Raw genomic sequence first — 72089 nt, forward strand, 5'->3', positions numbered from 1 at the left:
TCTTTTTGCATTCAATCAAGTTCAAAGTAAAGAATAAATGACCCAAAATTGAAGTAAAGTGCACGAGCCATTTTTATTTGGCCTTGGTTCAAAGTTGGTGTTTTGTCTTGGTGCACAAGCCAATTGTACACTAGTCTGAATGTGCAAGTCAACATGCCAAGCCTTCTAACTCACTTATTTTGGTACCAATGGTACAGAAACATATAAAAAATGGTATTGACGTATGAATCAAGGTCATCATGTGTGCCAAATCCTCTTCAAGCCAATAACTCGACCCCATGTGCAAGAAATCACTCTTTGTACAAAATGGCAAAAAGCAATTTCTGTAGTAGGTTGTTTCAAACAAACTAACCCTTGATCCAACGTCAATCAGATTTTTCTTAATCAAATTAAAACATTTAATAACTACAATTAATATTCTGCGCCACGAGGCTTAAGTGGTGGAAAATGAGTGAAAATGGAGCATTCTGCCTTATTGTCTAGAATATTAACCTGCGCCCCTAGACTTTAGTGCAAACTAATCAGAAATTATTTTCAATAAACCCTTGTTTAGGGTAAAATCAACACAACCTATCAAACCTAATTTTTGTGCCTTAGGGAACCCTCTACGAAAACCCCTTTCTAAAAGGTAAAATCAACCAAACTCACAAACATTTTCTACTCCGAACTACGGAGCTCTGATTTTTTTTGTCAAACTATGAAGAGAATAACAAGAACTTGGACAAGCATAATTTGGATTGACCAAGACTGGGGCAAGAAGAACATCCTAGCCAAGGAACCCTACTTTTCATGGGTAAAAGAGAGGGCTAGGATCGCTAGGATTGAGGGACGTTACCTTAGAGAAAAGGACCTTCGAAATGTCAATATATGGAGTCGTGAATCTGAAAGAGAAGGTTTTCCTAGCCGTGTGATCCACGACTGTGTTCGTAGATTTTTTTTTATTTCCTGCGTTTAAACAAACAAAATCCTTAAGAGCTTTTCTTATTGATTAATGATGTATGAATGTTCATGAGTGCATGCATGAATAGTTTTTATTAGTTTCCATGAAACATAGGCATGTGGTTCATAGGTCGGGGATTACTGTGATGAGGGTTTAGGTTTAGTAATGACTACTTTTCAAACATGGGTTCTCACTTTCAAAGATCTAGGTCTTTTGAGAGATTGGGCGTAAGACACTACTCTTAGAGTCATGGACTCCCTTGACTGCCTGCCACTTATGTCAATTTACTTGCCTGTCGACATCTCCATCAAAGAAATCTACTCTTAGTGAGATCTCCGTATCGTCCCTCGCGAGGAAAGATCCTTGGGGATCTAGACTACACGATCAACGGTCTAGTGTAACACCCCGATAATAATATGATAATTATTTAAATTAAGTTAATAATATATTTATTAATTTAATTAGATAATTGGATTATTATTATTATTATTATTTTGGAATTATTGAATTATTATTATTGGGATAATAATATAAAGTGGAAAATATATAAGTGTGAAATAAGGGAAAAAGAATCTTATTTGGTAAAGAAAAGGTTTTCACGTGAAACAGAGAAGCGATTGAGAAAGTGGAAAAAGGGCAAAGAGGCAGAGCAAGAGGAAGAAGATTGGAGAAGAGAAAAGCTTGGAGATTAGAGATTTCCGGATTAACTCAGGTAAGGGGGGTTTATCGTCGTTTAATGGGTATTATGGGTTAGCATGTAATGGGTAGTGATAAACCGTTGAATTGACCCTAATTGGGATTGTTGAATGTTGAAAATTGTGATGGATATGTTGTGTAAAAAACTGGAATTTGAACCTGTAATTGAGTGTGTTGTAATTTCCCTAACGTAGAGCTTTTTACGGAATTGGAATCGGAGGTCCGAAAGTCCTCCAACGGCGGAAAATGCGGAGAATTCTGTATTCTGCTTTGTGTTAGCGCAGGAACTGCTGTTTTGTCTGCGTTAACCGGTTAACCTAGGGCGTTAACCGGTTAACACTGTTGCGAATTGTGAAATTAGTGCTGTTTTGCCTGCGTTAACCGGTTAACCCAGGGCGTTAACCGGTTAACACTGTTAAGTTTTGGGCAGGAAGTGTATTTGTACTGCGTTAACCGGTTAACCCAGGGCGTTAACCGGTTAACACTGTTGGAAAGTGAGAAAATTGTTATTCAAATATTATGTACACATTTGATGTTTGGCCGATGTCGGTGTATGATGTAATAGGGATCATTTCCCACTGTTTTGAGTAAAAGGGGTATTAGTAGAGTGTGCTAATGCTGTGATTGATTATGTGACATATCATAATTTGATTATGTGATGAATATGTTGATGATGTATGATTATATGCATAATGTTGTGAATGTATATATTATGCATGTGTTGTGAATGGACTGTTTTATGGCTTAGAGTGTGAGCATAGGTCCATTGTGGATTATTGTTGTGATGTTGCATGGCTAGGTGATTAGCATGCATATTGTGGCCTTTAGGGTGGTAGCTAATTCCCATGGTGAGGAATTAGTGAGTTAGTCATTTTGGACTGTTGTTGATGTTGCATGCTAGGTGATTAGCGTGCATAGCATGGCCCATTTGGGGTGGTAGCTAATTCCCATGGTGAGGAATTAGTGAGTGAGTCACTAGGTCTCAAATGAGTGGGACTAGTGGGCTTGGTAGCCGTGCCTGGATTTGGACGGTGAGGTGAACTATATGTTCACAAATAGTCGGTACCGCATGCATGGAGTCTCATTGCATAATTGATATATGGCGTATAATATGAATGGATGTATTCCAGTATTATACGTGTGTCGTGTGTTGTGTGTTGTGTGTTGTGTTGATGTTGAGTATGATTGAGTTGACATTGCTGTTACTGAATGTGTAATCTGATTTGGGTGATGAAATGTGTTATTTACTTAGCATTACATGATGTTTTATAATGCTTGTTATATCGATTGAGGAACTCACCCTTACAACTATTTTTCAGGTAACGAGCAATGAGTTGAGTAGAAGCTAATGCTTGGAGTCTAGTGTAGTCTCCTTAGTGGGTCGTGCTCTGATAGATGTAACATCGGGATGGGATGTTTTAACTTGTTCTAAATGTTTTATTGTTGGTTATGAACCATTTTACATGTAATGTTTTACATGATTGATGAGATTTCTATCCGCTGCGTTTTATGCAAATGCTTATGTTTTGAATTAATAAAAGAGCATGACCGTTATATTGGTGAATGGTGTGCAGTGTTTGTGTGTGACACCCTTAACTGCATAATTACTCTGAGTTTTATATGTTGTTTTAATTAAATATTTGGGATATTTTAGAAGGGTGTTACATTAGTGGTATCAGAGCATAGTCGGTCGAGTCGAGTCGTAATTATTCTGTTTCCCCTGTACGGGATAGGTGTTGTGTAACCCTATCAGTACTTATTGTTTTAGCTTGTTGGGTTTTCAGAATAGAGATGGCTGGAAGAGGTAGAGACGATGCTGCGATTGCTGAGGCTCTGGGTATGCTAGCTGGAGTACTTGGAGGGAATCCGAATGTTGTGGGAATGGGAGCTGCTCGTCAACTGAGTGAGTTCCAGAAAAACAATCCTCCAATGTTCAAGGGAGCATACGATCCAGATGGTGCTCAGAAGTGGTTGAAGGAGATCGAGAGGATCTTCCGAGTGACTGAGTGTGCCGATAACCAGAAGGTCAGGTTCGGTACGCATATGCTGTCAGAGGAAGCAGATGATTGGTGGGTTGCTACCCGCACTGAGTTGGAAACTGCTGGGAATGCTGAGATCACTTGGGCTGTATTCAGAGAGAGATTTCTGAGGAAGTACTTTCCAGAGGATGTCAGAGGAAAGAAAGAGATAGAATTCTTGGAATTGAAACAGGGTAACAGGTCTGTTACTGAGTATGCTGCTAAGTTCACAGAGCTGTCAAAGTATTATACTCCCTATAATGAGGCTGCTGGAGAATTTTCGAAATGTGTGAAGTTTGAGAACGGGTTACGTCCCGAGATCAAGCAGGCTATTGGATACCAACGGATCAAAGTGTTTTCTGACTTGGTTGACTGTTGCAGGATTTTTGAACAGGATTCCAAAGCCAGAGCGGAGAGCTATCAGCAGAGGGTTGATAGAAGAGACAAGAATCAGAATGATCGTGGGAAACCGTATGCAGCTGGCAGAGGTTTCCAGAGTCAGAGTGGGATGAAGAGGCCTAGTGGGGGAGACTCTAGTGCTCCTGCTAAGTGTTACAGATGTGGTCAGGCTGGACATCGTGTCCATGAGTGTACCAGTGCTGAGAAGAAATGTTTCAAGTGTGGCAAAGGTGGTCATTTGGCTGCAGAGTGTCGGTCGAAGACCGTGACTTGCTTCAACTGTGGAGAGGTGGGTCATATTAGTCCACAGTGTCCTAAGCTAAAGAGAGAGAATCAGTCGGGAGGCAAGGTCTTTGCTTTATCGGGTTCTGAGACTTTTGCAGATGATCGTTTGATCCGAGGTACGTGTTATATTAATGGCTTTCCTCTTGTAGCTATTATCGACACAGGTGCTACTCATTCCTTTATATCTTTGGATTGTGTTGTGAAACTTAAGTTAGAGATATCTGAGATGCATGGAAGTATGGTGATTGATACTCCTGCGAAGGGTTCAGTGACTACTACTTCAGTTTGTTTGAATTGTCCTTTGAATATTTTTGGTAGAGACTTTGGGATGGACCTTGTGTGTCTCCCACTAGTGCAGATTGATGTTATCCTAGGTATGAACTGGTTGGTGTTTAATCGAGTTTATATCAACTGTTTTGATAAGACTGTGATCTTTCCTGAGAGTGAGGAAGGAAAGGATTTGTTTCTATCAGCAAGGCAGGTGAATGAGGCAGTAGCAGATGGGGCAGAGTTGTTTATGCTGTTAGCGACTTTGGAGGCTAAAGATAAACTGGTGATTTGCGATCTAGTTGTGGTGTGTGATTTTCCTGATGTGTTTCCTGAAGAAGTGAATGAATTACCACCAGAACGTGAAGTTGAGTTCTCGATTGATTTGGTACCTGGTACTAGGCCGATATCGATGGCTCCGTACCGTATGTCTGCTGTTGAGTTAACTGAATTGAAGAGTCAGTTGGAAGATCTGTTGGATAAGAAATTTATTCGTCCGAGTGTGTCACCGTGGGGTGCACCAGTGTTATTGGTTAAGAAGAAAGAAGGTACTATGAGGTTGTGTGTGGACTACAGGCAACTGAATAAAGTGACGATCAAGAATCGGTATCCTTTGCCGAGGATTGATGATTTAATGGATCAGTTGGTTGGTGCTAGTGTGTTCAGCAAAATAGATTTGAGGTCGGGATATCATCAGATACGTGTGAAGACTGAGGATATTCAGAAGACTGCTTTCAGAACAAGGTATGGACATTATGAGTATTCTGTAATGCCTTTTGGTGTGACTAATGCGCCTGGAGTGTTTATGGAGTATATGAATAGGATTTTCCATCCGTACCTAGATCAGTTTGTTGTGGTGTTCATTGACGATATTTTGGTGTATTCGAAATCTGAAGAAGAGCATGCTGAGCATTTGAGAGTGGTATTCTGGATGAGATTAGAGAGGGTCAGAAATCCGATGTGCTTTTGGTTGATAAGTTGACTCTAGTGAATCAAGGTCAGGGTGGTGAATTCAGAGTTGATGAGAATGGTGTTTTGAAATTTGGTAATCGGGTGTGTATTCCGGATGTTACCGAACTTAAGAAGAGTATTCTTGAGGAAGGACATCGTAGTGGCCTGAGTATTCATCCTGGAGCTACGAAGATGTATCATGATTTGAAAAAGTTATTTTGGTGGCCGGGAATGAAAAGAGAAATTGCGAGTTTTGTTTATTCCTGTTTGACTTGTCAGAAGTCAAAGATTGAGCATCAGAAGCCGTCTGGGCTAATGCAACCGTTGGCTATTCCAGAGTGGAAGTGGGATAGTATCAGTATGGATTTTGTTTCTGGTTTACCGAGGACAAGTAAGAATTTTGAAGCTATTTGGGTGATTGTGGATAGATTGACGAAGTCGGCTCATTTCATTCCGATCAGAATGGATTATCCGTTAGAGAGACTAGCCGAGTTGTATATTGAGAAGATTGTAAGTTTGCATGGTATTCCGTCGAGTATTGTTTCGGACAGAGATCCTAGATTTACATCGAAGTTCTGGGAAGGTTTGCAGAGGGCTTTGGGAACTAAGCTGAGATTGAGTTCTGCATATCATCCGCAGACTGATGGTCAGACTGAGAGGACGATTCAGTCACTAGAGGATCTTTTGAGGGCTTGTGTTTTGGAAAAAGGAGGTGCTTGGGATTGTTATTTGCCTTTGATTGAGTTTACCTACAACAATAGTTTTCATTCGAGCATTGGTATGGCACCGTTTGAAGCTTTGTATGGTAGGAGATGTCGGACACCTTTATGTTGGTATGAGTCCGGTGAGAGTGCTGTGGTTGGACCGGAGATTGTTCAACAAACCACGGAAAAGATTAAGATGATTCAGGAGAAGATGAGAATTGCTCAGAGTCGTCAGAAGAGTCATCATGACAAGAGGAGGAAGTCACTTGAATTTCAAGAGGGAGATCATGTGTTTCTTCGTGTTACTCCGATAACTGGGGTTGGTCGAGCTTTGAAGTCGAAAAAGTTGACACCTCGATTTATTGGTCCTTATCAGATTTTGGAGAGGATAGAGGAAGTAGCCTATCGTATCGCTTTACCGCCGTCGCTTGCGAATTTGCATGAGGTTTTTCATGTGTCTCAGTTGAGGAGGTACATTCATGATCCGTCGCATGTAGTCCAAGTAGATGATGTACAGGTGAGAGATAACCTGACTGTTGAAACATCGCCTATGAGGATCGAGGATCGAGAGTTGAAGCAGTTGCGGGGTAAAGAGATTGCCTTGGTGAAGGTAGCTTGGGGAGGACCAGCAGGTGGCAATGTGACTTGGGAACTGGAGAGTCAGATGAAAGAGTCTTATCCGGAGTTATTCGCTTGAGGTATGTTTTCGAGGACGAAAACTCTTTTAGTGGGGAGAGTTGTAACACCCCGATAATAATATGATAATTATTTAAATTAAGTTAATAATATATTTATTAATTTAATTAGATAATTGGATTATTATTATTATTATTTTGGAATTATTGAATTATTATTATTGGGATAATAATATAAAGTGGAAAATATATAAGTGTGAAATAAGGGAAAAAGAATCTTATTTGGTAAAGAAAAGGTTTTCACGTGAAACAGAGAAGCGATTGAGAAAGTGGAAAAAGGGCAAAGAGGCAGAGCAAGAGGAAGAAGATTGGAGAAGAGAAAAGCTTGGAGATTAGAGATTTCCGGATTAACTCAGGTAAGGGGGGTTTATCGTCGTTTAATGGGTATTATGGGTTAGCATGTAATGGGTAGTGATAAACCGTTGAATTGACCCTAATTGGGATTGTTGAATGTTGAAAATTGTGATGGATATGTTGTGTAAAAAACTGGAATTTGAACCTGTAATTGAGTGTGTTGTAATTTCCCTAACGTAGAGCTTTTTACGGAATTGGAATCGGAGGTCCGAAAGTCCTCCAACGGCGGAAAATGCGGAGAATTCTGTATTCTGCTTTGTGTTAGCGCAGGAACTGCTGTTTTGTCTGCGTTAACCGGTTAACCCAGGGCGTTAACCGGTTAACACTGTTGCGAATTGTGAAATTAGTGCTGTTTTGCCTGCGTTAACCGGTTAACCCAGGGCGTTAACCGGTTAACACTGTTAAGTTTTGGGCAGGAAGTGTATTTGTACTGCGTTAACCGGTTAACCCAGGGCGTTAACCGGTTAACACTGTTGGAAAGTGAGAAAATTGTTATTCAAATATTATGTACACATTTGATGTTTGGCCGATGTCGGCGTATGATGTAATAGGGATCATTTCCCACTGTTTTGAGTAAAAGGGGTATTAGTAGAGTGTGCTAATGCTGTGATTGATTATGTGACATATCATAATTTGATTATGTGATGAATATGTTGATGATGTATGATTATATGCATAATGTTGTGAATGTATATATTATGCATGTGTTGTGAATGGACTGTTTTATGGCTTAGAGTGTGAGCATAGGTCCATTGTGGATTATTGTTGTGATGTTGCATGGCTAGGTGATTAGCATGCATATTGTGGCCTTTAGGGTGGTAGCTAATTCCCATGGTGAGGAATTAGTGAGTTAGTCATTTTGGACTGTTGTTGATGTTGCATGCTAGGTGATTAGCGTGCATAGCATGGCCCATTTGGGGTGGTAGCTAATTCCCATGGTGAGGAATTAGTGAGTGAGTCACTAGGTCTCAAATGAGTGGGACTAGTGGGCTTGGTAGCCGTGCCTGGATTTGGACGGTGAGGTGAACTATATGTTCACAAATAGTCGGTACCTCATGCATGGAGTCTCATTGCATAATTGATATATGGCGTATAATATGAATGGATGTATTCCAGTATTATACGTGTGTTGTGTGTTGTGTTGATGTTGAGTATGATTGAGTTGACATTGCTGTTACTGAATGTGTAATCTGATTTGGGTGATGAAATGTGTTATTTACTTAGCATTACATGATGTTTTATAATGCTTGTTATATCGATTGAGGAACTCACCCTTACAACTATTTTTCAGGTAACGAGCAATGAGTTGAGTAGAAGCTAATGCTTGGAGTCTAGTGTAGTCTCCTTAGTGGGTCGTGCTCTGATAGATGTAACATCGGGATGGGATGTTTTAACTTGTTCTAAATGTTTTATTGTTGGTTATGAACCATTTTACATGTAATGTTTTACATGATTGATGAGATTTCTATCCGCTGCGTTTTATGCAAATGCTTATGTTTTGAATTAATAAAAGAGCATGACCGTTATATTGGTGAATGGTGTGCAGTGTTTGTGTGTGACACCCTTAACTGCATAATTACTCTGAGTTTTATATGTTGTTTTAATTAAATATTTGGGATATTTTAGAAGGGTGTTACATCTAGCTCGACCAAGGTTAAATGTTCTAAAAAAGGGGTCTTGGGGTCCCGAACTCTAATGGAGATAGGGATCCTGAAGCCGTAACCTCGACGATCATCAATACCTCTAAGAGAGTCGGCCACTAATTGAGGTTATCATACAAACCTTTACGAGGTAATCTCCCCGGGGACCAAGAGTTTCTTATCCGAATGAATGTCTAGTAATCAAACCGAGTGAGTTGGTTGTTAGAGCATTTGATTGCTCGAGGAGAGGACTGTTGTCATACCCTCAAATTTTCCCTACCCCATATCATCTTCTTGAGAACCTAACCCCTAATCATACATCCCATTCATATCATCTCATTTGCATTTGTATATAATGACCATAATTATTCCTAAGCCCAAGGCATGGGATTCATCTGCAAAAGCTTAGAGCCTCTTGCCATGTGGAGGTGTGCCCAAGCCACCTTTACCCCATTATCATCCTCAAGCATCCCACAAAGCTAAGAGGACCACTCATGAATCCCACTCACTCCCCAAACCCAATTTGGGTGGTGAGTCCCCTTTTTAAAGAAGTTTCAAGAGTCATCTAGTCACATAAGGACCAAACCCAAGTTCCCTCATTTGGCTTTCACAAGTCTTGTTTCACCATGGATATTGACCTTGCCATCGAGGATCCCTCAAATTCAAATTTTTTTCATGGCCCATACCCTTTAAACATCTCAATAGGATCCCTACACTTCAAACCCTAATTCTTCTGTCCATGGTTCTTGATGAAACTTGTCGCTCAAGAAACCCTAGTTTGAGTTTCTTTGATCATTAACATTCCTCATTTTTGGCCATCAAATCACCCTACCACTCATTCAACATCAACAACATCATTTTATGTCCATTACAAACACAACCAACCATTGAAACATCCATCTAATCCATGTTGCAAGTATTTCGTTTATACTTGATTTTTCAACTTTCCATGACTTGATCCACCCACCAATTTGACCTAAAATAATTCCAAAAAAGTCCAAACTTCATTTACCATCATGATATGCTCATATGAACTTAAAACATCCATCACCTTGGCTTGAAAAGCAAGAAATCACAAAAACCCTAAAACTAGGCCATGGTGGCCGGTCACACTTTAGCAAGAATGGCCTAGGGGAAGTTCCAATGACCATAACTTCTTCATTTTTTAATATTTTTAAATTCGACTTCAAGAAAAATGTCCCAAATAACCTCCTCTCAATTTTTTCTTCAAGTTCCAAGACCTAATTAATTGAGGAAATGCTTCAATTTTGCTATTGGCCAAGTTGGTCCAACATGCCCTAAAATCATGTCATGACCTCTACTTTAACACCTTGCAATTTCCAAACCACAAGCCCTTTTAACACGGTTCTTTTTGCATTCAATCAAGTTCATAGCAAATAATAAATGACCCAAAATTGAAGCAAATTGCACGAGCCATTTTTATTTGGCCTTGCTTCAAAGTTGGTGTTTTGTCTCGGCGCACAAGCCAATTGCACACCAGTCCGAATGTGCAAGTCAAGATGCCAAGCCTTCTAACTCACGTCGTTTGGTCCCAATGGTAAAGAAACATATAAAAAATGGTATGGACGTATTAATCAAGGTCATCATGCATGTGAAATCCTCTCCAAGCCAATAACTCGACTCCATGTGCAAGAAATCACTCTTTACATAAAATGGCAAAAAGCAGATTCTGCAGCAGGTTATTTCAAACAAACAAACCCTTATCCAACTCCAAGCAGATTTTTCTTAATCAAATTCAAAACATTTAATAACTACAATTAATATTGTGCGCCACGAGGCTTAAGTGGTGGAAAATGAGTGAGAATGGAGCATTTTGCCTTGTTTTCTAGAATATTCACCTACGCCCCTAGAATTTAGTGCAAACTAATCAGAAATTATATTCAATAAACCCTTGTTTAGGGTAAGATCAACACAACCTATCAAACCTAATTTTTGTGCCTTAGGGAACCCTCTACGAAAACCCCTTTCTAAAAGGTAAAATCAACCAAACACACAAACATTTTCTACTCCGAACTACGGAGCTCTGATTTTTTTTGTCAAACTATGAAGAGAGTAACAAGAACTTGGAAAACCATAATTTGGATTTACCAAGACTGGGGCTAGAAGAAAATCCTGTCCAAGGAACCCTATTTTGCGTGGGTAAAAGAGAGGGCTAGGTTCGCTAGGATTGAGGGACGTTACCCTAGAGAAAAGGACCTTCAAAATGTCAATATATGGAGTCTTGAATTTGAAAGAGAAGGTTTTACTACCCGTGTGATCCACGACTGTGTTCGTAGATTTTTTTTTTTATTTCTTGCATTTAAACAAACGAAATCCTTAAGAGCTTTTCTTATTGATTAATGATGTATGAATGTTCACGAATGCATGCATGCATGGTTTTTATTTGTTTCCACAGAACATAGGCATGTGGTTCATAGGTCCGAGATTACTGTGACGAGGGTTTAGGTTTAGTAATGACTGATTTTCAAACCAGGGTTCTCACTTTCAAAGATCTAGGGCTTCTGAGAGATTGGGTGTAAGACAATGCCCTTATAGTCATGGACTCCCTTGAGTACCTACCTATTATGTCATATTACTTGCCAGTCGACATCTCCATCATGGAAATCTACTCTTAGTGAGATCTCTGTATCGTCCCTCGGGAGGAAAGCTACCCGGGGATCTAGACTACACGATCATCGGTCTAGCCCAACCAAGGTTAAATGTTCTAAAAATGGGGTCTTGGGGTCCCAAAGTCTAATGGAGATAGGGATCCTGAAGTTGTAACCTCGACGATCATCAATACCTCTAAGAGAGTCTACCATTAATTGAGGTTCTCGTACGACCCTTCACGAGGTAATCTCCACGGGGACCAAGAGTTTGTTATCCGAGTGAATGTCTAGTAATCAAACCGAGTGAGTTGGTAGTTAGAGCATATGATTGCTCGAGGAGAGGACTGTTGTCATACCCCATATCATCTTCTTGAGCACCTAACCCATATCATCTTCTTGAGCACCTAACCCCTAATCATACATCCCATTCATATCATCTCATTTGCATTTGTATATAATGACCACAATTATCCACAAGCCCAAGGCATGGGATTCATCTGCAAAAGCTTATAGCCTCTGGCCATGTTGAGGTGTGCCCAAGCCACCTTTACCCCAATCTCAACCTCAAGCATCCCACGAAGCAAAGAGGACCACTCAAGACATTTCACTCACTCCCGAAACCCAATTTTGGTGGTGAGTCCCCTTTTTAAAGAAGTTTCAAGAGTCATCTGGTCACATAAGGACCAAACCCAAGTTCCCTCATTTGGCTTTCACAAGTCTTGATTCACCATGGATATTGACCTTGCCATCTAGGATCCCACAAATTCAATTTTTTTAATTCCCCATACCCTTTAAACATCTCAATTAGATCCCTACACCTCAAACTCTAATTCTTCTGTCCATGGTTCTTGATGAAACTTGTCGCTCAAGAAACCCTAGTTTGAGGTTCCTTTGATCATTGACATTCCTCATTTTTGCCATCCAATCACCCTACCACTCATTCAACATCAACAACATCATTTCATGTCCATTACAAACACAACCAACCATTGAAATATCCATCCAATCTATGTTGCGGGTAGTTCGTTCATACTTGATTTTTCAACTTTCCATGACTTGATCTACCACCAATTTGACCTAAAATAATTCCAAAATAGTCCAAACTTCATTTCTCATCATGATATGATCATATGAACTTAAAACATCCATCAACGTGGCTTGAAAAGCAAGAAATCACAAAAACCTAAAACTAGGCCATGGTGGCCGGTTACACTTTGGCAAGAATGGCCTATGGGAAGTTCCAATGACCGTAACTTCTTCATTTTTTAATATTTTTAAATTTGACTTCGAGAAAAATGTCCCAAATAACCTCCTCTCCAAAAAAATTACAAGGTCCAAGACCTAATTAATTGAGGAAATGCTTCAAATTTGCTATTGGCCAAGTTGGTCCAACATGCCCTAAAATCATGTCATGACCTCTACTTTAACACCTTGAAATTTCCAAACCACAAGCCCTTTTGACACGATTCTTTTTGCATTCAATCAAGTTCATAGCAAAGAAGAAATGACCCAAAATTGAAGCAAAGTGCACGAGCCATTTTTATTTGGCCTTGGTTCAAAGTTGATGTTTTGTCTTGGTGCACAAGCCAATTGTACACTAGTCTGAATGTGCAAGTCAACATGCCAAGCCTTCTAAATCACTTATTTTGGTCCCAATGGTACAAAAACATATAAAAAATGGTATTGACGTATGAATCAAGGTCATCATGCGTGCCAAATCCTCTCCAAGCCAATAACTCGACCCCATGTGCAAGAAATCACTCTTTATATAAAATGGCAAAAAGCAATTTCTGTAGTAGGTTGTTTCAAACAAACTAACCCTTGATCCAACGCCAATCAGATTTTTCTTAATCAAATTAAAACATTTAATAACTACAATTAATATTCTTTGCCACGAGGCTTAAGTGGTGGAAAATGAGTGAAAATGGAGCATTCTGCCTTATTGTCTAGAATATTCACCTGCGCCCCTAGACTTTAGTGCAAACTAATCAGAAATTATTTTCAATAAACCCTTGTTTAGGGTAAAATCAACACAACCTATCAAACCTAATTTTTGTGCCTTAGGGAACCCTCTACGAAAACCCCTTTCTAAAAGGTAAAATCAACCAAACTCACAAACATTTTCTACTCCGAACTACGGAGCTCTGATTTTTTTTGTCAAACTATGAAGAGAGTAACAAGAACTTGGACAAGCATAATTTGGATTGACCAAGACTGGGGCAAGAAGAAAATCCTGTCCAAGGAACCCTATTTTGCGTGGGTAAAAGAGAGGGCTAGGATCGCTAGGATTGAGGGACGTTACCCTAGAGAAAAGGACCTTCAAAATGTCAATATATGGAGTCTTGAATTTGAAAGAGAAGGTGTTACTACCCGTGTGATCCACGACTGTGTTCGTAGATTTTTTTTTTATTTCTTGCATTTAAACAAACGAAATCCTTAAGAGCTTTTATTATTGATTAATGATGTATGAATGTTCACGAATGCATGCATGGATGGTTTTTATTTGTTTCCACGGAACATAGGCATGTGGTTCATAGGTCCGAGATTACTGTGACGAGGGTTTAGGTTTAGTAATGACTGATTTTCAAACCAGGGTTCTCACTTTCAAAGATCTAGGGCTTCTGAGAGATTGGGTGTAAGAAAATGCCCTTATAGTCATGGACTCCCTTGACTACCTACCTATTATGTCAATTTACTTGCCAGTCGATATCTCCATCATGGAAATCTACTCTTAGTGAGATCTCTGTATCATCCCTCGGGAGGAAAGCTCCCCGGGGATCTAGACTACACGATCATCGGTCTAGCCCACCCAAGGTTAAATGTTCTAAAAATTGGGTCTTGGGGTCCCAAAGTCTAATGGAGATAAGGATCCTGAAGTTGTAACCTCGACGATCATCAATACCTCTAAGAGAGTCTACCATTAATTGAGGTTCTCGTACGACCCTTCACGAGGTAATCTCCCCGGGGACCAAGAGTTTGTTATCCGAGTGAATGTCTAGTAATCAAACCGAGTGAGTTGGTAGTTAGAGCATATGATTGCTCGAAGAGAGGACTGTTGTCATACCCCATATCATCTTCTTGAGCACCTAACCCATATCATCTTCTTGAGCACCTAACCCCTAATCATACATCCCATTCATATCATCTCATTTGCATTTGTATATAATGACCACAATTATCTACAAGCCCCAGGCATGGGATTCATCTGCAAAAGCTTAGAGCCTCTGGCCATGTTGAGGTGTGCCCAAGCCACCTTTACCCCAATCTCAACCTCAAGCATCCCACGAAGCAAAGAGGACCACTCAAGACATTTCACTCACTCCCGAAACCCAATTTTGGTGGTGAGTCCCCTTTTTAAAGAAGTTTCAAGAGTCATCTGGTCACATAAGGACCAAACCAAAGTTCCCTCATTTGGCTTTCACAAGTCTTGATTCACCATGGATATTGACCTTGCCATCTAGGATCCCACAAATTCAATTTTTTAATTCCCCATACCCCTTAAACATCTCAATTAGATCCCTACACCTCAAACTCTAATTCTTCTGTCCATGGTTCTTGATGAAACTTGTCGCTCAAGAAACCCTAGTTTGAGGTTCCTTTGATCATTGACATTCCTCATTTTTGCCATCCAATCACCCTTCCACTCATTCAACATCAACAACATCATTTCATGTCCATTACAAACACAACCAACCATTGAAACATCCATCCAATCCATGTTACAAGTAGTTTGTTCATACTTGTTTTTTCAACTTTCCATGACTTGATCCACCCACCAATTTAACCTATAATAATTTTAAAAAAGTCCAGACTTCATTTCCCATCATGATATAATCATATGAACTTAAAACATCCATCACCGTGGCTTGAAAAGCAAGAAATCACAAAAACCCTAAAACTAGGCCACGGTGGTCGGTCACACTTTGGCAAAAATGGCCTATGGGAAGTTCCAATGACCATAACTTCTTTATTTTTTAAGATTTTTAAATTCGACTTCGAGAAAAATGTCCCAGAAAACCGCCTCTCCAAATTTGATTCAAGGTCCAAGACCTAATTAATTGAGTAAATGCTTCAATTTTGCTATTGGCCAATTTGGTCCAACATGCCCTAAAATCATGTCATGACCTCTACTTTAACACCTTGCAATTTCCAAACCACAAGCCCTTTTGACACGGTTCTTTTTGCATTCAATCAAGTTAATAGCAAATAATAAATTACCCAAAATTGAAGCAAAGTGCACAAGCCATTTTTATTTGGCCTTTGTTCAAAGTTGGTGTTTTGTCTTGGTGCACAAGCCAATTGCACACTAGTCCGAACGTGCAAGTCAACATGCCAAGCCTTCTAAGTCACTTCTTTTGGTCCCAATGGTACAAAAACATATAAAAAATGGTATTGACGTATGAATCAAGGTCATAATGCGTTCCAAATCCTCTCCAAGCCAATAATTCGACCCAATGTGCAAGAAATCACTCTTTGCATAAAATGGCAAAAAACAGATTCTGCAGCAGGTTATTTCAAACAAACCAACCCTTGATCCAACTTCAAGCGGATTTTTCTTAATCAAATTCAAAACACTGATAAACTACAATTAATATTGTGCGCCACGAGGTTGAAGTGGTGGAGAATGAGTGAGAATGGAGCATTCTGCCTTGTTGTCTAGAATATTCACCTACGCCCCTAGACTTTAGTGCAAACTAATCAAAAATTATTTTCATTATACCCTTGTTTAGGGTAAAATCAACACAACCTATCCAACCTAATTTTTGTGCCTTAGGGCACCCTCTACGAAAACCCCTTTCTAAAAGGTAAAATCAACCAAACACATAAACATTTTCTACTCCGAACTACGGAGCTCTGATTTTTTTGTCAAACTATGAAGAGAGTAACAAGAACTTGGAAAACCATAATTTGGATTGACCAAGACTGGGGCAAGAAGAACATCCTAACCAAGGAACCCTACTTTGTGTGGGTAAAAGAGAGGGTTAGGATCGCTAGGATTGAGGGATGTTACCCTAGAAAAAAGGACCTTCAAAATGTCAATATATGGAGTCTTGAATCTGAAAGAGATGGTTTTACTACCCGTGTGATCCACGACTGTGTTCGTAGATTTTTTTTGTTTCATGCGTTTAAACAAATGAAATCCTTAAGAGCTTTTCTTATTGATTAATGATGTATGAATGTTCATGAATGCATGCATGGATGGCTTTTATTAGTTTCCACGGAACATAGGCATGTGGTTCATAGGTCCGGGATTACTGTGACGAGGGTTTAGGTTTAGGAATGACTGCTTTTCAAACCAAAGTTCTCACTTTCAAAGATCTAGGGCTTCTGAGAGATTGGGTGTAACACACTGCCCTTAAAGTCATGGACTCCCATGATTGCCTGCCACTTATGTCAATTTACTTGCTAGTCAACATCTCCATCATGGAAATCTACTCTTAGTGAGATCTCCGTATCGTCCCTCGGGAGGAAAGCTCCCCGGGGATCTAGACTACACGATCATCGGTCTAGCCCGACCAAGGTTAAATGTTCTAAAAATGGGGTATTGGGGTCCCGAACTCTAATGGAGATAGGGATCCTGAAATCGTAACCTCGATGATCATCAATACCATTAAGAGAGTCTACCATTAATTGAGGTTCTCATACGACCCTTCACGAGGTAATCTCCCTGGGGACCAAGAGTTTGTTATCCGAGTGAATGTTTAGTAGTAAAACCGAGTGAGTTGGTTGTTAGAGCATTTGATTCTTAGAGGAGAGGAATGTTGTCATACCCTCAAATTTTCCTTACCCCATATCATCTTCTTGAGCACCTAACCACTAATCATACATCCCATTCATATCATCTCATTTGAATTTGTATATAATGACCACAATTATCCACAAGCCCAAGGCATGAGATTCATCTGCAAAAGCTTATAGCCTCTGGCCATGTTGAGGTATGCCCAAGCCACCTTTACCCCAATCTCATCCTCAAACATCCCACAAAGCTAAGAGGACCACTCAAGACATCTCACTCACTCCCCAAACCCAATTTGGGTGGTGAGTCCCATTTTTAAAGAAGTTTCAAGAGTCATCTGGTCACATAAGGACCAAACCCAAGTTCCCTCATTTGGCTTTCACAAGTCTTGATTCACCATGGATATTGACCTTGCCATCGAGGATCCCTCAAATTTAAAATATTTCTGTGCCTCATTCCCTTTAAACATCTCAATTGGATCCCTACACTTCAAACCCTAATTCTTCTGTCCATGATTCTTGATGAAACTTGTCGCTCAAGAAACCCTAGTTTGAGTTCCTTTGATCACTGACATTCCTCATTTTTGGCCATCCAATCACTCTACCACTCATTCAACATCAACAACATATTTTCGTGTCCATTACAAACACACCCAACCTTTGAAACACCCATCCAATCCATGTTGCAAGTAGTTCGTTCATACTTGATTTTTCAACTTTCCATGACTTGATCCACCCACCAATTTGACCTAAAATAATTCCAAAAAAGTCCCGACTTCATTTCCCATCATGATATGATCATATGAACTTAAAACATCCATCACTGTGGCTTGAAAAGCAAGAAATCACAAAAACCCTAAAGCTAGGCCATGGTGGCCAGTCACACTTTGGCAAAAATGGCCTATGGGAAGTTCCAATGACCATAACTTCTTTATTTTTTAAGATTTTTAAATTCGACTTCGAGAAAAATGTCCCAGATAACCGCCTCTCCAAATTTGATTCAAGGTCCAAGACCTAATTAATTGAGGAAATGCTTCAATTTTGTTATAGGCCAAGTTGGTCCAACATGCCCTAAAATCATGTCATGACCTCTACTTTAACACCTTGCAATTTCCAAACCACAAGCCCTTTTGACACGGTTCTTTTTACATTCAATCAAGTTCATAGCAAATAATAAATTACCCAAAATTGAAGCAAAGTGCACGAGCCATTTTTATTTGGCCTTTGTTCAAAGTTGGTGTTTTGTCTTGGTGCACAAGCCAATTGCACACTAGTCCGAATGTGCAAGTCAACATGCCAAGCCTTCTAAATCACTTATTTTGGTCCCAATCGTACATAAACATATAAAAAATGGTATTGACGTATGAATCAAGGTCATCGTGCGTGCCAAATCCTCTCCAAGCCAATAACTCGACCCCATGTGCAAGAAATCACTTTTTGCACAAAATGGCAAAAAGCAGATTCTGCAGCAGGCTATTTCAAACAAACAAACCCTTGATCCAAAATCAAGCGGATTTTTCTTAATCAAATTCAGAATACTTAGTAACTACAATTAATATTGTGCGCAACGAGGCTTAAGTGGTGGATAATGATTGAGAATGGAGCATTCTGCCTTGTTGTTTAGAATAATCACCTACACCCCTAGACTTTGTACAAATTAATAAGAAATTATTTTCAATAAACCCTTGTTAAGGGTAAAATCAACACAACCTATCAAACCTAATTTTTGTGCTTTAGGGCACCCTCTACGAAAACCCCTTTCTAAAAGGTAAAATCAACCAAACACACAAACATTTTCTACTCCGAACTACGGAGCTCTGATTTTTTTTGTCAAACTATGAAGAGAGTAACAAGAACTTGGAAAAGCATAATTTGGATTGACCAAGACTGGGGCAAGAACAACATCCTAGCCAAGGAACCCTACTTTGCGTGGGTAAAAGAGAGGGCTAGGATCACTAAGATTGAGGGACGTTACCCTAGAGAAAAGGACCTTCAAAGTGTCAACATATGGAGTCTTGAATCTGAAAGAGAAGGTTTTCCTACCCGTGGGATCCACGACTGTGTTCATAGATTTTTTTTATTTCCTGCGTTTAAACAGACGAAATCCTTAAGAGCTTTTCTTCTTGATTAATGATGTATGAATGTTCATGAATACATACATCAATGGTTTTTACTAGTTTCAACAGAACATATGCATGTGGTTCATAGGTCCGGGATTAGTGTGATGAGGGTTTAAGTTTAGTAATGACTACTTTTCAAACCAGGGTTCTCACTTTGCAAGATCTAGGGCTTTTGAGAGATTTGGTATAACACACTGTCCTTAGAGTCATGGACTCCCTTGATTTCCTGCCACTTATGTAAATTTACTTGCCAATCGACATCTCCATCAAGGAAATCTACTCTTAGTGAGATCTTCGTATCGTCCCTCATTAGGAAAGCTCCCCGGGGATTTAGACTACACGATCATCGGTCTAGCCTGACCAAAGTTAAATGTTCTAAAAAAGAGGTGTTGGGGTCCCGAACCCTAATAGAGATAGGGATCCTGAAGCCGTAACCTCGACGATCATCAATACCTCTAAGAGAGTCTGCAACTAATTGAGATTCTCGTACGACCCTTCATGAGGAAATCTCCCTGGGGACAAAGAGTTTGTTATCCGAGTGAATGTCTAGTAATCAAACCGAGTGAGTTGGTTGTTAGAGCATTTGATTGCTCGAGTAGAGGACTATTGTCATACCCTCAAATTTTCCCTACCCCATATCATCTTCTTGAGCACCTAACACCTAATCATACTTCCGGTTCATATCATCTCATTTTCATTTTTATATAATGATCACAATTATCCACAAGCCCAAGGCATGGGATTCATTTGCAAAAGCTTAGAGTCTTTGGCCATGTTGAGGTGTGCCCAAGCCACCTTTACCCCAGTCTCATCCTCAAGCATCCCACAAAACTAAGAGGACCACTCAAGACATCCCACTCACTCCCTAAACCCATTTGGGAGGTGAGTCCCCTTTTTAAAGAAGTTTCAAGAGTCATCTGGTCACATAAGGACCAAACCCAACTTTCCTCATTTGGATTTCACAAGTCTTGATTCACCATGGATATTGACCTTGCCATCGAGGATCCCTCAAATTCAATTTTTTTTCATGCCCCACACCCTTTAAACATCTCAATTGGATCCCTACACTTCAAACCCTAATTCTTTTGTCCATGGTTCTTTATGAAACTTGTGGCTCAAGAAACCACTGTTTGAGGTTCCTTTGATCATTGACATTCCTCATTTTTGGCCATCCAATCACCCTACCACTCATTCAACATCAACAACATCATTTCATGTCCATTACAAACACAACCAACCATTGAAACATCCATCCAATCTATGTTACAAGTAGTTCGTTCATACTTGATTTTTCAACTTTCCATGACTTGCCCCACCCACCAATTTGACCTAAAATAATTCCAAAAAAGTCCAAACTTCATTTCCCATCATGATATGATCATATGAACTTAAAACATCCATCACCTTGGCTTGAAAAGTAAGAAATCACAAAAACCCTAAATAACCTTCTCTCATTTTTTAACATCCAATTACCATACATGAATGTATGAAGTAATGACTGCTTTTCAAACCAGGGTTCTCACTTTGCAAGATCTAGGGCTTTTAAGATATTGGGTGTAAGACACTAATCTTAGAGTCATGGACTCCCTTGACTGCCTGCCACTTATTTCAATTTACTTGCCAGTCGACATCTCCATCAAGGAAATTTACTCTTAGTGAAATCTTCGTATCGTCCCTCGCGAGGAAAGCTCCCCAGGAATCTAGACTACAAGATCATCGGTCTAGCCCGACCAAGGTTAAATGTTCTAAAAAGGGGGTCTTGGGGTCCCGAACTCTAATGGAGATACGGATCCTGAAGTCGTAACTTCGACGGTCATCAATACCTCTAAGAGAGTCTACCATTAAGTGAGGTTCTCGTATGACCCTTCACGAGGTAATCTCCCCGAGGACCAAGAGTTTGTTATCCGAGTGAATGTCTAGTAATCGAACCGAGTGAGTTGGTTGTTAGAGCATTTGATTGCTCGAGGAGAAGACTGTTATCATACCCTTAAATTTCCCCTACCCTATATCATCTTCTTGAGCACCTAACCCCTAATCATACATCCCATTCATATAATCTCATTTGCATTTGTATATAATGACCACAATTATCCACAAGCCCAAGGCATGGGATTCATCTGCAAAAGCTTAGAGCCTCTGCCCATGTTGAGGTGTGCCTGATGCGTGCTTGTCACAAGTATACAAACGCGTCAGAGTAATATAAAAGATTGTCGAATCCACAGAGACCAAGTGTCAATCTATCGTTATCTATTGTTATGGTGTTTATCAAAGGCAATCAAAATAAGTGTTTTTAGAGTGTGCAATGAAAAGTAAAGTATTGAATAAAGTTTAATTAATAAAGACAGGGTCGAATGTAATTCACATAATCAGATAATAATCCAAGTACTTGCTAAAAGAGCTACTTATGGGCAGTGTTTCCTACTTTGAAAAGAACTAATTTAACAGAAACTGTCGCTTTCGCGTATTCAAAACCGAGTTGTACTCCCTAATCAAACCCTCTTATTGCCACTTATAAAAAGGCGCGCATTGCGTTAGAGTAGTAAACCTATTTTTAAGAAATATAGTATCTTGACTAAGTTGAAAAGTATCATAACCTGGATTTCTTAACCAAAAGAGGTTCTTATGAACCAGACTCTAAACTTATAAACGCGTCCGAAAATAGTTTTAAAATCTCTTTTCTTCTTAAGTTAAAATCTCCTAATGAACTAAACAAAGTGCTTTCGCTGTTTTTGAAATAGTTAAAAACAATTAAGTTTAGATAGACGTTGGACGACTTTCGATCTTACCCAACGGAATTGAAGTGCGGGAAAACTTAAGTTGAAAGTTAAAATAGCCCTTAAGTGTTTCTACGAACAATTGTATGGATTATCGGTTCAATTATGATCCTTACTTTCTAACCTTATAGACTTAGTTAGACATGGTAAAGTAAAAATGCATTAATATAAATAAAAGTAGTGCGAGTGCGGAAAGTAAATAAAAGTAGTGTGAGTGCGAGAAATAAATAAAGTAAAGCGGGTGCGAGGAAATAAATAATTTAAAGCGAATGCGGGAAAATAAATAATTTAAAGCGAGTGCGAGGAAATAAATAAAATTAAAGCGAGTGCGAGAAAATAAATAAAAGTAAAGCGAGTGCGGGAAATAAATAAAAGTAAAGCGAGTGCGGGAAAATAAATAAAAGTAAAGCGAGTGCGGGAAAATAAATAAGATAAAGACAAGTAATAAAAACCTGCTCCAATCGGAGGGTTGAATAAATTGCAAAGCGGAAATGAAAATGGCGGCAAGATTAACTTCCTTCCAAAGTGCTCCAAACTCGATTACAGACTCGATCACAGACTTGATTGCACAATTGTGGTAACACTCCAATGAGAAGCGATTACCAGTTTAAAATACTGAATATATGCCTAAGTGAAACAAAGTTTGCTTGTAAGTTTGCCTCTGCTCTAAGTTTGGATGATTAAAAAAGTGATTTCGAGTTTCTATTTATAAGCAAGTAAAAAGATGGAAATGACAAGGATGAACGGGACCGAATTAATTCGTCTATTTGTGAGACTTCCTTTCAAAAATAGAATCTCTCTAGCACTAACCTTATTTGGATTCTTCCGGCCAAAAATAGTGCATGCCAACAGATATCTAAAAACTCTGATGGCCGAGTTATGGATAGTTGAGGCAAGAACTCCTTTAAAAGAGTTTATGGAAGTGTTTGATAATCGCTCCCAGAAGGAAAATACCTCAACTGACCACTCTGAATCCAAAGGGCCCTCACAAATAGCACCGTCCCCATGAGGGATTCCTAACAAGCCTGCTAGTTCGTCGATACTGAATTCATATTCAACAACAAACATTCTAAATCTGACAGTACCAACTGTGCTAGCAGTGTTAGGATTGACAATATAGATTAAAGAACTCAAGAATTCGATTGTCAATCGCTCATAGGTAGGTTCTTTGTTGGAAAAGAAATTATGCAAACCTAAGTTATCTAATAAATGAAATATACTATGATAGATACCTAAAGTGTAGAGACAGTTTTCGTCAACATACCTTGTCGGAAGGATCTCCCGATTTTGCAACCGTTCAATGATTTTTCTTTGTCTATCCCTCGGTTTCCCTCCTCGAAGAATGAATCCATTAAACTCCATTTGTGAGCTCTTGAAAAGTGACGAAGAAGATGAAGTGGAATGTGAAAAGGTTGGATATTTACGAAATCCGACGGACGAAAATGAAAATGGAAATCGGAAAAATGATTTGTACGGTGTGGTGATTAGAAAGGTGTGAGCTTTTTGTGGGTTCAAAGACGTTTTTGCAAGGTGGAAAAATGGGTTTGGAAGGTTGTAAGGTGTGAAAATGGTGAAGAAAGGGGTTATGCCCCGACCTTTTACAGACGCTGTGGCGGGCGCCACAGGGTCTATGGCGAGCGCCACAAGGCAAAATCTGGCTGGGGAGGATTTTGGTCCTTTGGCTTGGGCTTCTCTTTGTCTTTTGGCTTTGAGGGGTCCAAATAGCATTTGTCTTGTGATTTTCCTAGTATCATCGACTTGCATAATTTTTATAGAAGTAAAAATAAAAAATAAAAGTAAAACAAAAATTAAATATTAGACTAATAAATAAATAAACAACTAAAATAAAAAATGCAAATAAAACAAACATAAGACATATATAGATAAAAGTGGAAATATCAATGTATAGACATAGTTTATATAATATTCCAAATGCGATAATATAAAATGAGTTATGCAAATACGAGAAATATAAAAAAGACATAAAATAAGATGAAATGGTGAGATCATATAGTAGGGATGTCGTCTTCCTGAGTGGATCCACGGAGCATGGCTACCTCCTGCATGAGCTCTGCGATCTCCTGATATAAACAGTCAGCTTCGGTAGCGTGGGTGAGATCAGACACTCCCATCTGTAAAGTGAGGTCAGCCACCTCTTGTCTAAGTTCTGCAATCTCTCTACGACACTCTGCAATCTGAGTGCGGATGTCGGGGGTCTGCAATGAAAGATTATTAGAGAAAACAGTGATCCTTGGAGAAGTAGGTGTAGGCGTGTACTCAGCAATGGGTGGTGATCTCGGCTCCTCGACGGTCTCTCCCTGGCCCTCTAGAGCATAACTCCAATTCGCTGGATCATGCACACTGGTCATCATAGGATCTGGCAGTGTGAAATAATGGATAACCTCGCTGTCGACCAGCAATCAGAACTGACATGGGTGGAAAGAGGCTCTCCTCATCAACCCTCTGGTCAAACAGAAGTCGATGTCCATGGTAGTGTACCCACAGTAGATCCGGAGATGGGACAGCTTGCGAGACAGGCCTAAAGCGACATCAATCTGCGTGATGATCCCGCCCACATGGATGACTCCTTCGGTAGATCTGGAGACACCGCTGAGACTATATAGCAAAAAGTTCCCACATGCTACTGGGCGAGACTGGGATGCAAAAAATAGTAGGAAGATCTCCTCTTCACTCAATAATGTCTCCGCATCCGGTCTTCCCAGGAAGGAATGTGCCAATATCATCTGAAAGTATCTAAAGGCAGGGTTATGTATAACATGAGATAACTGCATAGATGGATCCTGGCTTCCGTCACCTGATATATCACTCCAAAACTTCTCCACCTCCTTACCCAAAAAATATCCCATAGGTGTCTCCGGGATAGCATCAGGAGTGGTCTGGAAGCCCAATAGGTCGTCGAACTCTTTCTGGATGAAAGAGTACTCAACTCCAAAGAGTCTGAAAGAAGCATGCCCATCTGGTCCAGAGTATGGGTCATAGTCGAATGAACTCGGGAACTCCAATGTCAGATTCCTGTAGGTGTTACTTAAGTCGTCGGCAAACTCGTCCCAGTGAAGCTGGTGGCTAAGGAATCGGATACTCGGCTCGATACCCAGTGCCTTCATACAGTGCTGATCAGGATAACATGTGGGTGTCATAGGGCGCTGATACAGGGCGATGTAGCACTCTCTCTGAGCATTATCTCTATAGGCCACGTGCATATCATCGAAATCCTGCATCTTGTAAAAGTTAAGAAAGTGATCCTGAAAATGCAAACCATTCAAATTTTTAGTCTCGATGCAAAATATGATAAAATAAAATAAAAATTAAATTAAATAAATGCGAAAAAGTAAAATGAAAGAAAAACCATGGGTTGCCTCCCACACAACGCTTGTTTAACGTCATTAGCTTGACGATTAGAATTTATACACCTGTAGTAGTAGGAATTGGTGGATCAATCAGAGTGTGGCTTGAGTAGTATCCTGGAATGTCTCCTCCTTCGTAGAGCTTCAGTCTTTGTCCATTCACAATGAATGGACTACAGGTTTCGTTCTTGATTTCTACGGCTCCGGATCTCAGAATCTTGGATACTTCGAAAGGACCAGTCCATCTTGAACGTAGCTTTCTAGGGAAGAGTCGTAACGTAGAGTTGAAAAGGAGAACATGATCGCCTATACTGAAGTTTTTCTTTACTATTCTTTTGTCGTGATAGGCTTTTGTTCTCTCTTTATATATTTTGCATTCTTGTAGGCCGATTGCCTAAGTTCTTCTAGTTTATGAATGTCAAGGGTAGGTTTTTCTCCAGCGGCTAGGTAGTCTAAACTCAAAGTTTTAATGGTCCAATAGGCCTTATGCTCTAATTCGAACGGTAAGTGACAGGATTTTCCATAAACTAGTTGGTAAGGAGTAGTTCCTATAGGGGTTTTGAAAGCGGTTCTATAGGCCCATAATGCTTCTTGAAGCTTCTGGGACCAGTCTCTCCTAGAAATAGAAACAGTTTTCTCTAGGATTTGTTTTATCTCCCTATTAGATACTTCTACTTGGCCACTAGTCTGTGGGTGGTATGGTGTTGCTACTCTATGCCTAACTCCATATTTTCTTAAAAGTTTATCAAATATCCTCGATATAAAGTGTGATCCTCCATCGCTTATGACTAAACGTGGTGTTCCAAATCTAGGGAATATATAGTTTTTAAATAGTTTGATTACTAACCTAGTTTCGTTTGTGGTGCAACTATAGCTTCAATCCACTTAGACACATAGTCCACATCTACTAAGATATACCTGTTTCCTAAGGATGGTGGGAAAGGTCCCATGAAATCTATACCCCATACGTCAAAGAGTTCTACTTCCTGAATGTTTCTTAGAGGCATTTCATCACGCCTTGAAATGTTTCTAGTGCGTTGGCATCTATCACATTTGACAATACAAGCATAGACATCACGCCACATGGTGGGCCAGAATAGACCAGCTTGAAGAATCTTGGCATATGTCTTAGAGGTACTCGCATGTCCACCATAAGGTGCAGAATGACAATGCTTGATAATACTATTTACCTCTTCTTCCGGAACGCAACGGCGAAAAATGCCATCTTTACCCCTTTTGAAAAGGAGTGGTTCGTCCCAATAGAAGTTTCTCACATCGTGGAAGAATTTCTTCTTGCGGTGGTAGTCAAGATCAGGTGGTACTATATCAGCAGCTAGGTAATTAACGAAGTCTGCATACCAGGGTACGTTACGTATTGCTAAGGAATTTTGGGGATGCTCATAAGGATCTAGGTTATTATCTTCAATGGTTTCTACTCTAGCTATCAGTCTATCATAGGTGAAATCATCATTTATGGGTACTAGTTCTGGTTTTAGATGCTCTAGCCTAGAAAGGTGATCGGCTACTACATTTTCAGTGCCTTTTTTTATCTCTTATATCTAAATCAAACTCTTGTAGTAATAGAATCCATCGGAGTAACCTGGGCTTGGCATCTTTTTTACTTAATAGGTAACGAATGGCAGCATGATCGGTGTAAACTATAATTTTTGCTCCTACTAGATAAGATCTAAATTTGTCTATAGCAAATACTACAGCGAGTAATTCTTTTCCAGTTGTTGCATAGTTAAGTTGGGCAGCATCTAGGGTTCTACTGGCATAATAAATGGCATGTAATTTTTTATCTTTCCTTTGTCCTAGAACGGCTCCAACTGCATAATCACTAGCATCGCACATTATCTCAAAAGGTTCCGACCAATCAGGCGGTTTCATAATAGGTGCAGAGATTAATGCTTGCTTTAAAAGATTAAATGCGTCATTACATTTTCCATCAAAAATGAATTCAGCATCTTTCATTAAAAGTCCAGTTAAAGGTTTAGTTATTTTGAAGAATTCTTTAATAAAACGCCGGTAGAATCCAGCGTGTCCAAGAAAGCTTCGGACTTCTCTGATGGTTTTTGGGGGTTTTAGGTTTTCTATAACTTCTATTTTAGCTCTATCTACCTCTATACCTTTTTCAAAAACTATATGTCCTAAAACTATTCCTTCGGTCACCATGAAATGACACTTTTCCCAGTTTAGCACGAGGTTCACCTCCACGCATCTCTCCAGGATTTTCTCAAGGTTAGCAAGACAATTGTGGAAATCAAATCCGCAAACCGAGAAATCATCCATAAACACTTCCATGATACCATCTAGGTAATCTGCAAAGATTGACATCATGCAGCGTTGGAAAGTAGCTGGGGCATTACAGAGGCCGAATGGCATTCGTCTGTAGGCAAAAGTTCCATAAGGGCATGTAAAGGTAGTTTTTTCTTGATCTTCGGGGTGGATAGGTATTTGGAAGAATCCAGAGTATCCATCTAGATAGCAAAAGTAAGCGTGTCTGGCTAGACGCTCCAACATTTGGTCTATAAATGGTAAAGGGAAATGATCCTTCCTGGTTGCTTTATTTAATTTTCTATAATCTATACACATCCGCCATCCTCGTTCTAAATGTTTTGCTACATGTTCGCCTCTATCATTTTGCACGACTGTGATACCTCCCTTTTTAGGTACTACATGCACAGGGCTTACCCACTTACTATCCGAGATCTGATAGATTATACCTGCCTCAAGTAACTTAAGAACTTCCTTTTTAACAACATCACTCATTATAGGGTTTATTCTTCTCTAATGTTCCCTGGAGGGTTTTGAATCTTCTTCTAGCGAAACCCAATGCATGCATACGGATGGGCTTATACCTTTCAGGTCAGAGATATTATATCCTAAGACTGAGGGATATCTTCGTAAGACGTCTAAAAGTTGGTTCGTTTCCTCTTGGCTCAAGGTAGCACTGACTATAACTGGACGATTCATCTTTTCATCGAGGAACTCATATCTCAGGTTCTTAGGCAGTTCCTTAAGTTCTAAGGTTGGTTTCTTAGGGAATGGCATAGGATCTGGGGTAAGGGATAAACATTTGTAAAGGTTATCATTGATGTAGGGTTTCTTAAAGTCATCATCTTCCATTATGGGAGTTGATGGTAACTTGATTGTTTTTATAATTTCTTCTTGTTCTAATTCTCTAACACATTCATCAATGATATCTAAGGCATAACACACGTCTCCTATCACAGGTGCCATAAGAAATTTCGAAAGTATAAATTCTATTTTCTCGTCACCTACCTCAAATGTCAACTTTCCTTTCTTGACATCTATTATGGCTCCTGCAGTCGATAAGAATGGTCTACCTAGAAGGATTGGTATATCATTGTCCTCTTTGATGTCCATGACAACAAAATCAGTAGGGATAAATAACTGACCTATTCTAACAGGAACATCTTCTAAAATGCCTATCAGATATTTAACAGATCTATCGGCTAACTGAAGTGACATCTTAATGGATTGTAATTCTCCTAAGTTTAACCTCTCACAAACTGCTAAAGGCATTAAGCTCACACTAGCTCCTAGGTCTAGAAAAGCTTTTTCGATGACATGATTACCTAAAAGGCAAGGAATGGAGAAATTTCCAGGATCTTTATCTTTCTTTTCTAATTTGTCCTCGGAAATAGCATTACATTCCAAAGGCCTCGGATCGTCAAGTCTACGTTTGTTGGTAAGGATGTATTTGAGAAACTTTGCATAAGAAGGTATTTGGGTGATGGCTTATGTGAAAGGGATTTCTACATGAAGTTTTTCTATAACTTTAATAAATTTTTGATACTGTTTATTGATCTGGATTTGTTTGAGTCTTTGCGGATATGGTATAGGTGGTTTGTATGACGGGGGTGGTACGTAAGTTTTATCTTTAGGTTCTTCTCCTTTTTCTCGACCTTTCTGGTTTTCAGATTCCTCTGGTTCCTTTACTTCGTCTGTGGGTTTGGTACATTCCTTAGAAGTTTCGGGTTCACTAAATCTGGGGTTTGGTGGCTCATCATAAGCGTTCCCACTTTGTAGGGTAATGACATTGGCTTGCCCTCTCGGATTTTGTTGAGGTTGTCCAGGGAATTATCCTCCAGGTGTAGTCTGAGGGGCTTGGTTCAAAGCTACCTGAGAGATCTGGGTTTCAAGCATCTTAGTATGAGTAACTATTTGGTCAACTTGGTTCCTAACTGGGTAATCAATTCGTTAACATGAATGTTTTGGTTCATGAACTCCTTGTTTTGTTGGGTTTGAGCGGTGATAAAAATTTCCATAATTTTCTCGAGGCTCGGTTTTTGTGGTACAGGTTGCATAGGTTGATTTGATTTAGGGGCTTGATAACTAGGTCTCAGAGGTGCATTATTTTGGATTGGGTTATTGTTTTTATAGGAGAAGTTCAGGTGATTCCTCCATCCAGGGTTATAGGTATTCGAGTATGGGTTCCCTTGGGTGTAGTTCACTTGCTCAGAGTGGGTTTCGTTTAATAGACTGCATTCTACAGATTGGTGTCCTTTGGTTCCACATATCTCACAATCCGACAAAACTGTTGCTACAGTATTCGAGTTTATGCACATATGCTCGACCTTAAGGGCTAATGCGTCCATTTTAGCTTGCATCATGTCTATAGAGCTTAGTTCATCCTCCTTGGGCTTCCTTCTTCTCAACTGTCGCTCGTTCGACTCCCCATGATTGATGGTTTTGAGCCATATCTTCAATGAGGGCACTGGCTTCAGGATAAGGTTTGTTCATCGGAGCACCGCCTGCGGCAGTGTCGATGGTCATCTTCGTGTTATAGTGAAGTCCATTATAGAAGGTTTCAATGATTAACCAATTTTCAAAACCATGATGTGGGCATGCTCGTAACAACTCTTTATATCTCTCCCAAGCTTCGAACAACGATTCTCCTTGGTTTTGGGTAAATCTAGTTATATGGTTTCGAAGAACGGCGGTCTTACTCGGGGAAAAGTATCTAGCAAGAAAAACTCTTCTAAGGTTATCCCAAGTCATAATGGAATTGGGTGGAAGGGAATCTAACCATGATAGGGCTTTATCTCTGAGGGAAAAAGGGAATAATCTTAAACGTATTGCCTCAGGAGAAGCTCCATTGGTTTTAAAAGTGTCTGCTAATTGAAGAAATATTTTTAAATGTTGGTTCAGGTTCTCAGTAGCGAGACCCGCTAATTGTCTTTGTTGCACTAGTTGCAATAGGGATGGTTTAAGTTCAAAATTATTAGCTGGGATGGTTGGGTTTACTATACTAGAACTAGGTTCTTCATTTGAGCGAAATCTTTAAGAGGTCTTTGGTTTTGATCTTCGGCCATAGCTCTCTTAATTCTATGAAAGAATAAACGTGCGCGAGCGTAACGTTCAGGTTCCGCCAGAGGGTATATTAAGCTTAAACTTCCGGTGCTGCGAGTTCTTCCCATTGACCGATGGGAAATAGCCTAAGTCTAAACGATATAACAACATGGAAATGAAATTTGACGATATTGGTCCCCGGCAACGACGCCAAAAACTTGATGCGTGCTTTTCGCAAGTATACGAACGCGTCAGAGTAATATAAAAGATTGTCGAATCCACAGAGACCAAGTGTCAATCTATCGGTATCTATTGTTATGGTGTTTATCAAAGGCAATCAAAATAGGTGTTTTTAGAGTGTGCAATGAAAAGTAAAGTATTGAAAAAGTTTAATTAATAAAGACAGGGTCGAATGTAATTCACATAATCAATTAATAATCCAAGTACTTGCTAATAGAGCTACTTATGGGCAGTGTATCCTACTTTGAAAAGAACTAATTTAACAGGAACTGTCGCTTTCGCGTATTCAGAACTGAGTTGTACTCCCTAATCAAACCCTCTTATTGTCACTTATAAAAAGGCGCATATTGCGTTAGAGTAGTAAACCTATTTTAAAGAAATATAGTATCTTGACTAAGTTGAAAAGTATCATAACCTGGATTTCTTAACCAAAAGAGGTTCTTATGAACCAAACTCTAAACTTATAAACGTGTCCGAAAATAGTTCTAAAATCTCTTTTCTTCTTAAGTTAAAATCTCATAATGAACTAAACAAAGCGCTTTCGCTGTTTTTGAAATAGTTAAAAACAATTAAGTTTAGATAGACGTTGGACGGCTTTCGATCTTACCCAACGGAATTGAAGTGCGGGAAAACTTAAGTTGAAAGTTAAAATAGCCCTTAAGTGTTTCTACGAATAATTGTACGGATTATCGGTTCAATTACGATCCTTACATTCTAACCTTATACATTTAGTTAGACATGGTAAAGTAAAAGTGCATTAAAATAAATAAAAGTAGTGCGAGTGCGGAAAGTAAATAAAATTAGTGCGAGTGCGAGAAATAAATAAAGTAAAGCGAGTGCGGGGAAATAAATAATTTAAAGCGAGTGCGAGGAAATAAATAAAAGTAAAGCGAGTGCGAGAAAATAAATAAAAGTAAAGCGAGTGCGGGAAAATAAATAAGATAAAGACAAGTAATAAAAACCTGCTCCAATCGAAGAGTTGAATAAATTGCAAAGCGGAAATGAAAATGGCGGCAGGTTTAACTTCCTTCCAAAGTGCTCCAAACTCGATTACAGACTCGATCACAGACTTGATTACACAATTGTGGTAACACTCCAATGCGAAGCGATTACCACTTTAAAATACTGAATATATGCCTAAGTGAAACAAAGTTTGCTTCTAAGTTTGCCTCTGCTCTAAGTTTGGATGATTAAAAAAGTGATTTCGAGTTTCTATTTATAAGCAAGTAAAAAGATGGAAATGACAAGGATGCCCTTCAACTTGAAAATGGGAGGGAAAACTTTTCTTCTTGTGGCGCCCGCCACAAGGCCATGGCGCCCGCCACAAGGCCAATCTGAGGCGCCTTAGTGGAAGTAGTGGGGAATGCGGCAGTTGAGGGAGGTTGAGCTTGGACACGTCATGGCAGGGTCTATGGCGCCAGCCATGGTGGAAGCCACAAGTACAAAATGCTGAATTTTAGGGGTTTTGGCTCTTTTTTGCTCCTTTTCTGGATCGGGGCTCCGATTAAAGTAAAAACCTGAAAACAAAGAAAAACATAGTAATAACACAACAAAATAACAATAAAACAACTAGAATGCATGTGAAATCGGAGTCGAAAATACGGTAAATTTCAGTGTTATTAGTGCCCAAGACACCTTTACCCCAATCTCATCCTCAAGCATCCCACAAAGCTAAGAGGACCACTCAAGACATCCCACTCACTCCCCAAACCCAATTTGGGTGGTGATTCCCCTTTTTAAAGAAGTTTCAAGAGTCATCTGGTCACAAAAGGACCAAACCCAAGTTCCCTCATTTGGCTTTCACAAGTATTGATTCACCATGGATATTGACCTTGCCATCGAGGATCCCTCAAAGTCAAATTTTTACATGCCCCATACCCTTTAAACATCTCAATTTAACACCTACACTTCAAACCCTAATTCTTCTGTCCATGGTTCTTGATGAAACTTGTGGCTCAAGAAACCCTAGTTTGAGGTTCCTTTGATCATTGACATTCCTCATTTTTGGCAATCCAATTACCCTACCACTCATTCAACATTAACTACATAATTTCATGTCCATTACAAACACAACCAACCATTGAAACAACCATCCAATCCATGTTACAAGTAGTTCTTTCATACTTGATTTTTCAACTTTCCATGACTTGATCCACCCACCAATTTGACCTAAAATAATTCCAAAAAAGTCCAAACATCATTTCCCATCATGATATGATCATATGAAATTAAAACTTCTATCACCGTGGCTTGAAAAGCAAGAAATCACAAAAACCCTAAAACTAGGCCATGGTGGTCGGTCACACTTTGGCAAGAATGGCCTATGGGAAGTTCAAATGACCATAACACCTTCATTTTTTAAGATTTTTAAATTCGACTTTGAGAAAAATGTCCCAGATAAACACCTCTCCAAATTTGTTTCAAGGTCCCTGACCTAATTAATTGAGGAAATGCTTCAATTTTGCTATTGGCCAAGTTGGTCCAACATGCCCTAAAATCATGTCATGGCCTCTACTTTAACACCTTGCAATTTCCAAACCACAAGCCCTTTTGACACGGTTATTTATGCATTCAATCAAGTTCATAGTAAATAATAAATGACCCAAAATTGAAGCAAAGTGCACGAGCCATTTTTATTTGGCCTTGGTTCAAAGTTGGTGTTTTATCTTGGTGCACAAGCCAATTGCGCACTAGTCCGAATGTGCAAGTCAACATGCCAAGCCTTCTAACTCACTTCTTTTGGTCCCAATGGTACAAAAACATATAAAAAATGGTATTGACGTATGAATCAAGGTCATCATGCGTGCCAAATCCTCTCCAAGCCAATAACTCGACCCCATGTGCCAGAAATCATTCTTTGCACCAAATGGCAAAAAGCAGATTCTGCAGCAGGTTATTTCTAACAAACAAACCCTTAATCCAAAGGCAAGCGGATTTTTCTTAATCAAATTTAAAACACTTAATAACTACAATTAATATTGTGCGCCACGAGGCTTAAGTGGTGGAGAATGAGTGAGAATGGAGCATTCTGCCTTGTTGTCTAGAATATTCACCTACGCCCCAAGACTTTAGTGCAAACTAATCAGAATTTATTTTCAATAAACCCTTGTTTAGGGTAAAATCAACACAACCTATTAAAACCTAATTTTTGTGCCTTAGGGCACCCTCTACGAAAACCCCATTCTAAAAGTTAAAATCAACCAAACACACAAACATTTTCTACTCCAAACTACGGAGCTCTGATTTCTTTTGTCAAACTATGAAGAGAGTAACAAGAACTTGGACAAGCATAATTTAGATTGACCAAGACTGGGGCAAGAAGAACATCCTAGCCAAGGAACCCTACTTTGCGTGGGTAAAAGAGAGGGCTATGATCGCTAGGATTGAGGGACGTTTCCATAGAGAAAAGGACCTTCAAAGTGTCAATATATGAAGTCTTGAATCTGAAAGAGAAGGTTTTCCTAGCCGTGGGATCCACGACTGTGTTCATAGATTTTTTTTATTTCCTGCGTTTAAACAAACAAAATCCTTAAGAGCTTTTCTTATTGATTAATGATGTATGAATGTTCAGGAATGCATGCAGGGATGGTTTTTATTAGTTTCCATGGAACATAGTGTAGCACCTCAAATTTGAACCTCCCATTTTGTATATACATTTTCATTTTAGGTCATTAACATTGCATTGTTCATTTGCATAGTCCATCAAGTCATCAGTCAGACTGGTCAGGAGATTCAGTTGTGCAAGGCAACAAGAGCATTCTCCATGAAATCAAAACCCTAGGGTTGGTACAATGAGTTGACATGACCCAAGGAATATTTTGAAGTAATTTGGCCAAGAATTGAAGGCTAAGAGCTCATCAGTCCATGTGCAAATCATCTGAAACCCTAAAAAGTCAACAAAAGTCAACTGTCAATTCAACTGTGGATTTGGAGGTGGGAGATGGTTAGAGATGCCTCATTCATGTGCAAACAAGTCTCATTTGACATTTTAAACATCAACAGTGAAGAATTTGAGGTCAGATCAAAACTTTCCAAAAATAGCAGGTGACCTGTAATTTGAACTTTCCAAAAATGGAAAGGTTTTGGACCAACTTCAACTCAAGATTACATCATCAAGAAAGCTTCAAATGAAAATTTGTCCAACATGAAAGTTGAAGATATTTCTCTCCCATTTCCAAAAAGGCCAAGATCATGGATTTCTCATGTGTGGTTGAAGAGGTATGGTTCAATCATGGCAAAGTGTGGTTCAAACTTCAAATGGACATAACTTTCAAACCAAAACTCCAATTTGAGTGGCTCTTTTTGCATATTGATCCTTATAACATGTATTTTCCAAGCATATCATCACATGGCATGAAATCTCATTTGCATGGCATTGGTTCATTCATGAAGATTTTGGGAAGAAATTTCATAAACTCATTTTGGTTGAACATATGCATACCAAACTAATTCCAACATGTGCATGAACTCATTTTTAGGCATTTTTGACCTTGAACATGCACTGTTCACGTGCATGAGGGTGCATGGAGAGAAAATATCATTTTTGCACTTACACCACAAACTCACTAATTCCATGTGCATTTGCCCTAATCCTTTCCTAAACATGATTAGCATGGAGTATAAATGCTTAATCATAACTGTTTGCATCAGAATGAACAATTCTAGATCTAGAATCACCAAAATCTCCAAATTTTTCTCAATTTTTTTCCAAAATTCTTCAAACTTGAACACATTTCATTGCTTAATTCATCATCATGAAGTGTTGTTGAGCACATTTGGACCAAGATTCAAGAGAAATCGTGGCTGTATTGTTCATGTTCATAGAGTGAAGCATTCATGGCAGTTGGAGATTCAGTTGAATTCATGAGCATTTGAGCTTCCATTTCATCATCATCCATCTCAAGAAGCATATTGGAGAAGAATTGGAGCAGCACAAGCCTTGTAATACACGATTTCAGTTGTTGTTCATCAAGAGGTTACTTTTTCGACCTCTTTAATTTTGCAATCCATTATGCTAGTTGTGTAGTTCATAGATTGGTGATGAATCTGAGCTTTGAATGGAGTGAAATGATGCATTGTACACAAAGATCCATGTGATTAAAGTTTGGATGATGTTTTTTATTTCCTTCGATCCATGCGTTTGATGATGTTTTTGCATGAATGATTCATGGATTCTTGATGTATGATACCTAATGAGTTGATTGATGTGCTCATTTTTCATTTCTGGAGCATTTGAATTTTTCTGGAAAATTCTGGATGAAGATCTTCATGATCTTCATCATGTTCTTCATTCTCCAGTTTTGCTGGAGATTTTCCTGCGAATTTTGTTACAAAACGCATAAGGTTACCTGCGGAACGCATAGGCATTACCTGTGGATTTTTTTTAATCCATGCATGCGTGCGCTTAGGGTTTCATGCTGAAACTACGTCGTTTTGGCTTTGGCGTGCATGTAGTTTCAAATATGGCCTTGGTTTGATACCGGCTGGATGCATTTTCCCATTGCCTTGCATTTTTGTCACTATTTCCTTCATTATTTCATGCATTGCCCATTTTTCATTTCAATTTTTTTCCATCAACTTCCAAAATTCATTACAAATTGAAAACTCAACCAAATGATCTCCAATTTTTTGCATTATGATCCTTATCTTGTCTATTTATTTGTGATCATTAATTTCAAAGTTGTTCCTGGCCTGAAAAATATTTTGTCTAGAGTGTTTGAATACATGTCCATATTTGACCTTGCCTTGGTTATCATGTTGTGAAATGCTGGTCTTTGATCCAATGAATGTGAAATTTTGCATGCTATAACTAAACATATTGCTTGACATTTTGGTGTTGATTTGGTATTTTTATCACTTGCCATTGCTGTTTTATGAATGTGCTAAGTTGGTGTGACAATTTGTGTCACACCTTGTGATGTTCAACTTGAATGATGTGTTTGCCATACCAAATGATATCCTATGCTCTTGATTTTTTGTGTGATGCATGTTATAGATGTTCTGATTGATCATGAATTTTGTTGGAATTATTTGGATCATTTCTGATTTAATTGAGATTTTTCATTCTGGTTGGTCACATTTGAGCTTTAAAATTGCCTTGAACTTCAATTGATCATGAAATGGATTTGGTTAATGATATTGATATGAGACCTTTTGGAATGTGTCAAGATGAGATTGAAGTTGATTCATGTTGAATTTCATGTTCTGTTTTGAATTTTTTCTCCATCTTTGACCCTAGGCTTTGACCTAGTGGTTTGTGACTCACAATTGAGCTTTGACTTCAGGTTTAAACATCCAAGTCCATAGTTGATGATGCTTCCTCATTTGAGCATTGATGTTTGCTCTTGATTACTAACACTTGTGTGTTTTGTAGGTTGATGTTAGCTCACTTGAGTTTGCCTTGTGCCTTGCACATTGACACCTAATGCTTTGTCTGACTGTGTACTATTGCCTGATGACTGTTGTCTGTTTGATTTCTTGAATTGTAAACTGATTGGTTTAGATTTTTTCAGGTACCTAAGATGCTTTGAGTTCTTTTGAACTTGCTTTGCTAGCTTGTGGGTTGCTTAACCTAGGTATAACTCTCTGACTTCATGTAGTCTGGAAGACCTATCCTGTTATGTGGGCAGGCACCTGTCTGAAGCCCTCCTTAAGAGGCAATGTTTGTGTCTGTTTATCTTTGTGCCCTGTACATATCAAAGACCTCCTAAGTGAAGAGGCATTGGCAGATACAAGGGATGTGCAATCCATCCCCTGCTATTCAGTTGAGTCATTCATCCTGCTCACACCACTGTGTTGATGCACTTTGAATCAAAACCCAAGATCTTTGTTGTGTCAGTCATGTGGAGTAGAGTCCCACTTTCTGGACTCCCACACTTTCATTTGTCTGAAGCTCTCCCAGGCCAGGGATAAGAGCTATGAGGTCTCATCCTCACTTCCCATTTCATCTGCTTCACCCTAACTCTCAATGTTAGGGTTAAGAGCTAACATCACCCTGTTACAGTGGCTTGTTTGTCGAGGTTGACATGACCCCTTGACTAAAGCTTAACCTTGTATGAGCCCAATTGTTTGCATATAGTGTGTGTGATTGCTTTTTGTGCTTATGACTGTTTGTGCTGTTTAAGATGGCTTGCTCCCTGTGCAAGTTAGATAGAAACCTGAACATAGGGATCGTATGCATGACAACTTCTAGGCTCGAGTCGTAGTCTCCCTAGTAGTTTGTGTCTCCCTTTGTATCTGGTTAGGCTAGTCCTTTTTCCCTGTGTAGGGGAACTACGTCGCCCTGATCCTCATACCAGATGAGGTACGTAGGCAGGAGATGAGCTGATCTCTCCGGGCAACCTTTTGTTTTAACCCCTTTGTGTTGTGTAGGAGTTTGACGTAAGTCCAGCGATTGGCAGTCGGTTTCCTGTGTCTGTTTTGTGTTGTGTGGAGGCTGACATAAGTCCAACGATTGGCAGTTGGTTTCCTGTGTGTGTTTGTTGGTTCGGAGTCTGATGTAAGTCCAGCGATTGGCATTCGGTTTCCAGGTTTGCCTGTTTATGTGGAGTCTGACGTAAGTCCAGCGATTGGCAGTCGGTTTCCTATGTGTGTTTTGTTTGGCGTGTGTTAGCCGAGCTACGAGTGCTCTGATTCTTCCTCTGGTTAGAGAAGATATGTATGCATAGGATGCGACATCCTAGCGAGCACGTTTCCCCTTGTCCCGAACTACGTCAACTCTGATGTCTGTGCCTGACAGACTACGTAGGCCCAGGATGCGATATCCTGCCGAGTCCCGTTTCTTTTGTCTTTCTGTGTTTCCGTCCAGCCTTGTGCAGTTTGTGATCAGTTTTTAGCAACCTTTATCCTTTCTTTTTGAGTGTGGATCCCGTCGAGTACGACGGATACGTAGGGGTGCTAATACCTTCCTTTCGCATAACCGACTCCCGATTCCATCCATCTCTGGTCGTGAGACCATGTCTTTTCCAGGTTTACATCGAGCGTTTCCTTTCCCTCTTTTGGGATAAATAACGCACGGTGGCGGCTCTGTTGTTTTGTTTTCCCGTCGGTTTTTCGCGTAATGCGACAGCTGGCGACTCTGCTGGGGACTGAGAGAAGTTGACCTCTTGCTGGTCCATCTTCCCTAAACGAGTCTCTCCTAGCGCTCTCTAGGTTAGGGTTTGGTTGCTTTGGCTGTTTCATTTATTGAATTTATTTGTTTATATTTGCATTTATGTTTGCATTCATCATTTGTTCATCTGGCTGTGATGTGTTGTCTCTCTGTTGGGGTGGGAGTTACATGAGGTAAAAGGCCCAATACCCAGGCTATGAGTGAAATCTAGGACACCTAGGAATATAGTGATTCATGGGAATCGGGTGGTATTGCGCCACTTAGCGGAACATGATATCACGAGCAGTTCAGACTCTGATGGGGTATTATCGTTACATACTTAGGGTGTGTATATGATGATATTCTATGAAAGGGTTATTTATGTTGCGTTTCTCTCGACCTTACTCTGGCCTAGATGACACCCGTGAGTGGGGAGGGAATGATCATTATTACAGGTACAGTTGGTGACTCGTCGGTGACTTGGTGACTTGTCGGTGACTTGTTAGTGACTTGTGGTCCTGTTGGTGACTTGGTTCAGACATGGGTCTCAGATGACTTTGGGTCTCAGATGATTTTGTGGTTCCGAGTTCAAGCTGAAGCTTTGATTCTGTGCTCCGAGATGCACAACCAGCCAGTATTGTCTGCATCATTTGCATCATAGCATGTTTATTTTCAAAAAATAATGCAATAAAAAAAATTGAAAAAAAGAATCAGAAAAGAAAAAGCTAATCTATGCATGCATATCATTTCTCAGGTTCATTTGGGGGTCTGTTCATTGTTAAGATGGCAACTGGTCCAGAGTTGAAGAGGAATACTTGCTCCTACAGCTTTTACCGTGAGCCTTTGACGTCTCTGATAGAGTTGAGCAACCTTGTGGCCGGTGGTGATCAGAAGGGGTTTATTGATCAGTATGGAGATTTGTTGACACTGTTGAAGATGGTGGTAGATCCAGTGCCGTTGCAGACTCTTCTACAGTTCTATGATCCTGAGCTTCGTTGTTTCACGTTCCAAGACTATCAGTTAGCTCCCACTCTTGAAGAGTACTCCATTCTGATGAGTGTCCCGATCCGGTATCAAGTTCCTTTCTTGGATGTTCCTAAGGAGGTTGATTTCAGAGCTGTCTCCAGAGCTTTTCATCTGAGTATCAAAGAAGTCAGTGATAATTGGAAATCCAGTGGGGATGTTGTGGGTTTGCCTTTGAGGTTCCTGTTGAGGTTTGCTAGAGAAGAAGCAAAGAAGGGAAATTGGGAAGCTTTTCATGCTCAGTTGGCTGTCATGATTTATGGGATTGTCCTGTTCCCGAGTATGCCCAACTTTGTGGACTATGCTGCAGTCACCATTTTCATTGGAGGAAACCCTGTTCCTACCTTGTTAGCTGACACTTACTATGCTATTCACAGTAGGCATGGTAAGGGTGGAGCTATCAGATGCTGTATCCCTTTATTACTCAGATGGTTCCTGTCTCTCCTGCCAGTCAGTGGACCTTTTGTGGATGCTCAAAGCATTCATAAGTGGACTCAGAGGGTTATGTCTCTTACCTCTTATGATATCAGGTGGCAATCTTACCAGATGGATGTGCGTAATGTCATCATGAGTTGTGGAGCGTTTCGTAATGTGCCACTTATAGGGACTAAGGGTTGCATCAGTTACAATCCAGTTCTTTCTCTTCGCCAGTTGGGGTTTGTGATGAATGGAAGACCACTTGATGCCGAGATAGCGGAAAGTGTGTATTTTGAGAAGCGGAGTGACCCTGCTAGATTGGAGCAGATAGGAAGAGCTTGGAAGACCATTGGTGTCAAGGATGGAGTTGTTCTAGGGAAGAAGTTTGCCATTGTTATGCCTGACTACACTGAGTGGGTCAAGAAGAAAGTGGAAACTTTGTTGTTGCCTTATGATAGGATGAAGCCCTTGCAAGAGCAACCACCTTTGATCTTTGCTGAGAGTGTACCTGCTGAGCAGTACAAGCAAGCCCTGATGGAGAATCGCCGGTTGAAAGAGAAGGAGCAAGATACCCAGATGGAGCTCTACAAAGCCAAAGTTGATAAGTTGAACCTGACTCATCAACTCAGAGACATGCAAGGTGAAGATGTTGCTAGCTTAAAGAGCAAGAAGAGGTCCTAAGAAGAGATGGAGACCTTGTTGGATGCAGAACACCGAGAGTGCTTGAGGCTGCAGAGAGTTGAAGCCAACTACCAGAAGAAGATCAGAGACCTGGAGAAGCAACTTAGAGACAAAGACATCCAATTGAAGAAGGAAGTGGACTTGAGACGTACCTCAGAGAGCCAGCTTGGAGGAGAAGTTGTAGAGCTTAGAAGACAATTGAAGGAGAAGCTCACTCCTTTGCCAGAATGTTCAGAGTGTGACCTGTTGATAGACCAGTGTCAGTATCTGAAGACTCTCATTCCGGGAGAACGTTTGTCTTAGCTTGTATCTCTGTTGTTTATGTTGAGAATCACCTCCAGGCTTGTTGGATGGGATTCATGGTTGTACTTTGATTCATGTGGATCTTTGAATCTTTGTTGTATGATCCCTGTTGCTCATATCTATAGATGAGGTTGTTGGTGTTTCACCTTGTTCTCACTTATCTTGTATAGCCTCTTTGTTGTGTATTGCAGGTTGCCATTTCTTGAAGGATGAATTAGGCTTTCGAATGCCTGAGAAATGAACATATCATGTGCATCATATGCATCATAAGCATCATGCACATATCATTGTCTAGGAAGGATTGCTGATCGACGTCCGCACCGCTACGCAACCAGACTCAATCATCAGAGGAACATGGACCAGGTTCAAGCAGAATTGGCTGAGATGAGGGCTAACATGGCCCAATTCATGACAATGATGCAAGGGGTCGTTCAAGGGCAAGAGGAGCTGCGTGCCTTAGCCCAGAGATAGGAAGCCGTGATTCCGCCGTCCAACCGTGCTTCACCAGTGGGTGTACCGGTTCATGACAATGTTGTTGCTGCTGCTCCCTTCAATGACTACGCTGTAGGGGATGAATTGAGGGGTATCAAAATCAACGGACAGCCTCTTGCTGCAGAGACTGTTAATGCCAGAGCTACCCGGGCTCCGATTCGCCATCCTGCTCTGCTGGTTGACAGGCAGGAAGACATGTTCACTCTGCTCAGTGAAGACGATGATGTTGTAAGAGTTGAGGAGAGGGACCGGAGAGTTGATGCCCTTGCTGAAAAGATCAGAGCCATGGAGTGTCAGAATTCTCTGGGTTTTGATGTTACGAACATGGGCTTGGTGGAAGGGTTGAGAATTCCTCACAAGTTCAAGGCACCCTCATTTGATAAATACAATGGTACTTCTTGTCCTCGCACCCATGTGCAGGCCTACTACAAGAAGATCTCTGCTTACACGGACGATGAGAAAATGTGGATGTATTTCTTCCAGGACAGCTTGTCTGGGGCTTCCTTGGATTGGTACATGGAGCTAAAGAGAGATTCTATCCGATGTTGGAGGGATCTGGGTGAGGCCTTCTTGAGGCAGTACAAACACAATATGGACATGGCGCCTAGCCGGACTCAGTTGCAGAGTTTATGTCAAAAATCTAGTGAAAGCTTCAAGGAGTACGCCCAGAGATGGCGTGAGTTAGCTGCAAGAGTACAACCCCCTATGCTGGAGAGGGAATTGACCAATATGTTCATCGGTACATTACAGGATGTATTCATGGACCGGATGGGGAGCTGCCCATTCGGTAGTTTCTCAGATGTTGTGATTTGTGGAGAGAGGACAGAAAGCTTGATTAAAGCTGGAAAGATTCAGGATGCGGGTTCCTCGTCTTCAAAGAAGCCATTTGCTGGGGCACCTCGCAGGAGAGAGGGTGAAACCAATGTCGTGCAATACCGAAGGAATACCAACAGAAATCAGTATCGCCAGGTTGCTGCTGTAACCATTCCAGCACCTCAACCACGTCAACAACAGCAACAACAGAGAGTTCAACAACAACAACCGCCACCACCACCACCACCACAACAACAACAACGTCCGTATCAGCCAAGACAGAGGATGCCTGATCGACGTTTTGACCCGCTGCCAATGACATACGCCGAATTGCTACCCGAATTGCTCAAATTGGGGTTCGTTGAGTTGCGTACTATGGCACCGTTGACAAAAATACCACCTGGGTATGATGCCAACGTTCGTTGTGATTTCCATTCTGGTGCACCGGGGCACCATATTGAGAACTGCCGGGCTTTTCATCATAAGGTCCAGGACTTAATTGACGCCAAAACTATCAATTTTGCTCCTGTGCTGAATGTTGTAAACAACCCTATGCCTCAGCATGGTGCGCATAGAGTGAACAATGTCGGAGGTGGAGACACTGAAGACTTGGTGGTCAGTGTTGAGGATGTTCAGACGTCTTTGTTTGTTGTGAAGGATCGTCTGTTGAATGGGGAAGTATTCCCGGGCTGTGACCAGGGCTGTGCAGAATGTGTTGATTCAGAGAACGGCTGTAACCAGTTGAGGGTCGGTATCCAGAGTTTGATGGATGAGGGCTGTCTACAGTTTGTTCGGGCCATGAAAGATCGTGGGGTGGTGTCAACTGTCACCATTTATTTCAAACCGTCCAAGGGACGTGGCCAGAGGACTGTTAGTGCGCCTACAACTATTGGTACTCCTGTTACCATTTCTGCGCCAGTAACCATCAGTACTCCAACTACTATTGTTGCTTCGGGAAGAAGGGCTGTTGATAGTAGGGTCGTGCCGTGGAAATACGACAACGCTTACCGCAGTAATCGAAGGGCTGAAAATCAAGTCAGACCAGTTAACCAAGCTCCTGTGACTATTGGTGTGCCAGGTAGAACTTCTGTGGTTGTTGGTCCAATTATGGACAATGTTGGAGGACCAGGAGGGTTTACCAGAAGCGGTCGTCTGTTTGCACCACAACCGTTGAGGGATAACAATGTCGAGGCTCTTGCCAAAGCTAAAGGTAAACAGGCTGTGGTTGATGAAGAACCTGCTCAAAAGGAGGCGCCTGAGGGTTCGTTTGAGAAAGACGTGGAGGAGTTCATGAAAATTATAAAGAAGAGTGACTACAAGATTGTAGATCAGCTGAATCAAACTCCGTCCAAAATTTATATCCTCTCATTGCTCCTGTGCTCTGAGGCACATCGTAATGCCTTGTTGAAAATGCTGAATCTGGCTTACGTGCCTCAGGAGATCTCTGTCAACCAGTTGGAGGGGGTTATTGTCAATGTCAGTACCAGGCATGGTTTGGGGTTCACAGATTTAGATCTAACGCCTGAAGGTCGCAACCATAACAAGGCCTTGCATATCACCATGGAGTGTAAGGGTGCGGTGCTGTTGCACGTGTTGGTAGACACTGGCTCGTCTCTGAATGTATTGCCCAAGAAGATCCTGACCAAGATTGATGTTGAAGGGTTTGTCCTTACTCCGAGCGATCTGATTGTACGTGCATTTGATGGATCCAAACGGTCTGTTTTTGGTGAAGTCACATTGTCGGTGAAGGTTGGCCCGGAGGTGTTCGATATTATCTTCTATGTGATGGAAATCCAGCCAGCATATAGTTGCTTATTATGGCGTCCTTGGATTCACGCAGCTGGGGCAGTGTCGTCCACTCTCCACCAAAAGTTGAAGTATGTCTGGAACGGTCAGATTGTGACCGTGTGCGGTGAAGAAGATATTCTGGTGAGTCACCTATCCTCTTTCAAGTATGTAGAGGTGGATGGCGAGATCCATGAAACTCTATGCCAGGCATTCGAGACCGTTGCTCTCGAGAGGGTGGCTTTTGCTGAGAAGAAGAAGCCAAGTGCCTCAATTGCATCGTATAAACAGGCTATGGAGGTTGTCAGCTCGGGCAATGTTGAAGGCTGGGGCAAGATGGTGGATTTACCTATCAAAGAAGACAAGTTCGGAATTGGTTATCAACCTCTGCAAGCGGAGCAGGGTGCGCAGACAGGTCCGAGTACCTTTACCAGCGCTGGGCTGATGAGTCACGGTGACGTCTTTGCGGCCAGTAGTGAAGACGGTGACAGTGATTGTGATCTGAACAATTGGGTTCGCCCGTGTGCGCCTGGGGAGATGATCAACAACTGGACAGCAGAAGATGTGGTCCAAGTTACTCTTCGAACAGAGTAATTTTCTTTTGTTTTTCATTTTGCACAAAACCCTACGTTCTGCCCAAGGCGTAGTGGTTCATTGTAGGGCCTCATCATGTTTTCAATAATTATCATTAATAAAGGACGTTTTGCAAACGATTTTGTGATCCTTGTCTTTCTATTTTTGTTTTCATTTACAAAAAAATAAAAATGGCAATGTTTTTGTTTTTTGTGATTTTCTTAAACTCTTTTTTCTAAAATAAAGCATTAAACATGCAGAAGTGATCTTAAGGAATCCACTATGAACAGTTCTGTTATGGCTCAGTATGATTTCAATAATCCCATCTACCAAGTTGAAGAGGAGAGTGAGGAAGACTGTGAACTCCCTAAAGAACTGGTCAGATTATTGAAGCAGGAGGAAAGGGTCATCCAACCTCATCAGGAGGAGTTGGAGATTATTAATCTTGGTACTGAGGACGCCAGAAAGGAGATCAAGATCGGGGCTGCTTTGAAAGAAGATGTCAAGAGAAGTTTGATTGAGATGCTGAGAGAGTATGTGGAGATATTCGCCTGGTCGTATCAAGATATGCCTGGGTTGGATACCGATATTGTGGTGCATAGACTACCTCTCAGAGAAGATTGTCCTTCAGTCAAGCAGAAGCTTCAGAGAACTAGTCCTGACATGGCTGTTAAGATCAAGGAAGAGGTTCAGAAGCAGTTTGATGCGGGTTTTCTGTCAGTAACGACTTATCCCCCGTGGGTTGCTAACATCGTTCCCGTGCCGAAGAAGGAAGGCAAAGTCAGAATGTGTGTCGATTACCGGGATTTGAACAGAGCGAGTCCGAAAGATGATTTCCCATTACCTCACATTGATGTATTGGTTGATAATACGGCTCAATCCTCGGTTTTCTCTTTCATGGATGGTTTCTCAGGCTATAATCAGATTAAGATGGCGCCAGAGGACATGGAAAAGACGACATTCATTACACCTTGGGGCACGTTCTGCTAAAAGGTGATGCCATTTGGGCTGAAGAATGCCGGTGCTACCTATCAAAGGGCTATGACGACTCTCTTTCATGACATGATGCACAAAGAGATTGAGGTGTATGTGGATGACATGATTGCGAAGTCTCAAACAGAAGAGGAGCACCTGGTAAATTTGCAGAAGTTGTTTGACAGATTGAGAAAATTCAAGCTGAGGCTGAATCTGAACAAGTGTATGTTTGGGGTGAGATCCGGGAAGCTGTTAGGCTTCATTGTCAGTGAGAAAGGGATTGAGGTTGATCCAGCAAAAGTAAAAGCTATTCAAGAGATGCCTGAACCGAAAACTGAAAAGCAGGTTCATGGGTTTTTTGGGAGATTGAACTACATTGTAAGGTTTGTATCTCACCTAACTGCCACGTGTGAACCGATATTCAAATTGCTGAGGAAGAATCAAGCAATCAGGTGGAATGATGATTGTCAGAAAGCTTTTGACAAGATAAAAGAGTATTTACAGAAACCTCCAATCCTTATACCTCCAGTTTCGGGGAGACCTCTGATAATGTACCTGTCAGTGACTGAGAATTCGATGGGGTGTGTATTGGGACAGCATGACGAGTCTGGTCGAAAAGAGCATGCACTACGCCAAATAAGGGAAAAGAGAGCGCTTTTTTTGGCCTATAACAGCGCTTTAAAGCGCCCTCTAATCTGGCGCTGGCATAGGTAAAGACAGCGCTTTTTTTCCTGGTGAAAGCGCTCTCTAAAGTGGCTCTTTAAGCCCTTTATGGGCCACTTTAGAGGGCGCTTTTTAAAGAAAGCGCCCTCTAAAGTGGAAAATTTTAAGGGTTTAGAGGGCGCTTTTACTGGAAAGCGCCCTCTAAAGTGGAAACTTTTAAGGGTTTAGAGGGCGCTTTTACTGGAAAGTGCCCTTTAAAGTGGAAACTTTTAAGGGTTTAGAGGGCGCTTTTACTGGAAAGCGCCCTCTAAAGTGGAAACTTAAAGGGTTTAGAGGGCGCTTATTTGGGAAAGCGCCCTCTAAAGTGGGTGGTTATTTAATTTTTTTTTTAAAAAAGCGCTATATTTTTTTATTTATTTTAGACAACTTGTATATTGAAGCAGTACACCTAAAACTGTATAATTTGAAGCCCTTTTTCACACATTGCATTCAACAAGCCTTATATACAACAATCCATACATATACAACAATCCACTGATATATAATCGTTTAACTTCTAAAGATTCTAAATATACAACCAATTCATAACTATTAAAAAGAAATAAAACTAAGTATAGCAAAAGCATCTCTGAGATGTATGTTTTTTTTGCTAGCCGCAGTCTTCTTAGCAACAACCTCTTTTTGTTCAATATCAATAGCATGAACCTAAAATATCATAAAATAAGTTAGGTGAAGTATAAGATCAAGAATTAACATTTTCTATGCATAAATATCATATAATTGTGTTTATACCTTTTTTTTTATGCAACTGACTCGATTTGCTGCGTAATCCCCTTATATTTTTGGTCCCTTATCTTTTGAAGATAAAATTGATATTTATTTTAGATGGACATGTTCCATTGTCGTGGAGGGATACTTTCAAATATCCAGCATCATCATCTACGCGAATGAGGCTTGACGACAATGGAACATCTCCATCTAAACAAATATCAATTGATACTTTCAAGTATCCCTTGCCCCTTGCACGAATGATTGACTTCATAATAGCCATTTTACCTGTAATAAAGAAAACAATTAAAATCAGATGACAAATATAAAAACAATTAAAATCATAAAAGCCATTTTACCTGTAATAAAGAAAACAATTAAAATCATTTGACCTGTACCTTTTTCACTAAGTTCTCTTTCTTTTCTTGGTTGGAATATGTTCTACATGTCTCTTAACAACACGGACGGTTGGATTGATCCAAATACCCTCATTATGATCATTTCTAATATATGAATCATTTGATATAATATTCTCATCTTGATCATTTCTGGTAAACGATTCAATCTCAACATCAATATCACCTTGATCTCCAGTGTTTTCATCAATTACTTTGTTGGAAAAAAGAACTATAGACCATTTCGTACTTTTCGGATCATTGACATAGAACACTTGTCTAGCTTGAGAGGCTAGAATAAAAGACTCATCTTTGTATCCTACCCTATTAAGATCCACTTGCAAAAATCCTGACTTATCCATTCGAATGCCGTTATTATTTTCAACCCACTTGCAACCAAATATAGGAATCTGAAACTTCTCATAATCAAACACCCAAATGCGCTCGATAACACCAAAATACGACAGATTTGCAAATTTGGGGTTTAAGTCCTTCACACTTGATATGTGCATTGCTTCAGCTACCACGGTGACACCACTATTCTGCATAGTACTTTTATCATCTTGTTCTTTGGTATAAAATGTGTATCCATTAATCGCGTATGCGCTATAAGAAAAAACATGGAAACTTGGACCATATGCTAAGCATCTCAACCTTTCTGTTATTGAAGCGGGATCTGAATAATACTTTGAATAAATATGATCCTTAAACCAAGGTATAAAACATCGATTGTGCTCTCGTACTATCCAATTTTCATTTCTATTGGGATTTAAACCTCGGAGAACATCCTTGTGAATTTCAACATACGACTCAACCTCATTCTCATTGTGCAGAACATACAAATGCACTTGATCCCGTTCGACCCTTGATACTGCCACGATTTTATTTCCAATTAGATTTTTTCCTTCTTTCTTTTCGACAAGCTGAGACTTGGGGAGTCCGATTGACTGAACATTAGACAAATATTCAGTACAAAACTCAATCGCTTCTTCAACAATGTATCTTTCAACCATACAACCTTCTGGTCGACTTCGGTTCTTCACGTACCCTTTTAATATTTTCATATAACGTTCAACAGGGTACATCCATCTCATATAAGCTGGTCCACACAATTGTGTCTCTTTCACAAGATGAACAACTAGATGTACCATTATGTCAAAAAATGATGGAGGAAAACAATTGTGTCTCTTTAACGAATTCTGATACCCCATTCTCGTACTCTCTCGACAATCGATTGGAAGACATCCATGTATTATCCATACTAATTAGAATAAACAAAAAACAATTTCAGAAGAGAAACCAAAAATGGGATGAGACAAAACAATTTCGCTTTATTGAGTTAGTCTCTGTGCAGGGCATTCATGTCTCCATTTACTCTATCAAATAACATCCATACCTAAACTTCTTAAGTTACTAGCTACGCTATGTATGCTAGAATAAATACACTCATAAGCTGCATAGTGTACCTTTGATTGGTAGAAGGTGTTTTAGATATTGCTGCCTGAATAGTCAAAAATTTGAAACTTTTTAGGGTTTTACAAAATGTTGTTAAACTACAATCTAAGCCGCGAAATCAAAGGTTTCTAATGTCTCTATAATGCAACCATAACCGAACCCTAACAACATTCTTTGAATGTGATTCATTTTTTTTCTTCGTCATTAATTTTGATGGTCGAAACAAACGTAGCATAGACAACAATAACATAAAACTGAAATGGGGCAAAGCTAAAACAAAGCAATAAGGCAAGTACCTTTGATTGGTAGAAGGAGGAAACTTCGTAGATCTAACAGAGGTGGAAGGAGAACGCCTTAGAAGTAGCGAAAATCGTAGCAGTGAGAACCCTAACGTGAAAAAGAACGAAAATAACAGAGAGTGAAATAACAAAATGCGCAGTATGTTATAATTTTAATGTTTACTAAAGGGGACCTTAGAGGGCGCTTCTGGAAAAAAAGCGCCCTCTAAAGGGGGCCTAAGAGGGCGCTTATGAAAGCGCTCTCTAAGGCTTTCCAAAAGCGCCTTATAAACTTGAAATGTACATGGACTTAGAGAGCGCTTTTGTAAAAGCGCCCTCTAAGGTTACCTTTAGAGGGCGCTTTCATAAAAGCGCCCTCTATTGGTGTCCCTCCATTTCCTCTAAAGGGGGCCTAAGAGGGCGCTTCTAAAAGCGCTCTCTAAGGCTTTCCAAAAGCGCCTTATAAACTGGAAATATACATGGACTTAGAGGGCGCTTTCATAAAAGCGCCCTCTATTGGTGTCCCTCCATTTCCTCATTATTTTTTCGCTTCACTTTAGAGGGCGCTTTGTTACAAAAGCGCCCTCTAAAGTGCGTTGTCTATTCCAGTTGTTCGCTCCTTATTTTTTTCTCTTCACTTTAGAGTGCACTTTTGTAATAAAGCGCCCTCTAAGGTGCGCTGTCTATTCCAGTTTTTGGCGTAGTGATGCCATATACTACCTTAGCAAAAAGTTTACCGACTGTGAAATCAAATATTCGCAGCTTGAGAAAACTTGCTGTGCTTTGGCCTGGGCTGCTCGCCGACTGAGGCAGTATATGTTGAACCATACTACCTTGTTGATTTCTAAGATGGATCCAGTGAAATACATCTTTGAGAAGCCGGCTCTCACCGGATGTGTTGCCCGTTGGCAGATGATTCTAAAAGAATATGATATCCAGTATATGTCGCAGAAGGCCATCAAAGGTAGTATTCTGTCAGACTACCTTGCCGAGCAACCAATTGATGATTATCAGCCTATGATGTTTGAATTCCCTGATGAAGACATCATGTATCTTAAGATGAAAGATTGTGAAGAGCCTCTTGTCGAGGAAGGACCGGATCCTGATGACAAGTGGACATTGATGTTTGATGGGGCTGTGAACGTGAATGGTAATGGTGTTGGTGCAGTGCTTATTAATCCTAAAGGTGCTCATATGCCTTTTTCTGCCAGATTGACTTTTGACGTCACCAACAACGAGGCTGAGTACGAGGCTTGTATCATGGGGATAGAAGAAGCCATTGATCTGAGGATCAAGATGCTTGACATATATGGAGATTCCGCTCTAGTGATTAATCAGGTCAATGGAGATTGGAATACCAACCAGCCGCATTTGATTCCTTACAGAGATTACACCCGAAGAATACTGACGTTCTTCAAGAAGGTGAAGTTGTATCATGTCCCCCGGGATGAGAATCAGATGGCTGATGCCTTTGCTACTTTGTCTTCTATGATCAAAGTTCATTGGTGGAATCATGTGCCACATGTTGCGGTGAATCGACTCGAGAGGCTTGCGTATGTGTTTGCAGCCGAGTCTGTTGTTGATGAGAAGCCGTGGTATTATGATATCAAGAATTTCCTCAAGAGCCAGGAGTATCCTGAAGGAGCGTCGAAGAATGACAAGAAAACCCTGAGAAGGCTAGCTGGAAGCTTTTATTTGAATCAGGATGACGTGCTATACAAAAGAAACTTTGACATGGTTCTACTCAGATGCGTGGATAGACACAAAGCAGGCATGTTGATGCAGGAAGTGCATGAAGGATCTTTTGGTACCCATGCGGGTGGTCATGCAATGTCCAAGAAGTTGTTGAGAGCCGGTTATTATTGGATGACTATGGAATCCGATTGTTTCAAGTATGCTCGGAAATGCCATAAGTGTCAAATATATGCTGATAAGGTGCATGTACCACCAAGCCCTCTGAATGTCATGAATTCGCCTTGGCCGTTCGCGATGTGGGGCATTGATATGATTGGGAAGATTGAGCCCACTGCTTCTAATGGACATTGCTTCATCCTGGTTGCGATTGATTACTTCACCAAGTGGGTGGAAACAACTTCCTATGCTAATGTTACCAAACAAGTGGTTGCCCAGTTCATTAAGAAGGAAATCATCTGTCGTTATGGGGTCCCTGAGAGAATCATCACTGATAATGGTTCGAATCTCAATAACAAGATGATGAAAGAGCTTTGCAAGGATTTCAAGATTGAACATCACAATTCTTCTCCTTACATACCGAAGATGAATGGTGCTGTAGAGGCGGCAAATAAGAATATTAAGAAGATTGTGTAGAAGATGGTCGTGACGTACAAGGATTGGCATGAGATGCTTCCTTTCGCTTTGCATGGGTACCGTACCTCAGTACGTACGTCGACCGGGGCAACCCCTTACTCCCTTGTGTATGGTATGGAAGCGGTCCTACCTGTTGAAGTGGAGATCCCTTCTTTGAGAGTCTTGCTGGATGTCAAGCTTGACGAAGCTGAATGGATTCGAACAAGGTTTAATGAGTTGAGCCTTATCGAAGAAAGACGGTTAGCAGCTGTATGCCATGGGCAGTTGTATCAGAGAAGGATGAAGAGAGCCTTTGATCAGAAAGTGCGTCCTCGAAGCTATCAAATTGGTGATCTAGTTTTGAAGAGGATCCTTCCTCCCGGTATAGATAACAGGGGCAAGTGGACTCCTAATTACGAAGGTCCATATGTTGTGAAGAAGGTTTTCTCCGGTGGAGCCTTGATGCTTACAACTATGGATGGTGAAGATTTTCCATCCCCTGTTAACTCAGATGTAGTCAAAAAATACTTCGCGTAAATTGACCCGCTGGACAAAAAGAATAAAAAAGTCCAGGCAAAAAAAGGGCATCCCGGCGAACCGGAAAAAAGAGAAAAGGGTTCGGGCAAAAGTTAGGGATAAAAATTAAAAGAATTTGTACACCCGGTAAGTCGAAAACCCGCAAGGGCGGCTTAGGCAAAAATGGGTATCCCGGTGGATTGAAAACCTGAAAGGGCGATCCAGGCAAAAGAGGGATTAAAGCGAAGACTACAGTCTGAGTTATCTGTACCTCATCGCACTTTATCGTCTGCCATCTCGAGAGATGTGATCGGTCCAGTCATTCTTCTCAGAAAGCAAAGAAGTTGGGAGGAAAATTGATGATTTGTGAGTCATAACAGAATTGGGAAATAGTGGATGTCGTATGCACATTGCCATTAGGATAGATTTTTCCTTTTGTGTGCAATTACCTCTTTCTAGGAATTGCTTCCCGATGTATTCGCCTTTTCAGGCCCATTTTCAATCAATAAAAGTCGTTATTTAGATAAATAGCTCTCTTGTTTTTATTTTTACTATTTTGTTTGCAAAAACATCCTAATTTTTTATAAACATTGCATATTAAAACATGAAGGCTAGACAATAACGTGCAGAAAAATAAAACATTTGAAAATCATTTTGAATGTAGAGGACACTTGAGCGTATCTTGTCCATGCAATCCCCTGGGGCATGTATGTTGTGCTGTTTTGCAGGTTGTTACCCTTTGATTCTAGGCTGAAGCTGATAAGCCACGGTTGGTCCCTCAGCAGTGTGAGAGGGTGGGGAAGTTCCCCAGCAGATGAAACGGGTTCAGGACTTGACTCCTCAGCATATTCCAGATCAGGAATTCCCCAGCAGATTGAGGATGTTCCCCAAGCCAGTCTGAAGGCTATCAGAGCTACTTTCCCCTGCAAAGGCTATCTTGTCCCCAGCAGGTCTGAGGATTTTTTAAATCCCCAGCAAGCCTGAAAGTGGGTTTATCCCCAGCTAGTCTGAAAGCTATCAGTTCCCCACTAAGCTTGAAGAATGTTAGTCCCCACCAAGTCGGAAGGACGTTGTATCCCCAGCGGAGTTGGCAATGGGTAGTGTATCCCCCAGCAGGCTGGTTCGAAGTACTGCTATCCCCAGCATGGTCTGGTATATTATTTCCTCAGCAAAGTGGTGTAGGCCTTCCCCCAACAGAGTTATGCCTATTCCCATCAGGGTTGTGAAGGTTTTCCCCTAGCAGATCTCCCGAGCAAAGGGTTTTGTTGATGGTTCTCCCCAGCAGGTTCCCCGAGTGGATCAGGCTCGGTGGAAATTATCTCCAGCAGTGGTTATCCTACCTGTGGATGGGTCGTCCCCCAGTAAGTCGCCATTGGTTGTTTCCCTAGCAGAGTCCTCGAGTGGATTGGAAACGGTGAAGGTTGTCCCCGGTGGGATCTAGCTTTTCCCCAGCAGCAATTCTATTCTCCAGCATGAGTGAGAAGTTGGTGCTACTCCCCGCAGAGTGTTCCTCAGATAAAGTTCCCCCACAGAGTTGGAGAATCTAATCAGTTTGCTCCCCCAGCTGGAGTTCATCATTTGCATTTTGCATGTAGTAACCATTGCATCCTCAAAACGCGTAGCATTTCCATTCAATATGGAGCATTACGCCATAGAAAAATTCAAACATATGCATTCATGTGTTAAACCTAATCAGATATTATCCCTGGCAGAGGCGGATCGTTGTCTAATATCTGTATGACACATTTGCTACAGTTGCTCATGACAGCATTCAGGATTGATATTCCCTAGAGAGGTTTGTTTCCTCACCAGTCCGTGAAAAGGAAAGCTTGATTCTCCCCGGTGAGATCCCCAACAAGTGTTTAGCCTTGCCCTGACATATTGCAGATGTCATCCCTGTGATACCGATAAGTGTCATGTCAGCACCCGCGTGTTTTCTTTCCTTGGTGTCGGTAAACACCATTGTTTCGGTGTTAGTAAACATCGAGTCTCATCCCAGTCATCGGTAAATGTTTGGTCTTCTTTGTTGATGTCAGTAAACATCATCTTTCGATGTTCATAACATCTGTTCCTTCCCCAGTGAAGTGTTCACCTCTCCGTCGGTGTCGATAAATGTTGAGTTTTTTCCTATTCGTCCGTTGACGTCTAGTTGTATCTTCCCTATTGAAGTGATCACCTCTCAATTGGTGTCGATAAACGTTGAGTTTTTCCTATTCGTCTGTTGACGTATAGTTGTATTAGCCTTTTCCCCCAGTAAATTCACCTCTCCATTCGTGTCGATAAATGTTGAGTTTTTCCCATTCGTCCGTTGACGTCTAGTTATATATTTTGTTTCCCAGTCATCGATAAATGTCTGGTCGTCTTTGTTTGATGTCGGTAAACATCATCTTTCGATGTCGGTAAACATCGAGTTTCATCCCAGTCATCGGTAAATGTCTGGTCGTTCCCCAGCTAGAAATCCCCAGTAGGGTCGTCGGTAAACGTCATGTCTGGTTTCCGGTTGCAAGTATTTGTTTTCCTTCCCCAGTGAAGTGGTCACCTCTCCGTTGGTGTCGATAAACGTTGAGCTTCTCCCATTCGTCCGTTGACGTCTGGTCGAGTCCCTTCCCATTCATCCGTTGATGTCTGTTCACCTCTCCGTTGGTGTCGATAAACGTCGAGCTTCTCCTGTTCGTCCGTTGGCGTCTGGTCGAGTCTTCCCAGTCATTCGTTAATGTCTGGTCACCTCTCCGTTGGTGTCGATAAACGTTGAGCTTCTCCCGTTCGTCCGTTGACGTCTGGTCGAGTCTTCCCAGTCATTCGTTAATGTCTGGTCACCTCTCCGTTGGTGTCGATAAACGTTGAGCTTCTCCCGTTCGTCCGTTGACGTCTGGTCGAGTCTTCCCAGTCATTCGTTAATGTCTGGTCACCTCTCCGTTGGAGTCGATAAACGTCGAGCTTCTCCCGTTCGTCCGTTGACGTCTGGTCGAGTCTTCCCAGTCATTCGTTAATGTCTGGTCACCTCTCCGTTGGTGTCGATAAACGTCGAGCTTCTCTCGTTCGTCCGTTGACGTCTGGTCGAGTCTTCCCAGTCATTCGTTAATGTATGGTCACCTCTCCGTTGGTGTCGATAAACGTTGAGCTTCTCCCGTTCGTCCGTTGGCGTCTGGTCGAGTCTTCTCAGTCATTCGTTAATGTCTGGTCACCTCTCCGTTGGTGTCGATAAACGTTGAGCTTCTCCCGTTCGTCCGTTGACGTCTGGTCGAGTCTTCCCAGTCATTCGTTAATGTCTGGTCACCTCTCCGTTGGTGTCGATAAACGTTGAGCTTCTCCCGTTCGTCTGTTGACGTCTGGTCGAGTCTTCCCAATCATTCATTAATGTCTGGCCACCTCTCCGTTGGTGTCGATAAACGTTGAGCTTCTCCCGTTCGTCCGTTGGTGTCTGGTCGAGTCTTCCCAGTCATTCGTTAATGTCTGGTCACCTCTCCGTTGGTGTCGATAAAGGTCGAGCTTCTCCTGTTCGTCCGTTGACGTCTGGTCGAGTCTTCCCAGTCATTCGTTAATGTCTGGTCACCTCTCTGTTGGTGTCGATAAAGGTTGAGTTTTTCCCATTCGTCCGTTGACATCTGGCTGTACTTTTCCTTTGATAAAAAACAAAATCCCCAGTAGAGTCGTCGGTAAACGTCTTGTCTGGTTATTGTTGCAAATATCCTGTATCATATCCCGCGGAGTGCAAATTTCTACGGTTCTTTGGTATTCAATCCCTGTTTACCTTGAATGTCTGACAGCCGTTGCTCTCATCCGTTCAGGTTCCCAATTGATTGAATAGGGGCAGCTGTAGCACCTCAAATTTGCACCTCCCATTTTGTATATACATTTTCATTTTAGGTCATTAACATTGCATTGTTCATTTGCATAGTCCATCAAGTCATGAGTCAGACTGGTCAGGAGATTCAGTTGTGCAAGGCAACAAGAGCATTCTCCATGAAATCAAAACCCTAGGGTTGGTACAATGAGTTCACATGACCCAAGGAACATTTTGAAGTAATTTGGCCAAGAATTGAAGGCTCAGAGCTCATCAGTCCATGTGCAAATCATCTGAAACCCTAAAAATTCAACAAAAGTCAACGGTCAATTCAACTGTGGATTTGGAGATGGGAGATGGTTAGAGATGCCTCATTCATGTGCAAACAAGTCTCATTTGACATTTCAAACATCAACAGTGAAGAATTTGAGGTCAGATCAAAACTTTCCAAAAATAGCAGGTGACCTGTAATTTGAACTTTCCAAAAATGGAAAGGTTTTGGACCAACTTCAACTCAAGATTACATCATCAAGAAAGCTTCAAATGAAAATTTGTCCAACATGAAAGTTGAAGATATTTCTCTCCCATTTCCAAAAAGGCCAAGATCATGGATTTCTCATGTGTGGTTGAAGAGATATGGTTCAATCATGGCAAAGTGTGGTTCAAACTTCAAATGGACATAACTTTCAAACCAAAACTCCAATTTGAGTGGCTCTTTTTGCATATTGATCCTTATAACATGTATTTTCCAAGCATATCATCACATGGCATGAAATCTCATTTGCATGGCATTGGTTCATTCATGAAGATTTTGGGAAGAAATTTCATAAACTCATTTTGGTTGAACATATGCATACCAAACTAATTCCAACATGTGCATGAACTCATTTTTAGGCATTTTTGACCTTGAACATGCACTGTTCACGTGCATGAGGGTGCATGGAGAGAAAATATCATTTTTGCACTTACACCACAAACTCACTAATCCCATGTGCATTTGCCCTAATCCTTTCCTAAACATGATTAGCATGGAGTATAAATGCTTAATCATAACTGTTTGCATCAGAATGAACAATTCTAGATCTAGAATCACCAAAATCTCCAAATTTTTCTCTCACTTTTTTTCCAAAATTCTTCAAACTTGAACATATTTCATTGCTTAATTCATCATCATGAAGTGTTGTTGAGCACATTTGGACCAAGATTCAAGAGAAATCGTGGTTGTATTGTTCATGTTCATAGAGTGAAGCATTCATGGCAGTTGGAGATTCAGTTGAATTCATGAGCATTTGAGCTTCCATTTCATCATCATCCATCTCAAGAAGCATATTGGAGAAGAATTGGAGCAGCACAAGCCTTGTAATACACGATTTCAGTTGCTGTTCATCAAGAGGTTACTTTTTCGACCTCTTTAATTTTGCAATCCATTATGCTAGTTGTGTAGTTCATAGATTGGTGATGAATCTGAGCTTTGAATGGAGTGAAATGATGCATTGTACACAAAGATCCATGTGATTAAAGTTTGGATGATGTTTTTTATTTCCTTCGATCCATGCGTTTGATGATGTTTTTGCATGAATGATTCATGGATTCTTGATGTATGATACCTAATGAGTTGATTGATGTGCTCATTTTTCATTTCTGGAGCATTTGAATTTTTCTGGAAAATTCTGGATGAAGATCTTCATGATATTCATCGTGTTCTTCATTCTCCAGTTTTGCTGGAGATTTTCCTGCGAATTTTGTTACAAAACGCATAAGGTTACCTGCGGAACGCATAGGCATTACCTGCGGATTTTTTTTAATCCATGCATGCGCGCGCTTAGGGTTTCATGCTGAAACTACGTCGTTTTGGCTTTGGCGCGCATGTAGTTTCAAATATGGCCTTGGTTCGATACCGACTGGATGCATTTTCCCATTGCCTTGCATTTTTGTCACTATTTCCTTCATTATTTCATGCATTGTCCATTTTTTATTTCAATTTTTTTCCATCAACTTCCAAAATTCATTACAAATTGAAAACTCAACCAAATGATCTCCAATTTTTTGCATTATGATCCTTATCTTGTCTATTATTTTGTGATCATTAATTTCAAAGTTGTGTCTGGCCTAAAAAACATTTTGTCTAGAGTGTTTGAATACATGTCCATATTTGACCTTGCCTTGGTTATCATGTTGTGAAATGATGTTCTTTGATCCAATGAATGTGAAATTTTTCATGCTATAACTAGACATATTGCTTGACAGTTTGGTGCTGATTTGGTATTTTTATCACTTTCCATTGCTGTTTTATGAATGTGCTAATTTGGTGTGACAATTTGTGTCACACCTTGTGATGTTCAACTTGAATGATGTGTTTGCCATACCAAATGATATCCTATGCTCTTGATTTTTTGTGTGATGCATGTTACAGATGTTATGATTGATCATGAATTTTGTTGGAATTATTTGGATCATTTCTGATTTAATTGAGATTTTTCATTCTGGTTGGTCACATTTGAGCTTTAAAATTGTCTTGAACTTCAATTGATCATGAAATAGATTTGGTTAATGATATTGATATGAGACCTTTTGGAATGTGTCAAGATGAGATTGAAGTTGATTCATGTTGAATTTCATGTTCTGTTTTGAATTTTTTCTCCATCTTTGACCCTAGGCTTTGACCTAGTGGTTTGTGACTCATAGTTGAGCTTTGATTTCAGGTTTAAACATCCAAGTCCATAGTTGATGATGCTTCCTCATTTGAGCATTGATATTGTCTCTTGATTACTAACACTTGTGTGTTTTGTAGGTTGATGTTAGCTCACTTGAGTTTGCCTTGTGCCTTGCACATTGACACCTAATGCTTTGTCTGACTATGTACTATTGCCTGATGACTGTTGTCTGTTTGATTGCTTGAATTGTAAACTGATTGGTTTAGATTTTTTCAGGTACCTAAGTTGCTTTGAGTTCTTTTGAACTTGCTTTGCTAGCTTGTGGGTTGCTTAACCTAGGTATAACTCTCTGACTTCATGTAGTCTGGAAGACCTGTCCTGTTATGTGGGCAGGCACCTGTCTGAAGCCCTCCTTAAGAGGCACTGTTTATGTCTGTTTATCTTTGTGCCCTGTACATATCAAAGACCTCCTAAGTGAAGAGGCATTGGCAGATACAAGGGATGTGCAATCCATCCCCTGCTATTCAGTTGAGTCATTCATCCTGCTCACACCACTGTGTTGATGCACTTTGAATCAAAACCCAAGATCTTTGTTGTGTCAGTCATGTGGAGTAGAGTCCCACTTTCTGGACTCCCACACTTTCATTTGTCCGAAGCTCTCCCAGGCCAGGGATAAGAGCTATGAGGTCTCATCCTCACTTCCCATTTCATCTGCTCACTTCCCATTTCATCTGCTTCACCCTAACTCTCAATGTTAGGGTTAAGAGCTAACATCACCCTGTTACAGTGGCTTGTTTGTCGAGGTTGACATGACCCCTTGACTAAAGCTTAACCTTGTATGAGCCCAATTGTTTTCATATAGTGTGTGTGCTTGCTTTTTGTGCTTATGATTGTTTGTGTTGTTTAAGATAGCTTGCTCCCTGTGCAAGTTAGATAGAAACCTGAACATAGGGATCGTATGCATGACAACTTCTAGGCTCGAGTCGTAGTCTCCCTAGTAGTTTGTGTCTCCCTTTGTATCTGGTTAGGCTAGTCCTTTTTCCCTGTGTAGGGGAACTACGTCGCCCTGATCCTCATACCAGATGAGGTACGTAGGCAGGAGATGAGCTGATCTCTCCGGGCAACCTTTTGTTTTAACCCCTTTGTGTTGGGTAGGAGTCTGACGTAAGTCCAGCGATTGGCAGTCGGTTTCCTGTATCTGGTTTGTGTTGTGTGGAGGCTGACATAAGTCCAGCGATTGGCAGTTGGTTTCCTGTGTGTGTTTGTTGGTTCGGAGTCTGATGTAAGTCCAGCGATTGGCATTCGGTTTCCAGGTTTGCCTGTTTATGTGGAGTCTGACGTAAGTCCAGCGATTGGCAGTCGGTTTCCTATGTGTGTTTTGTTTGGCGTGTGTTAGCCGAGCTACGAGTGCTCTGATTCTTCCTCTGGTTAGAGAAGATACGTATGCATAGGATGCGACATCCTAGCGAGCACGTTTCCCCTTGTCCCGAACTACGTCGACTCTGATGTCTGTGCCTGACAGACTACGTAGGCCCAGGATGCGATATCCTACCGAGTCCCGTTTCTTTTGTCTTTCTGTGTTTCCGTCCAGCCTTGTGCAGTTTGTGATCAGTTTTTAGCAACCTTTATCCTTTCTTTTTGAGTGTGGATCCCGTCGAGTACGACGGATGCGTAGGGGTGCTAATACCTTCCTTTCGCATAACCGACTCCCGATCCCATCCATCTCTGGTCGTGAGACCATGTCTTTTCCAGGTTTACTTCGAGCGTTTCCTATCCCTCTTTTGGGATAATGACGCACGGTGGCGGCTCTGTTGTTTTGTTTTCCCGCCAGTTTTTCGCGTAATGCGACACATAGGCTTGTGGTTCATAGGTCCGGGATTACTGTGACGAGGGTTTAGGTTTAGTAATGACTGCTTTTCAAACCAGGGTTCTCACTTTGCAAGATCTTGGCCTTTTGAGAGATTGGGAGTAAGACACTGCCCTTAGAGTCATGGACTCTCTTGACTGCCTGCCACTTATGTCAATTTACTTGCCAGTCGACATCTCCATCAAGGAAATCTACTCTTAGTGAGATCTCTGTATCTTCCCTCGCGAGGAAAGCTCCCCGAGGATCTAGACTACGCGATCATCGGTCTAGCCCGGCCAAGGTTAAATGTTCTAAAAGAGGGTCTTGGGGTCCCGAACTCTAATGAAGATAGGGATCCTGAAGCCGTAACCTTGAAGGTCATCAATACCTCTAAGAGAGACTACCATTAATTGAGGTTTTTGTACGACCCTTCACGAGGTAATCTCCCTGGGGACCAAGAGTTTGTTATCCGAGTGAATGTCTAGTAATCAAACCGAGTGAGTTGTTTGTTAGAGCATTTGATTGCTCAAGGAGAGGATTGTTGTCATACCCTCAAACTTTTCCCTACCCCATATCATCTTCTTGAGAACCTAACCCCTAATCATACATCACATTCATATCATCTCATTTGCATTTGTATATAATGGCCACAATTATCGACAAGCCCAAGGCATGGGATTCATCTGCAAAAGCTTAGAGCCTCTGGCCATGTTGAGGTGTGCCCAAGCCACCTTTTCCCTAATCTTATCCTTAAGCATCCCACAAAGCTAAGAGGACCACTCAAGAACTCCCACTCACTCCCCAAACCCAATTTTGGTGGTGAGTCCCCTTTTTAAAGAAGTTTCAAGAGTCATCTGGTCACATAAGGACCAAACCCAAGTTCCCTCATTTAGATTTCACAAGTCTTTATTCACCATGGATATTGACCTTGCCATTGAGGATATCTCAAATTCAAATTTTTTCATTCCCCATACCCTTTAAACATCTTAATTGGATCCCTACACTTCAAACCCTAATTCTTCTATCCATGGTTATTGATGAAACGTGTGGCTCAAGAAACCCTAGTTTGAGGTTCCTTTGATCATTTACATTCCTCATTTTTGGCCATCCAATCACCCTACCACTCATTCAACATTAACAACATCGTTTCACTTCCATTTCAAACAGAACCAACCATTGAAACATCCATCCAATCCATGTTACAAGTAGTTGGTTCATACTTAATTTTTGAACTTTTCATGACTTGATCCACCCACCAATTTGACCTAAAATCATTCCATAAAAGTCAAACTTCATTTTCTATCATGATATAATCATATGAACTTAAAACATCCATCACCGTATCTTGAAAAGCAAGAAATTAAAAAGAAAACCTAAAACTAGGCCATGGTGGTGGGTCAAACTTTGGCAAGAATGGCCTATGGGAAGTTCCAATGACCATAACTTCTTCATTTTTTAAGATTTTTAAATTCGACTTCGAGAAAAATGTCCCAAATAACAGCCTCTCCAAATTTGTTTCAACGTCCAAACTTTGGCTTGAAATTAAGTGTTAATTTTTAGTGAGTTAGAAGTTAGTATTCTTTTGCTTTTGCTTTTTATTTGAAGTCATTCTTTGGAGAACACTCAACCCATTTATCACAAGCATAGATCCTTGAACCAAGATATCTTCCAAAGGATGGAAAAAAGGCCAAGTTTCCACACAATACCATGAAAGATGGGAGACTTACAATCTCACTAACTAGAATGCTATGCCTTTTGTGTCAAAATTTAGCGCTATGTTAAGCAATCGTAATTGGACTTATATAGAAGTTATAACTATTTAAGGCTGGTCAATAGAATTTTGGTGTTAATGCATGTTAGAGACATAGTATAATGGACTATGCTCATGAAACATACCACACACAAAGAATATGCAAAAGAGGTGGCCTAATCTCATCCATACTTATGTTAATTTTGCAATCAACTAGCCTCGGGACTTAGAGATATTATAGGCCAAATGAGATGAATGCATAAAGAATGGGAATGAGATGAAGAGGGAGGGGAATGGATCAAAACTCAAATTGGTCAAAGGAGGACTTTTACCAAATTAATATCATCCATTCATTTTGGGAGATGGAATGTATATTCCATCAATCCCCTAAATCCAATGATATTAATTTGACAAAGTCAAATCAACCTTGACCAAGGCCCAACAACAAGAGTCAAACTCATACAAGTCATCACAATAGGTCAACACAATTAATTGGCATTTTATTCAATTTAAAAATACTAAAATAATACATTTAAATTAAATATGGTTTGTCAAATTCCTAAAACCTCATCAAAACACCAAAGAAATGGCCATGAGATTTATCATAGGTCAAACAAGGTCAAAGGACCTTGGAGAAAAAAATTCAGAATTTTTAAAGACTTAAAAGTATTTTTAAATAATTAAAAACAAACACAAAATCAATTAAATCTTAAAAAATATTAATAATGATCAAAAAAATAATTTTAATTCAAAATATGAAAGAGGAATTTTTTTGAAATTTTTTGGTGAAGCTCTCATATTTTTTGGATCTATATTAAAATTAATATGAATTAATGAAAATCAAAGGAATAAAAATTAAAATCAAAAAATCAAAAAAACATGAGCCATTTGATCTCCCTCATTAATTGAGGTGGCAGATCAAGTGGCATGAAACACGCGTTTCACCAAACACACGAGCCAGTGCGTTGTACAAGGGTAATCACAAAGAGCGCTCAGGATTAAAACAAATTGAGTGGATCATATGGCTGGGAGACGTGTCAGCGCACCGTCGGAGCTGTAACTCCGGTCTTCTTCTCCGGTGGACCTCACCGGACTGGTCCACCCTCAACCATCACCAAAATGAAAAAGAAGGACATGATCTAAAAGAAAAAAATGGCGTAGATCACGAATATCACCTCAATTTTAACTAACTCCAAATATATAGAGAGATATATGGAGTTGAATTTTGAGGTGCATCAACTAAGTTGCTTTGATTTGACCTCTAAGCAACTCAATCTTCTTGCCTACATTGGTAGGACTTCAGACAACCAAAGATCCAAGATAATTGAGTAAAATTGAGTGAGAATCGAAGAGATGAAGTTTTTTGAAAATTAACTTCAATGTTGTGCAGAACTTGATGTTGCTTGCTTCAAACCCGATCTGATCACACTTGAGAAGCTTGCCGGAAGTGATTAGCAAGGGTGCAAGGCTTTGGATCCTGGAGTTTTTGAATCTCCAACAGTTTAGATTCAAAATCAATTTTCAAATTAAAAATTCTCAGGTTTTCCTTTAGAATGAGAGGGTTTGAATTGGGGGGCAAAGCTGGCGCACAAGGTCTCTTTGAATTGAGCACAAAGGTCATGTATTTATAGCATGAGGGAGTGATATTTGCATACTTGAAATTTTATCCAAATTTAGCAAATTGAATGGCACGAGTGCATGGGCATGTACAGGACCATGATGCAATGCATTAAGGTCCAAAATCAATCATGTTGAAGTCTGAATGTAGCTTGAATGGCAAGGCAATGTGAAATGAAGTTTGTACATTTGATTTCTTCCAATGATGCAACTCTATTAAAGCCATGCGCAACCCTAGCAAACCTCATAAAAAATGCATGAACTTGGGTTCTTTGGAAATCTTGGATCAAGGGGAACAAGTTTGATGTTCAACATGTTTTCATTTGGAGCTTGGATCATGGTGAATTTTGAGGTGGAACTTTGGAAATTTCAACATGTTGAAAAAAATTCTAAGTGTAAAGTCATATATCTCAATATTCCACCTTACTTAACTTTTTATGTGAGCTTCAAATGAGAAAAGTGTCTTAATCAAAGTTGTTGATATTTCAAATACCTTCACAATGGTCACCAATTTAATGTCATTTGGATTTAGAATGATAGAGTTATGCATTTTTGAAGTTGAGGAAAATCACTTGTTCAATGGTATAGGTCAAAAATGACCTATAATGTATCCTCATATCACATGCTCATAAAAGTTGAATTTGTTTTCACTCTAAACATCAAAGTTGAATTGGACATCTTGAATTTGATTGTGAAACTTGGAAATCTTTCATATCATAAAAATTGAGCAAGTTATGGCCTTGGGAAGTTGACTTTCAAATTAGGGTTTAGATAAAATGACCTATAATGTTTCAACATAGAAAATGATTTTCCAAGAAAAACTAGATCTAGGTCTCAACATGAAAGTTGTTTGGAATGTCATTTAGAGTAACTTTTATCTTGGAATCATTTTCATATGGTGAAAATTGTAGGAGATAGGGTCTAGGGAGACCCAGTTTTGATTAGATGAATTCATCTGGCCAACCACCATCAACCAACTTGATAACCTTCAATTATTTAGACTTTCTTGTCTCATGGTAGATCATATATGCATAAGATTATGGATTTTGAAGTGTCCTTTGAGAAATTTGATCAATTGGTGAGATAGCTTATTGGAGAAGTTACTGAAGATACCCAGTCAAATTAGGGTTTCCAATGAAAATCACCCTTAAACTCTTGAAGAATACGTTATCAATATAACATGTAGGAATCATTGGAACTCATATATGATGCTTATAACCATTCTTGGATAAATTCATGGTTGTGCTCTTTGTCATGAGGGTCTCAAACCCTATATATGATCTTGATAAATCAGTGGGATCATGTCCTACCTACAAAAGAGTTAGGCAAATACAAAGACATATTTTTGGTATTTTGGTTAGTAAAATGATAATATACAAGTATGATACAATCACATGGTGCTTTGTGACTCTCCCAAAACAAACCCAATGAAAGAGGGGTAAGGAGGATGCTAAGGTGTGATCCCAATGCTAATGCATATGATGAAGTTGCATGAGGGGTCTTAGGGTCAAAATTGGAATTACATCTATCAGTCACTGGATAGAATACCAAGAGAGAGTATCCATCGTTGGTTAAAGTGAACATATTAAGGATAAACTCTGCAGGAGAAAGTAGGGTTTACAACTACCAGTTATTGGGTAAAATACCAAAAAGAGAAGGAAATCCGTCATCGGTTAAGATGAACATATCAAGGATTAACCCTTTGGGGAACAAAACAGGGATTACAACTACCTTTTTACTGGGTAGAATACCAAAGATGAGAATATCCGTCATCAGTTAGGATGAACATATCAAGGATAAACTCAAGCAGGGGAGGGAAAGATATTCGTCACCAGTTAGGATGAACATATCAAGGATATACTTCCCGGGGGAATCAGAAAAATGAATCCACTGGGGACTCCACTGCTGGAAAAACTGGGATACTTTTATCGTGTATTGGGCAAGAAGTAACGAACTGCAAACTAAGAAGAATATTACCAGTTACTGGGCAATAAACTCTTAGGAGACTCAAGACATCTATCTAGGCAAGAGCTAGAAAGAAACGTTTAATCAAGGCTCAACCCAATGAGGATATAACTCTAGGGGAGTGGTTCCATCTAGATAATCAACTGGGGAGGAAACTGAAACAATGATCATCCACGAGGGAATAACTCAGTGGGGAAAGGAGAAAGGTTAAAGTCTTTCTGCCTAAAAGGGCTGACACTCTACAATTGGGAAGGACAGACACCGAATTTGTATGGGGATAATGTACCGCCATAACAGATAATAAGAATCTCAAATAAATCACTCAAATATGATGATGCAATTATGTAAATTATGAAATTATATGAGTGTATATGTATATGTATATGTATATTTATGATGATTATGCTGACAAAACGATCACAAAGGATACATGTGTGTCACAAAATTTGAATCATCGATACAATCCTCGGTTAATCCACAAAAGGGAAATAACTGCCGAAGAACAGAGAGATCTACATCCTAGCTGGGGAAGGAGGAAATATGCAGAGGAGAGGAAACATTATCGAGTCTGTAGGGAATTGAAGGTCAATACCATATCAAATGGGAGACAATCATACAAACGATAAACAGAAAATAGTTGCTCAGGAACAAGGAGGAAACTCTGACTGGGAGCGAGTCGGGTGGAGACTGGTGAAGAAACCAAAGTGATCTACTAGGGAATATAATTACTCCGTTGAGGACCAAAACTGTTGAGGAATACACAAACTCTGCAGGGGGATACAGTAAACTCTGTCGGGGAAATAACACACTGCAGGGCACTGAATCAACCAACTCAACTGGAAAAGGAATCGAAGCTCCGTTGGGGATGAAACACTCCGTAGGGGAACTAGATTAACAAACTTGGCCGGCGATGCCCGAAGGGTTAACTGCTTGAGGAACCCTTAATGCTCCGCACTTGAGACTTGCTATTCTTGAAATGTTGTAGATATTTATTTTTGACTGCTTTGAAAAATACTTGCTTTTATATGTTTAAGAAAATGATTTTGATTAAAGATTTTAATTTCAAAAGTGATCATACTAAAATTTTAAAACTACCGACTGAAATAAATAAGAGTATAAATAATTGGATAAAAGCTCAACTTTATTTAATAAAATGGTAGTTTGTAAATGACAAGACCCCATAGATCTTTACAAAGTTGAAAATGGTAATTTACATGGAAAAGGGTTACATTGAATACAAATGATCCTTAATCCTTCTACCAACTTTTGATGTCCGCTATGCTCTTGACCACTACCGGAGACGATGACTCGATGTCAACCCTTGTGCTCAACAAAGTCTTTCCAAAACTGGATGATCAGCAGACTGCAGTTACTTGCCATAATCCCTAATTTTTGCATAAGTTGCCCCAGGGTGGGATACTCAACTCATCGGGAAATTCTTTCTGTTTTTTATGTCTCTAATTTTTGTTTGGATCGCCCTTTCGGGTTTTCAATCCACCGAGACGCTCATTTTTTTGCCTAAGCCGCCCTTTCGGGTTTTCAACTTAGCGAGCTGTTCTTTTCTTTTTTAGGCAAAATATTTCTTGACTGCATCTGCGTTCACAGGACGAGTGAACTCTTCACCATCCATAGTTGTAAGAATCAAAGCACCGCCTAGAAAGGCTCTCTTAACAACATATGGGACTTCATAATTAGGAGTCTATTTACCCCTAGAATCTGGTTTGAATGATAGAATCTTCTTGAGCACAAGGTCACCTTCTCTGAACACATGAGGTCTGACCTTCTTATCAAAAGATTTCTTCATTCTTTGCGGATATAACTGACCATGACACATGGCAGTTAATCTCTTCTCTTCAATCAAATTCAGCTGATCAAACCTGGTATGGCACCATTCAGCCTCAGTCAACTTGGCCTCCATGAGCACACGTAATGAAGGAATCTCAACCTCCACGGGGAGCACTGCTTCCATGCCATATACAAGAGAGAAAGGGGTTGCCACTATTGAAGTGCGGATGGATGTATGATACCCGTGCAAAGCAAATGGGAGCATCTCATTCCAATCCTTATATGTGACAACTGTAACACCCCGATAATAATATGATAATTATTTAAATTAAGTTAATAATATATTTATTAATTTAATTAGATAATTGGACTATTATTATTATTATTTTGGAATTATTGAATTATTATTATTATTGGGATAATAATATAAAGTGGAAAATATATAAGTGTGAAATAAGGAAAAAGAGTCTCATTTGGAAAAGAAAGTTTTCACGTGAAACAGAGAAGCGGCTGAAAGTGGAAAGTGGAGAAAGGGCAAAGAGGAAGAGCAAGGGCAAAGGTTGGAGAAGAGAAAAGCTTGGAGCTTAGAGATTGCCGGATTAACTCAGGTAAGGGGGGTTTATCGTCGTTTAATGGGTATTATGGGTTAGCATGTAATGGGTAGTGATAAACCATTTATTTGACCCTAATTGGGATTGTTGAATGCTGAAAAATTACGTTGGATAAATTGTGTTAAAAGCTGTAATTGAATCCGTAATTGTGTGAGTCGTGTTTTCCCGAACGTATAGCTTTTTACGGAATTGGAATCGGAGGTCCGGAAGTCCTCCAACGGCGGAAAATGCGGAGATTTTTGCATTCTGCTTTGTGTTAGCGCAGGAACAGCTTTCTGTCTTGCGTTAACCGGTTAACCCAGGGTGTTAACCGGTTAACACTGTTATGAACTGTGAAAATATTGCTGTTTTGCTTGCGTTAACCGGTTAACCCAGGGCGTTAACCGGTTAACACTGTTGTGATTGCTGAGATATTGCTGTTTGTGCTGCGTTAACCGGTTAACCCAGGGCGTTAACCGGTTAACACTGTTAAGTTTTGGGCAGGAAGCGTGTTTGTGCTACGTTAACCGGTTAACCGAGGGCGTTAACCGGTTAACACTGTTGCAGAGTGGAAAAATTGTTATTTAGAATGTTGTGTGCCTAATTGATGGTTGCCTATATCGGTGCGTGATATAGTAGGGATCATTTCCCGCTGTTTTGAGCAGTATAGGTATTAGTAGAGTGTGCTAATACTGTGATTAATTAATTGACATGATATGATGTTTTGATACATGTGTTGGTGATGTATGATTGTATGCATAATGTTGTGGTTGTATCTATTATGTATGCATTTGTGAATAGACTGTTTTATGGCTTAGAGTGTGAGCATAAGTCTATTCTTGGTTTGTTGTTGATGTTGCATTGCTAGGTGATTAGCATGCATATTGTAGCCTTTATGGTGGTAGCTAATTCCCATGGTGAGGAATTAGTGAGTAAATCATTGTGGATTGTTGTTGATGTTTGCATGCTAGGTGATTAGCGTGCATAGCATAGCCCTTGAAGGGTGGTAGCTAATTCCCGTGGTGAGGAATTAGTGAGTGAGTCACTAGGTTTCAAATGAGTGGGACTAGTGGGCTTGGTAGCCGTGCCTGGATTTGGACGGTGAGCTTGAACTATATGTTCAAGAATAGTCGGTACCACATGCATGGAGTCTCATTGCATAATTTATGTATGGCGTATAATATGAATGGATGTATTCCAGTATTATACGTGTGTCGTGTGTTGTGTGTTTGTTGAGTATGATTGAGTTGATATTGCCGTTGCTGAATGTGTAATCTGATTTGGGTGATGAAATGTGTTAAATTACTTAACATTGCATGATATTTTATAATGCTTATTATATCGATTGAGGAACTCACCCTTACAACTATTTTTCAGGTAACGAGCAGTGATTGAGTAGGAGCTAGTACTTGAAGTCTAGTGTAGTTCCTTAGTGGGTCGTGCTCTGATAGATGTAACATCGGGATGGGATGTTTTAAATGTGTTATTGTTGGTTGTGAACCATTTTACATGTAATGTGTTACATGTTTTGAATGATCGATTTGATCTCTATCCGCTGCGTATTGTGCAATACTTTATGTTTTGAGTTAAATAATGAGCATGACTAAATATTATGAGGAATGGTGTGAAGTAATTGTGTGACACCCTTGATTGCATATTACTCTGATTGATATGTTGTTATTTTAATTAAACATTTGGGGTATTTTAGAAGGGTGTTACATTAGTGGTATCAGAGCATAGTCGGTCGAGTCGAGTCGTAATTATTCTGTTTCCCCTGTACGGGATAGGTGTTGTGTAACCCTATCAGTACTTATTGTTTTAGCTTGTTGGGTTTTCAGAATAGAGATGGCTGGAAGAGGTAGAGACGATGCTGCGATTGCTGAGGCTCTGGGTATGCTAGCTGGAGTACTTGGAGGGAATCCGAATGTTGTGGGAATGGGAGCTGCTCGTCAACTGAGTGAGTTCCAGAAGAACAATCCTCCAATGTTCAAGGGAGCATACGATCCAGATGGCGCTCAGAAGTGGTTGAAGGAGATTGAGAGGATCTTCCGAGTGACTGAGTGTGCCGATAACCAGAAGGTCAGGTTCGGTACGCATATGCTGTCAGAAGAAGCAGATGATTGGTGGGTTGCTACCCGCACTGAGTTGGAAACTGCTGGGAATGCTGAGATCACTTGGGCTGTGTTCAGAGAGAGATTCCTGAGGAAGTACTTTCCAGAAGATGTCAGAGGAAAGAAAGAGATAGAGTTCTTAGAATTGAAGCAGGGTAACAGGTCTGTTACTGAGTATGCTGCTAAGTTCACAGAGCTGTCAAAGTATTATACTCCCTATAATGAGGCTGCTGGAGAATTTTCGAAATGTGTGAAGTTTGAGAACGGGTTACGTCCTGAGATCAAGCAGGCTATTTGTAGCACCTCAAATTTGTACCTATCATTATACATACATTTTCATATTAGGTCATAGCATATCATGGTCCATTGCATAGCATTTGCATAATCCTCATTTGCCTCAAGTGCAAGCCAATCAAGAAATTAGGTCAAACTGATCAGGAGATCAGTCAACCAAGCAAACAAGCACAATTCTCAAGGAGCCAAAGCCTTAGGGTTGGTCCAACAAGTTCACATGACTTGGAGGCCCATTTGAAGTGTTCATGTCAAGGGTTGAAGGCTCAGAGGTCATCAGTTCATACACAGACAGTCAAAAAACCCTAGAAAGTCAACAGTCAGTCAAAGCAGTGGATGGTGACCATTCTTGTGGAATTTGGGCACCATGATCAATAATCAAGAGTTCATACAACTTGGGACATCATTTGAAGTCAAATTCTCAAGGAATTAGGGTTTGGAAGTCATCAGTCAATGCACAATCAGACAGAAACCCTAAAAGTCAACTGTTGGTCAACTGTCCATTTAATCAGTGATTTGATGATTGGAATTGGTTTGTGAGAGCTCATTCATGGCCAAATAGTCCTCATATATCATGTCAAACACCATCATGGAAGAATTTGAAGCCAAATCAGAAATTTCCAAAAATGGAAACTGGACCTATAACTGAAACTTACCAAAAATGGAAAGTCTTGATCCTCAAACTTACATCATGATACAAGCTTCAAATGAATTTTTGCCCAACATGAAAGTTGAAGATCTTGCTCTCCCATTTCCAAAAAGTCCAAGAACTCTCAATTCCCATGTGTGGTTGGCAAGTTATGATCGAATCGATTTCAGAAATTCTTGAACTTCAAAGGGCCATATCTCTCAAACCATTTGGCCAATTTTGGTGGGGTTTTTTCCTACAAGTCACATTTGATCCCCTCTTTCCAAAAATATAAATTTCATGAGCCAAAACCTTGCCAATCAAAATGGCATTTTTTGACTTATCTCATTTAAATGCAAGTTTGACCAATGTTTGACTTTTTGATATAAACATTTTTCTACCATTTGGCCAATTGGAATAGCT

The 72089-nt window shown here is 40.3% G+C and overlaps 1 non-coding gene across 1 annotated transcript; it reads left to right on the plus strand.

Annotated features, from left to right (window-relative positions):
• Positions 1 to 30411: 30411 nt before the first annotated feature.
• LOC127077870 (small nucleolar RNA R71) lies at positions 30412 to 30518 on the plus strand. The gene has a single exon (XR_007787637.1). It is a non-coding gene; the product is annotated as a small nucleolar RNA R71 (small nucleolar RNA).
• The last annotated feature ends 41571 nt before the right edge of the window (positions 30519 to 72089 follow it).

This window comes from Lathyrus oleraceus, chromosome 4 (genome assembly GCF_024323335.1).
Source record: "Lathyrus oleraceus cultivar Zhongwan6 chromosome 4, CAAS_Psat_ZW6_1.0, whole genome shotgun sequence".
NCBI lineage: Eukaryota > Viridiplantae > Streptophyta > Magnoliopsida > Fabales > Fabaceae > Lathyrus > Lathyrus oleraceus.